At 38.6% G+C, this 60,948-nt stretch overlaps 3 protein-coding genes across 3 annotated transcripts; 1 reads left to right on the forward strand and 2 right to left on the reverse strand.

Moving 5' to 3' along the window:
• Positions 1-22,600: 22,600 nt before the first annotated feature.
• LOC122665181 (aminopeptidase P2) lies at positions 22,601-41,755 on the reverse strand. The gene is made up of 13 exons (XM_043861266.1): positions 41,327-41,755; positions 40,929-41,054; positions 40,686-40,805; positions 40,207-40,482; positions 39,708-39,880; positions 34,295-34,549; positions 33,467-33,618; positions 31,142-31,332; positions 25,617-25,725; positions 25,351-25,505; positions 24,645-24,737; positions 23,608-23,688; positions 22,601-22,860 (listed from the first exon to the last, which is right to left on the reverse strand). The coding sequence occupies exons 1-13, from the start codon at positions 41,666-41,668 to the stop codon at positions 22,789-22,791; spliced, it is 2,145 nt and encodes a 714-aa protein (XP_043717201.1). The 5' UTR covers positions 41,669-41,755; the 3' UTR covers positions 22,601-22,788.
• A 272-nt stretch (positions 41,756-42,027) lies between these two features.
• On the forward strand, positions 42,028-44,468 carry LOC122665190 (protein AUXIN RESPONSE 4-like). The gene is made up of 2 exons (XM_043861278.1): positions 42,028-43,301; positions 43,942-44,468. Exons 1-2 carry the CDS (start codon positions 42,108-42,110, stop codon positions 44,194-44,196), a joined length of 1,449 nt encoding a protein of 482 aa, XP_043717213.1. The 5' UTR covers positions 42,028-42,107; the 3' UTR covers positions 44,197-44,468.
• A 3,202-nt stretch (positions 44,469-47,670) lies between these two features.
• Positions 47,671-59,995, reverse strand: LOC122648748 (vacuole membrane protein KMS1-like). The gene is made up of 8 exons (XM_043841969.1): positions 59,853-59,995; positions 58,253-58,464; positions 57,724-57,802; positions 57,211-57,510; positions 56,701-56,858; positions 49,880-49,996; positions 49,402-49,581; positions 47,671-48,197 (listed from the first exon to the last, which is right to left on the reverse strand). Exons 1-8 carry the CDS (start codon positions 59,920-59,922, stop codon positions 48,018-48,020), a joined length of 1,296 nt encoding a protein of 431 aa, XP_043697904.1. The 5' UTR covers positions 59,923-59,995; the 3' UTR covers positions 47,671-48,017.
• Between the last annotated feature and the right edge of the window lie 953 nt (positions 59,996-60,948).

The following is a 60,948-nucleotide window of genomic DNA, read 5'->3' on the forward strand; positions in this document are numbered from 1 at the left end:
GGAGAGTCAACAGTCAAGGAATTAGGCAGCCGGGATAGATGGTCTGCAACCAAATTTTCACACCCTTTCTTATCCCTAATTTCAAGATCAAATTCTTGTAACAAAAGGACCCACCTAATGAGGCGAGCCTTGGCATCTTTCTTCTGCACAAGATATTTGATAGCTGCATGGTCAGTATAAACAATCACATGTGATCCAACCAAGTAGGGCCTAAACTTCTCTAAAGCAAACACAACAGCTAAAAATTCTTTCTCAGTGGTGGTATAATTAAGTTGTGCATCATTAAGAGTCCTACTTGCATAATAAATCACATGGGGCAATTTATTGATTCTTTGCCCAAGAACAGCCCCTATAGCAAAATCAGAGGCATCACACATAAGTTCAAATGAAACTGTCCAAATTGGAGCTTGAATAATGGGGGCTGAAGTCAACGCTCTTTTTAATTGCTCAAAACTATCATGACACTCAGAAGAGAAATCAAATGGGCAGTCTTTTGCCAAAAGAGAGGTGAGAGGTCTAGCTATCTGGCTAAAGTCCTTGATGAATCTTCTATAAAAACCTGCATGGCCAAGAAAAGATCGAATGTCCTTCACACTCTTGGGTGGTGGTAAATTGGCTATAAGGTCCACCTTAGATCTATCAACCTTGATCCCTTCTTTGGACACAATGTGACCAAGAACTATACCTTGCTTTACCATGAAGTGGCACTTCTCCCAATTCAGGACCAAGTTCTTTTCTATGCATCTTTTAAGAACCAAAGAGAGATGATGCAAGCAATTAGAAAAAGTAGAGCCATGAATAGAAAAATCATCCATAAACACCTCTAGGAAGTGCTCTACCATATCAGAAAAGATACTCATCATGCACCTTTGGAATGTAGCAGGGGCATTGCAAAGCCCAAAAGGCATACGCCGGTAAGCAAAGGTTCCATAAGGGCATGTGAAAGTGGTCTTGTGTTGGTCCTCTAGAGCAATAGGAATTTGGTTATAGCTTGCATAACCATCAAGAAAACAATAATATTCATGGCCAGCTAGTCTCTCTAACATCTGATCAATAAAAGGTAAGGGGAAGTGGTCCTTCCAAGTTGCCGCATTCAATTTTCTATAGTCAATGCACACTCTCCATCCTGTTTGGATACGGGTTGGAATCAACTCATTATTTGCATTCTCAACTACAGTGACTCCTCCTTTCTTAGGCACAACCTGCACAGGACTCACCCATTGGCTATCAGAAATAGGATAAATGATGCCATGATCCAAGCATTTTAGGATCTCTTTCTTGATTGTCTCTTTCATCACAGGATTAGCCCTCCTTTGGGGTTCCCTAGAAGGTGTGGAACTCTCCATCAGATGTATATGATGTTGAACAATGGAGGGGCTAATACCTTTGATGTCAGACATGGTCCAACCTATGGCTTCCTTATTATCCTTTAGAAGCTTAATCAACTCTTCTTCCTGAATAGAAGTCAAATCAGAAGTAATAATAACAGGAAGAGTATGATCATGTCCTAAGAAGACATACTTGAGGTTGGAGGGCAATGCCTTCAACTCTAATGTGGGGGGCTCAATAATAGAGGATTTGGGAATGGAAGTGGATAGGGGTCCAAGGGGCTCCAAAGGTGGTTGGATGCTCCAGACCTCAGATAAGGGAGTATCATCAACACCCTCCAATTCTTGCATACATTTTTGAAATCCCGAATCAAAATCAATCTCAAAGAACATATCAATATCATCGGGAAATCCTTGAAGCATATGCACCTCTTCATCCATGTCAGGCTGCTTGCCCAACCTAAACACATTGAAGTCAACAGAAGTATTGCCAAAAGATAATTTCATGAGACCATTCCTGCAATTGATTAAAGCATTACTGGTAGCTAGGAATGGTCTACCCAATATGATTGGGATTTGGTCCTTGAAGTTGGCAGTGGGTTGGGTATCTAAAACAATAAAATCTACAGGAAAAATAAATTCCCCAACCTTCAACAGGACATCCTCAATCATTCCCTTAGGAACTTTAACCGACCGATCTGCAAGTTGAAGAGTAATTTTGGTTGGTTTTAGTTCTCCCAATCCCAGTTGTTGGTAGACATGAAAGGGTAAGAGGTTCACACTTGCACCAAGGTCCAATAAGGCATGATCAATACTAGTATGGCCTATAGTGCAAGAGATGGTGGGGCTTCCCGGATCCTTATGCTTGGCTGCTACGGGCTGTGAGATTAGAGAACTAATGTTAGCAGCCAAGAATGCCTTTTTGGGCACATTGGTGGTCCGCTTTTGGGTGCATAAGTCTTTGAGGACTTTAGCATAAGCGGGGATCTGGGCAATAGCATCCAACAAGGGGATATTCACCTGAACCTGTTTGAACACATCCAATATCTTCTCCATAGAAGGAGACTTCTTGCTAACCAACCTATTTGGGAAAGGGGCAGGTGGGGTATAAATTCTTTCAGGGTTGGTCTTTTTGACTTCCTCAACAGAATCTTCTTTGGTTTCCTCAACCAAATCATCTGGTATATCTTTAGGTTCATCAGACGAACCTGAAACTGTAGGCACTTCAATGGCCTCTTCAGAAGGGGGAGAGTCAACAGGAGTATGAGATGATAAAGACTGAGGTGCACTAGCCTGTTGATACTCACGGCCACTCCTTAAAGCATAAACAACATTTACCTGTCTAGAGGGCCCTTGGTGCTGTTGGCCTTGTGCAACATTGGGTGGAGGAGCTTGGGTACCTTGCTGAATATGAACCTGATGCCTAGGATTTGGCTCAGCTGGCTAGGTAACTTCCCTGTTTCCCTCTCATGCAGGATAGTGACAAGCTGGGTGAGTTGTTTTTCCATGTTATTGTGGCTTGTCATGAGAAGAGCTATCTTGTTGTCCATCTCATTCAGTCTTGTTGCCTCTCCTATATTGGTAAACCCTGGGGGTTGCTGATAAGGTGCAAGGAGAGGAGGCCTAGCAGAATTAATAGAAGGTCCTGGATGAGGACGAGGGGGAAAGGGGTTAGGAGACATTCCTTGGCTTTGTGGTGCATAGTTGGTCCTTTGGGCACCAACCTGGCCTTGATGGTTAAAGTTGGATGGGCCTGCTTGGTTCCCTTGATTCCATGAGAAATTAGGGTGATTTCTCCATCCTGGATTGTAAGTATTGCTATATGGGTTATTTTGGTAGAGAGCACTTACATTCTCAGTGCTGGAATTGCCCACCAAGGTGTTGGGGCATTCCTCGAAAGGTGTCCGGGGTTTGGCACCACGCATACCGACACATGGTTGACTGATTGACCGGATTAACGGTATAGACTCTTTAAGAACTATGGACTCCAACCGTTTTATGAGGCTATCAAGTCTGGCCTCCTTGGCTAGCATACCCTCAATGAGATACCCCTTAGTGGTCCTTTCAGCCTCTTGGGAAGATTCCCATTCCCTAGTCTTATCAATCAAGTTGGTTAAGAATGTCCATGCATCATTCTCCTCAGAAAAAGAAGTAAAGCCTGCTGGACACATAGACTCTACAAGTTGCTTGGTCTGATAATCAATACCCTCATAAATAATTTGGCATAGCTGCCACAAGTCAAAACCATGGTGAGGGCATTCTAAGAGGAGGTCCTTGAATCTTTCCATGAATTTAGAAAAGGACTCATGTGGTTTCCCTGAACTGGAGGATGTCACTTTTAAGCTTATTGGTCTTGTGAAGAGGGAAGAATTTTCTCAAAAAGACAATGGTGAACTCATCCCATGTATTAATGGAGTTTGTTGGCAGTCCATAGAGCCACTTCTTGGCCTGGTCTTTCAGGGCAAAGGGTATAAACCTAAGCCTAACTGCATCATCAGTCAAATTCTGGACCTTAATTAGAACACAGACCTCCTCAAATTCCCTAAGGAAGAGATATGCATCCTCATTAGCCATCCCATGGAAATGGGGTAGCATCTGATGAAGTTGGTCTTGAGTTCATAGTTATTCCCTGTAACAACAAGGGACTAATGCATGAGGGTCGTGCAGCCCTGGTGGGGTAAAACCTATCCTTAAGAGTCTTGGGTTGTTGGTCACCCATGGTCAAAGGTGGTAGAGAAGGTGGTCTTCTAATAAGACGATTACTTGAATCACGAGTCCACACTTTAGCCACCTAAATAGATATGAGGTCTCCTTTAGAAAAATTAAAGAAAAATAAAAAAAAAAAAAAAAAAAAAAAAAAAAAAAAAAAAAAAAAAACTAGAAACAAGAGGGACCCCAAGGTAGATAGTGCATCTCTATCCCTCAAAAATCGAAACAATGGTTCAAAAGCTGTAAGGATGCCATATAGGTTGACAGCAAGGGAACCCGTATAGTCTTCTATAGCCACCTACGTGCGACTCCAATATGGATTCTAATGTAGAATGGAGGTCTACTATACGTTTATGTTTCCAACACTTTCACTATGTCGCTTTACTATTATCAAGAGTGGTCACCTCCAAAGATAAGTCACATGTCAATCCACCCAACCAAGTCAAGATGTAGCGTCATAGGTAACTTAATCCTATGAGGGACACCAAAAGATGGAGGGTTGAAGCATATGAAGGACTTTAGATTGGGCGCACACTATTTGAAACAGAAGAGAAACAAGAAGAGGTTTTCAAAAACTAATTTTTTTTTTTTTTTTCAAAAAAAAAAGAAGAGAAAATAATAAACTAAAACACTTCGAACTACTTAAAAATCAGATAAATAAAATGGACAATAATCTCCCCGGCAACGGCGCCAAAAACTTGTTTGAGTTAAAATAAAACCGCAAGCGTACGGGTCAATCGTAGCTACGGGTCGAACACGAGGAGATATACGCCACTCTATTTAACTAACTTAAAAGTAATGCAAAATGAACCAAATTAAAGTGTTAAATTAAACTAATTAAACTAACAAAAATCAATGCATCCTAACTCATAAGCATCTAACAAAATTAAGGGATTAAATCGACGTCCTAACACATGAGCATCTAACCTATCAAACTAAAGCGAATTGAAAGGAATAAAAATGCAGCCACACATACTAACCACATAGAAAGAAATAAGGGAATAAAAATGCATCCATAAACCACAACCATATAAAATTAAAATAAAAGAAATAGAGGGGGAAGAAGAAGAAGATAGAGAGAGATAGAGGAGATGGAGAATGAGATTGAGAGTTTAGATAGTAAAACCTGGATGTGCTTGCATGAATGTAAATGAAAAGCTTGAATACTTGCATAAACTTACCATGACCTCCTCTTCTAAATCTTCAAGTCTTGTCATCAACTTAAGAACTTAGACTAGAAGGCTTAAAACCTAAACTAGAATTAAGAAATTACAACCCAATTGAAGACTTAAATTGAAATTAAAGCATAAACTAAACCTATTATAAGCATTAACTAAAAATTATAAAAGCAAACTAGAACTTAGAAAAGCCAAAAATCACAAATTAGAAGGAGAAGAAGAGAAGAAATTTCACTAAGTGAATGAGCAAATTTTTACAAGAGAGGTAGGGGTATTTATAGGTGGAAGAGAGGAGAAGAGAGAAGATGGAAGTGTAAGAGAAATATTCCCTAAGAAAAGAGAATATTCTCTTCTCTTTCCTCTTTACAATGCCTTGAATCCTAAGAAAAAGAAAAAAATAGAAAGAAGAAGAAGAGAAGATTGTTTACATAGAGCTTCTATTTCTAGAAAAATAAACTTCCAATTTTAACAAGTGCTTCCTTTTCTTTGTAGATATCTTCTCCAAGCAATAAAATCAAAGCATCTTTGATTTTTCAACCTTCCATAGATTAGAAAATATAAATCTATCCCAAGTAGAATTTCAGAAGTGCCCTTGAGAAGTTGGAGGAGAGAGAGAGTAAGGGTGATGACTAGGATTCCTTCAAGAATAAATAAAATACCCATTCTGTCCTTCAGAAAACGTGGAGCATGGGGTGCTTATATAGGTCTCACCATTGTGTTCCTTGCGAAAAATCACACAAAATAGACCCAAATTTCATCCAATTCGGAGTTGGGGAGCCCAAGATATCTCAAGTTGAAGTTGGACTGTCCAGAGCCTTCCAAATGGAATCTTTCGGGTACAGTAAAGTAACTTCTGATAATTTCATTAAGGCCCCTAAAATCTGAACTTCCGTTTCACTTTGTTCCCATCCGACTGTCAATAATTATAAATAAACCCCTGCAGACCATTTTCACGCATCGTTACGGAAACGGCCATAACTTCTTCGTTTCAACTCGGAATTAAGTGTCGTTTGAACCATTGCGAAGCTGACTCGATGGGCTATGCATCCATTTATACTTTTAAAAAGCTTAAAAACATCTCCTTAGCATCATCTCCTTCATTTTCACAAGAATTCACCTAAACCCTGAAAAGCACAAGAAAGCACCGAGTAACTCTGTCCAATGTGGTAAAATGTATAATTTATGCCCTAAAATTTCACACATAAATGTGCTTATCACTATGGCAAAAGAAAAGTATAACGACCTAGAAGATGATGATGAAGATGAAGTACTTGAAATTAGGAAGAGGGTTAAAAAAGTCACTTTAGATGAGCCTGATGTTCAAGTACATCAACTTCCTAAAGAAGTTATAAATGTTAAAGATCATCCCCTTGACCTTGTCATTGGAGACCTATATAAAGGAATACAAACTAGGAGTAAAATCCAAAATGTTTGTTCTAATGTAGTCTTTATATCTACCATCGAATCCAAGAACATTAAAGAAGCTATTTTGGATAGTGATTGGATAGTCGTTATGCAAGAAGAACTTAACTAATTTGAAAGGAATCAAGTTTGGGACTTAGTGCCAAAACCCTCTAACACCAAGATTATTGGGACTAGATGGGTATTTAGGAATAAACTTGATGAAGATGGTAATATCACTAGAAACAAAGCTAGACTAGTTGCTCAAGGATATAACCAACAGGAAGGAATTGATTTCGATGAATTATATGCACCTGTAGCTAGACTTGAGTCAATTAGAATGTTGCTTACTTTTACGTGTCATAAGAATTTCAGGTTATACTAAATGGACGTCAAAAATGCTTTTTTGAATGGTTACATCAATGAAGAAGTCTACGTATCTCAACTGCCTGGCTTTGAAGACTCAAAATTTCTGGACCATGTATACAAATTGAAGAAGGCCTTGTATGGCTTAAAACAGGCCCCAAAAGCATGGTACGACAGATTGAGTAAGTTTTTAGTCAATTCTGGTTTTTTAATGGGTAAAATAGATACCACTTTATTTGTCAAACATGATAAAAATGATGTGATAATAGTCCAGATTTATGTAGATGACATAATCTTTGGATCTACAAATGAATCTTTTTGTTCTGACTTTGGCAAATGCATGAGTAATGAATTTGAGATGAGTCTCATGGGTGAACTAAATTTCTTTTTAGCACTGTAAATTAAACAAACTCCTAATGGGATATTCATCAGTCAAACAAAGTATCTTAAAGAACTATTAAAGAAGTTTGACATCAATGGATAAAAGTCATCCAGCAATCCAATGAGTATATCTGTAACTCTATCCAAAGATGAAGATGGTATCCCTGTTGACCCAACTAAGTATAGAGGCATGATAGGTAGCTTACTCTACCTAACGGCTAATAGACCGAACATTATGTTTAGTGTCTATGCTTGTGCTACGTTCCAAGCCAAACCTATGCAATCCCATTTGAGTACTGTAAAGAGAATCTTTAAGTACTTGAAGAGAACTCCAAGCATCGGACTATGGTACCCTATGAACAATGACTTTGACCTTATTAGCTTCTCCGATGCAGATTTTACCGAATGTCATGTTGATCGTAAGAGTACAAGTGGAACTTGTCTACTTATAGATAGAATGTGTGGGAAATAAAAAGGAAGAAAATCCCAAATTCCAATGCAAAGGTACAACAGTTTCTCGCTAACTGAAGTTGATCAGGTCCGAAGCGTGAATCTGTCACTTTGTCAAATATGAACCCGAAAATATATTTTTTGGTATTGTTCATAAAAAAAATGACAAGAAGAAGAGTCCAACTATAGAAAGAAGAGCCAAGTTTGTCAATGATGAAAGATTTATTTCCTGGGTGTGTGAAAGATAAATCAACTGTCTTGTTAATTCTGATACTAATTCCCTCAGTGTTTACGGACTGGTTTGAATTTTCGGTATTTGGGCAACCTTCTGAATCTTTACTTGAAGAGAGAATCTGGTAATTCTGGTGACTGTTTAGCAAAATCTAACCAAAGTTTGGACTTCCATTTGACAATCAATTGTCTTGTTTGAGAAGAAGATTACCATGGGATAATTCATTGCTGGACATGTCCTTAATTTGAAATGCACATTCTGGGGATAAGAGTGAATCATGGGCATTGGATACTCACAATATCATAAAGGACATAAGGTTTAAAATTTTGAGGGATCTTGATGCAGATAAGTCACCAACAGGGCTTTATTTTATTGGAAATAAGCCTTGAGTTGGGTTATGTAAGTGTTGGGCCTTTGATCCCATGGGTTTTCTTTGTAATGAGTCACGTTAATGGGCCCTAAAATATGGGTAGAAAGTAGGAAAACAAGATTTACTTCATTAGATTAGTTAGAGTCCTGTTTTGAGTCAGTTTTTTTCATTATTTTATTTCCTAGTTAGTTTATGTTACCTTATTAGTTAAGGATTGGATTAGACCTTTCCTTTTTAGTGTTGAGTCTGTTTTTGAGTCTTCTATATAAGTTTGTAAGGGTCTACAGCCTTGTACATGAATTTGATTAATGAGATTGTGAAGAATAAAAAAAAACATAGCTTTGTGTTTTACTCTGTGAGAGAGTATAGTGAGATGCCATTGGTGAGATACCAAAATACGGTGACAGGCCATGGGTGAGAGACCCGAGTCTGAGAGACTACCCTATCTTCTTCTTCCCTTCTTCGATTTCTTGTTTTCTATTTTATTGTCTGAAATTTCCTGCAAATCTGAGAACCGATCAAATTATTTACTGTTGCTGGACCTGAAGTTTTGCAATCCTCTTGTGGATTGGTTATCACTTGTGACTGGTCTACATTAGATCGACCTTGAAAAACAATATATCCATTAAGAATTCCTGTTATCCAATTTTCATTTCAAAGTTTGGCTGGGCATTGATGTCAAAATTCATTTGAGGATATGAAATCAGAATCAGAACATTTTACATCCTTGGTTTCCTTGTGGTGAAAGGGAGCCAGCATCTGACCGACTACACCTTTTTTTAGTAGAATGATGGAAGAAGTTAATCCATTTTGTAAAATACCATAGCTGGGATTTGTCTGTCTTGATGGATTGATGGCAAGATCAAAGAAAGATTTTAGGAATCTCCCATCCAAAGGAGATTAGGAGTAGCATCAATTAAGAATAAAAGAAAGAGTCATGGTCATGTGAAATGTTGAAGTGTATCGAGCTCATAGGGAGAAGGGAAATCTCGATTAGAATATTCCTTATTCTAATCAAGATTCCCCTCCTTATGTGTCTCTCCTATTTTGGTTTTAATTAGAGTCTCTTGGGCTATCTTTGGTATAGTTTTTATTTTTGATTTTTGTCTATTTAACAAAAATCATTAATGAAAACCATTTTTGATCAAAAATTAAAAATCGTTTGGTAAACATTAGACATAATGGAATATAAAAATGAAAAATGGTTTGATATGGTCATGTGTAGAATAGTTTTTTGAAAAAATGGTGTGTGACGATATTCCCTCTTCACCCATCTTCCTTCCTAGAAAAGGGAAAGGAATGAGAAGAAGCTCAAATTAATCAAATACGAGAGCTCAACCTTCTCTATTGTAAAGAATAGAAGGAGAAGAAGCCAGAAAGTGTACGGAGACAGAAAGAAAGAGACCTGATGGATAGGTGGGTACATTGAATTGGTGCAGACGGGGCACTCGAGCAATTCATGGACGCTGGTGGCCGGAGATATCACCGGGGAGACGATATTGTTATGGGTCTTGGTAGAGAACTGATGATGATGGATCTCTTCCCCGTCGATCCCGTCCGAGGACGTCCATTCATACAAGTATAAAAAGCTGAAGAGAAAGTAATACAGAAAAATATAAATGCTAACGAGTTGTTGTTCTGGGTTTCCTTCTTTTCTCTAGATTCTTCCTCTTCTATGTCGTCCCTTCGTCCTTGATTTCTCGAAAAACGAAAGCACAACAGTAGACCAGAGAAGAACAAGAGAGGGGGAAAAAGAAAAAGAAAACCAGAGAGGGTGGAGGGAAAGAGGGAAAGTGAATGAAGGATCTTGTTCACAATCCAATAACAAACATTAACCCATTAACCCCCTCTCTCGCTCTCTGTCTATTTTTCTTTGTCTAGTTGGAAGAAGGATAGAGAAAGAATAGGAGAAGGAGAAGAAGCCAGCACCGGTGGTGGTGGTGCTGGCGCCGGTGGTGGCGGCATTAGCTGCGATCGTGGTCTCTTCATTCTCTCTCTTGAGAGATGGGGAAGGAGAACGGATAAGAATTTTGCCTTTATTTTAAAAACAAAAGCAATTTACTATTTTAACCTTCAATTTTGAGGTATATGAGCACATGCTCATTAAAGTGAGCGCACAAATAGCAGAAAACAGTTTTCCACCAAAAACCATAAACGGCTTTCCATCTATTTTTAGTTTTTGGTTTTTTTCAACCTTTTTAAAATAGAAACAAGCTCCATAAACGATACCAAACGCAACCAAAAACGTTTTTAAAGGCAAAAATCAAAAATAAAAACTATACCAAAGATGGCCTTAGTCCTAGTTTGGGTCAGTCTCCTAGTCATAGTTCTAATCCTTAGTTTATTCTTGTTTTCCTATTGTAACTAGGATTTCTAACATGGATAGGAATCCCCCTTTGTCTGTAATCTTTTACATATAAATACAAGCAGTTTGAGGGAAGCTGTTAAGATCAATTCTCCTTGACAGCATTCCTCTCTTCTCCCACTTCTCTCAGTTCTGGTTTTCTAGAACTGCATTCTGCTAAATGCAACAAATGCCATTTACAGTATTGGTGGGAGTTATCTGAGTGAAGGTGTAGGTGGCCAGAAGAAGACATGTATTGAGTATTGATTGGTTTTATATGCATGAATGGATGATGCAGCTGCATATGATAAAATTGGAAGTACATTATACTGGTTGCCCAAATAGTTGGGTGATGATTTTTGGGCCATGTGTCAACATCTACATACAATTTTTCTTATTCTGTTTTTCCCATTGGGATTCTTTGGAATGTGCAGTTTCAGCTTTTTAATGTGTTGGCAATGATGGGTTCCAGCTTCCAACACTTTAATCCTTCAAGTGCAAGGATGAGTTCTTTTATGCTTGCTATACTTATCTTGCATGCCTTGCCTTGGTGTTGGCTAAGTTGTGACAATGATATGAAGCTTGGTTTAGTTTTAACTTGATGGAGGTCAGACATAATTTTGTTCTTGAAAAAGAAAATTCCCTCCGTTCCATAAAGACAGTCCTTCCATTTTTTGGTTGCCCCAAGTTTCTTGTTCATGTCTCAATTCAAGTAATGAGCTTTACTAATTACCATATTCATTTATTGTCAATTTGAAAAGAGTTTAAGTAATGGGAGGGGAATGTTGAGAAATGAGAGAGTTTTTATTGCTTTAACCAATTCTTTTGTAAATTTTGGGCTTTTTCAAATGGGACAGTCATTATGGGTCGGAGTACACTGAATCGAGTAGGGAACTAGGGACTAAATCGAGCATGGCAGAGATGAGCCATACTATGAAACTTTGGGAGAAGGTTATTGAAGCCCATTTGAGAAGAGAGACTCAGATCTCGGTGATCCAATTTGGCTTTATGTCAGGTAGATCCACGACAAAAGCTATCTACTTATTGAGGAGGCTCATGGAAAGATATAGAGATAGTAAGAAGGATCTCCATATGGTCTTTATTGACCTGGAAAAAGCCTATGACCGAGTCGCTAGAGATTTAATCTGGCATGTTCTAGTGAGGAAAGGGGTTTTGAGTAAATATGTGGATGTAATTAAAGATATTTATGAGGGCGTGGTGACCAATGTGAGATCTGTGGGAGGTCATGGCAAGGAATTCCCAATTACGATAGGGTTACATCAAGGGTCAGCCTTAAGCCCTTATCTATTTGCGCTTATTATGGACGATCTAACCAAGAGCATCCAAGGCGAGGTCCCGTGGTGTATGCTCTTCACCGATGATATTGTTTTGGTGGATGAGACAAAAGAAGGGATTAACGTTAAGTTAGAGCTATAGAGATCAACCTTGGAAGCAAGAAGCTTTAAGATTTGTAGAACGAAGACGGTGTATATGATGTGTAATTTTAGTTATACTATGATGGATATTGGCATGGTGCGAATTGAGGAAAGAGAGATACCGCAAAGTGAATATTTTAGATATCTGGGATCAATCATAAATAAAGAATGTAACATAGAGGATGATGTTTCACAGAGAATAAAAGTGGGATGGATGAAGGGGAGAGGTGCGTTCAGAGTGCTGTGTGACCGTCATATGGCTTTAAAGCTTAAAGGAAAGTTCTATAGGATTGTTGTACGACTGGTTATGATGTATGGGGTAGAATGTTGGATAGTTCAGAAGTGTCATATTGAGAAGCTATGTGTGGCAGAGATGAGGATGTTAAGATGGATGTGTGAAAAAACTAGGAAGGATAAAGTACGAAATGAACGTATTAGAGTGGATTTGGGAGTTTCCCCGATCCGAGAGTCGTTTAAGGTGGTATGGTCATATTCAACGGAGGCCTAAGGACGCCCCAGTAAGGAGGAGTGATATGATTTTGATTGAAGGAGCTAAAAGAGCTAGGGGCAGGCCTAAAATGACCCATAGGAGAAGTTGTGAGGAAGGACATGCATAGTCTAGGTCTTGTACCAAGTATAACCTTGGATAGAGCTTATTGGAGGGCAAGGATTCATGTAGCAGACCCCATTTAGCTGAGAGTCTTCCGACTTATTGGGCTGTGACTTGTTCCTCTTACTTTCATGTATCATTTTTCTATTTAGTTTTCATGTTTCATCGATCATTTTCCACTTTTCAGTTTTCCCTACTTTATTTTGTTTGGATCCATGTAGTCGACCCCATTAAGTTGGGAATTAGGATAAGGCTGAGGTTGTTGTTGTTGTGTTTGGGTTTTAAATAAGAACAACATGGAATTGAAAAGGTTGCAGACAATGGGGAATTATTTGTAAGGTTGCTTATCACAGATTATGTTTTCCAGGCTAAGCATGCTTGAGATTTCGAAGGTGTCAATGTTTATAAGTTGAAAACCACATGTTCACAAGTTGAGATTAATTCCCAAAAGCAATTGTAAAAGATTCCGTTCATAATCATCAGTCGAAGTACATGAGCTATATATAGAGTATTGGATCCCCTGATTAAACTATGACAAAATAGAAATGCCATCACATATTAATACCATGTTTGGTATTTTAGCCATAACTTTTTGCTGTCATTTAGATGTGAGATCTTAATCTCGTTGTAAATTGAATAATCTTTCAAAGGATTCAATTCCGTAATAACTGACTCAAAGAAGAGTGATTAAAATAGTATCTAGACTGAATCCAAGTTCAAAAAAGAAAATTAAGAAAATAATACCCCTGAAAATTGAACCGTGAAACCTCTGAAATTGACTAGACATGCAAATGATCTCAAACAAGAATTTTAAACCCAAAAGACCTAATGTAACCCCTTTGACCCTGTTAAGATATGTAATGTACCTGTGTGCGGACGTTTAAGTATTCAATTGTAGTCATCTCGAGACACAGAACCTCATGGAGAGGCTTCAGATGATGAGGCGAGGGTGGTGTCGCCAAACGACACCTTCCCAGTATTACCATTTGACACAACGGAATTAGCTAATTGTTGAGTCCATTATGGTTTACCATGTTTAGACCAACATGTCTCAACTGCATGATTGGACTTGCCACAAAATGAACACTATCTGGAGGATCGATCAGTTTGCTGTCCACTTGTACCATGACCATTGGTTTCACGACCACGACCTGAGACTTCTCTTAGGAAAGGTAGAACCTTGCTCACGACCAACAACAAATGCAAAACCTTCCTTAGGAGAGGGTAAGATGTCAGCCTGTAAGGAGAAATAATACGTTGAAGACGAGAGAAAGTCTCATTTAGGGAAAGCACCTTCTTCCCAATGAGCAACTGACTCTTAACAGATGGATAATTAGAATTTAACCCGGTCATAAATTTTGCAACTTGAAATTCAGCTCGTTGAACCTTCAGTTGTTTCAGATCAGTAGTGAGAGGTTGATGAATATTGAGTTCCTCCCACATTACCTTAAAGGCACAAAAGTACTCATTCAAAGATTTGTCCCCCTGCTTGAAGTTAAAAATTTTATCATATAGATCATAAATACGAAACATATCTTTTTCCTAGGATAAGCTTTCTTCAAGTCATCCTAAACCCCTTTGGTTGTTGTGTGGAACATGACATTTGCTCATTTGCTGCAATAGCTGGGTCCATACTGTTCCACAACCATATGAGAAGGGTGCCATTCTCACACATCCACTCCCCATAGTATTTGGAATCAGAAGAAGGCAGTGCAGATTTGAGATACTTCATCTTCCCTTTAGCATTGATATAAACCTTAACTGCCCGGTCCCATAACAGATAATTAGAAACTCCATTGAGTTTGATAGTAGTAATTTGGACATTAACATTTTCCAAAGTAGGTTTGGGATTAGCCATCATGCACAGAGGTAATAGCACAATGTGGAATCAATAAAATCAGGAAGACACAACTCTGGCCAGCAAGTAATAGGTCACCGAAAAGTGATGTACACATTGTTGAATTGATCTCCAAGCCTAGAGATATGTAGTAAAGCAATTGGGGATGCAAACACCACAATTTGACACTGATATAAGATTCCAGCAACCAACAAAGCAATAGAGTCAAGTCTGAACTTGAAAAACTCCTATTTTGCGTGATTAAAAATTACAGCCAATCAAAGAGGTAGATTGCCTCCAAATCTAGGTCGAAGGACCTTCTAGGGGGGAATAAAATCCTAGAAAACTAAGTGAATCTAATGGTCTGATTCTGTTACGAGCGCGGATCTTGGTGGAGAGAAAATAGAAAACAAATAGAAAAATAAGAGAAAAGATAAGAGAGAAAATAGAGAATTGGCTTTACGGACGAAGCTGGGCGCAATTGGGAGGCCGCCAATCCTCTCTCAAAATAAACTCAAAAATTAAATTAAGATTTTTCTCATTCTTTTTCTACTTCTTCATTCATCAATAAATAAATGGATTATCCTAACTACCCACTTCCCATTCCTACAATTTCTCCTTACAACTCTTCCCACTTTTAATAACTACATATAATAACTGACCACAATCCCGTACATATATATATATAAAATTAATAATAACTAACCACAATCACAAATAACCACACCTAAGCAAGAACCGGCACATAACAGATTCAGACTAATTGCAGAAATTAATTCTGCAAAAAATTACCCCAAAACAGGGAACCACCAGCAGTAGGTTATGTGCTTCTCTTCAATAGATCAAATCCTCTGATCAGTCTTAAATAGAGATCAAATGTACAGACTTGCGGGGCCAATAAAGCCCTAAAACTTCAAATAAAGGTGATAGTCAGATTGAAAATACCAGGAGGAATCGATGCAGTCAACAAAAATTCCATGAAACTAGTACCGCCAGGATAGAAATTTAGTTAAGATGTAGATGGATAAACAACTCCATGAGTTGCAGGAAATATTCTTCATATAGATAGTACAATGGAGAAGAACACTAATTTTTCATTGATATAAACTAGCTCTTCATTGTAGAAAGTTGCAGCAAGTGGCTGCACACCACAGGAGAGAAATCTAAATAGAATCTCTCAGAACAATGTTGGAGAGGATTGCAAGCACTAATTATCCTACTCTGTTACCGTGAAACAATATCAGAAGTAGGAAACCAGGACTAACAATGTAGAAGAAGAGAGAAGAAGGAGAAGAATTGAGGAAGAGAAGAGAGAAGAGAGAAGAGACTCCTACAAGTTAGAAGATCAGTCCATACTTGCGGCAGTCCTCTCGTCATCAATATATAGTAATGAATAACAACTAATTACAATACCGCAATGACTAGAAGATTCTTCAGTCTTTGCGGTAATAAAAGACTAACTAAACTATACAATAAAAACTGAAGTTGACCAAAACAAAACAGAATATCGCAGGGTTTCACAATAATTCGTCTTTGGTACATTACATATCTTAACAGACCCAAATATGGACAAAAGAAATAATCCAACAACCAAAATACTAATTGGCCAAACTAATGGAACTATCTCATAAACTCTTACAACTTTTGGCCCTCTTACATGAGTCTTGAATCCTAGAGAGGTTTCCTCATGGGCTATGCGAAATCTCAACTCCTTTTATTATTTGTGTCTATATTAGCATTAAGTTATAATTTAGGTGCTTGAGGTCAAAACTGGTACTCGTTTGGCGCTTCAAGAGGCTGTTTAGTTTCAGTATAACATTTGGGAACTTATCCACAGTTACAAATATTTAATTTTGTTCTTTAAGCTATATATTTTTAACTCTCTATAACATGTCAATAAATAGGTTGAGTACTATGGAAGTCCAGTAAGTTTGAAGAGCATCGCACAGATTAGTACTCCTGATGCAAGCTCAATCTTGATTCAACCATATGACAAATCCAGGTACATTTCCTGTAAACTGCATTATATTGAAGCAACCTGTTTTTTTTTTTTTTTTGGAATAATTTTTAAAAGTTGGGGTTCTTACCTCACCTTTACACTTTGGGTAGATCTAACATTTGCACAAGAAGTGTCGAGACTGACTGTTCTGTGAATCCCACTTAGAAGAGTTAATTTGGAAAAGTTAACCTAATCAGATAACTCCAAGCATCTATTCTAATTAAGGCTTTCTGATGAGTTCCAATGATAAACCCAAAAAGAAATAATTGGGTGAAGTCCAATTAAGAATATCCTTGCTTCCTCCCTTTGACACTCTTGAATTTGTTTTCAGCTTAAAATCTATTGAGAAGGCAATAGTCAATTGTGATCTTGGTTCGACACCAAATAATGATGGAGAAATAATTCGGCTGACGATTCCACAATTGACATCTGAAAGAAGGAAGGTATAATTTTTCCCCATTATTTCAGGTGAACAAAGGTGCACATGGTCCCAGGTTGCTCCTTGAACCTTAAAATTTAGCCTATCTCTCTGGAATAACCTACAAATGCATATTACATTGTGTAAATCCTTTTTAATGACTGCAGTACTTCCAATCTCCATTTCTTGAGTTTCCATATGGATCAGTGCATACTTGATCTAAGGGGACTTTCGTCCTATTTCCTTCTGTTTCCCATCTTTTGACATTATGAATCCCTTTTATCGTTCAGATGTTCCCATCTTTTGACCTTATGTATCCCTTTTATCATTCAGATGTTTCCCATCTTTTGACCTTATGTATACCTTTTATCATTCAGAAGTCCCCAGCGGCAATGCTGTTTCCTATTTGTACTGGTTTATCTGGAACAAAATTTTTGGCTAAAATTAATTATTTTTCCTAATAAAATATGCTGGCAAGCTAGTGAAAAGGTATATTTCAAAATTGAATATATTGACAGTATGAAGATTTGGTTTTAGTAAATGAGTCCTGGGATGTAATATCCTTGAAAATTAAATAAAGTAGAAGCAAAATTCCTTTCGAAAACTCAGGGCCAAAGAATTAACTAGAATGTATTGTTCTCTGCTTTGGATTATCTTGTGTGCAGGAGTTATCAAAAGTAGTTGCTAAACAGGCCGAGGAAGGGAAGGTATGTTTGCTTAATCTATAGATTTTCAGAGATATGCTACCACAAGAATGTTGATTCATGGTTTCAATTACTGTCTTTATTGGTTCTCTTTCATGAATTTATTTTCAAGATATACCAACATTGAGAGGAGGCATGGGAATGAGCTACAATTCAATGCCTTTTCCTTACACATTGCATGTATATCTCCCCCATTTGATTAACATACCTTAATGCTGATCCTGATAAATTGATTGCAAGCATTCAATCTGGACTATTCCTAGCTAAAATGCCATTACCATCTCTATAAATCTAGGGATAGGTTTAATTTCTTCCTGGTGCTGGAGGGCATTGAATATATCTTCCCAGCCATGAAATGTAATGGCTTTAAAAGACAAAAAGTAACACTGCCAGTCTGCCAATTAGGGTGGAAATTCAGAATTTATAAGGAAGAAGCAATTGAAAAGCTTTATGGGGCCTGTTGATAATCAAAATTTGAAGGTAACTTTGATTGGATCAGCATTTTAAAGATATTTTTGGTGGCCTTCTGGGAAGCAACTGTAGAAATGTTATCTATAAAACAACTGTACAAGGTATAGAGGTTTGAAATTCAAGATCATGGGCGTGACAATTGTTCCGATAGTGCAGTCTGGATCAATCTAAAGACTGCACAAATTTTTTGGGTTAGAGGTTTGAAAATCAAGATCATGGGCGTGACAATTGTTCCGATAGTGCAGTCTGGATCAATCTAAAGACTGCACAAATTTTTTGGGTTAGAGGTTTGAAAATCAAGATCATGGGCGTGACAATTGTTCCGATAGTGCAGTCTGGATCAATCTAAAGGCTGCACAAATTTTTTTAGTGTAGTTGCAATGGCAGGTACTCAACAATTTCATTTTAGACATCTGATTGATCAACTTGTTTGCAGGTTGCATTAAGGAATATAAGAAGGGATGCCATGAAAGCATATGAGAAACTTGAAAAGGTTTACAAATTTGATTTTTCTGGTCTGTGAAATGGTTACCCTCACCCCTTCTCATCCCTCTCTCTTCTGTTTTCAGGAGAAAAAGCTCTCTGAAGACAATGTTAAAGACTTGTCTAGTGATTTGCAGGTTTGTAATCAAATTGGTGCACCTGTAGTGTGATGTTCTATCTTTTTTTAATGAACTACATTTCCAAAGCAATGCTAGTCCCAACCAATTTCATTTCTGCTCAAAGTCACCCATGTGCTTACTTCTTGGTACTAAGATATTTCTCTCATTGACCTTTATGCAGAAATTGACTGATGAGTATTTGAAGAAGTTAGATTCTGTCTACAAACAAAAAGAGAAGGTATGTTATTGTCATCTACTCCATTGAATATATGGAAACTTGTGATCTTGAGAGGGTATACACCTGTTGATTCCTTGCGCTAGGGACAATTTTAGGGGCTGCATTCATGGTTCAAGTAAGTGGAATTGGCCTCCATGGATTCTGATTCAGATGGAATTGGCCTGAACCCTAGAAATCAAGTACAAATCAGCCAGAATCGGGATCAGCCGGTTTTCCCGGAATCGGCAATTCGATTCCGATTCCTCAAACCATGGCTGCAATTGATCAATCAATTCAGCAAAGCTAGATAGAAATGGCAATGCTTGACCCACCTTGAAATTAATCAAATAACTCGGGGTTCAGGTTGTCGCTCTTCAAACAGTTGATTAGCTCTCATCTTGGTGCTAAATCTGGCCTTTATGACACACAAGTTGCCAATATGCAAACTGATCAAATACATGGGTTTGGGTTCGATGTTAACAGCTAGCACTGTAAACTAATCTGACCTAAACCATCACCTCGTTGTACCTAACCCTGGAGGCATCTGGGGAAAATGTTAGGTGCAATGAGATTACTTTGAGTTGGTAATCATCTGCTTGCCTGCATTCAAGATCATGGTTTTAGTAATTCGACTTTTGGGCTTGCCAGGATTTCCTGGTCTAAAGGCAGTCCTGGGCCCAACTGCTGTCTCCTTTCATTACTTGCTTGTTAATATTGTTGTTGAATGATGCACAATATATTACTTGACCTTTTCCATGGAATTGTGGGAACCCAATGCAGCTATATCTGTAATGGTTGCTGTGGCTACTGGTTTGTGAGGAACTGTGATATCATCATTGCCGTTAAATTTCTATCTTCAATTTAATTTCGATGGGTGCCTAATAAAACAAACAGCTCTTTGAATCATGAGAACTACAAAAATGAGAAACCCCCCCCCCCCCCCCCAAAAAAAAAGAAAAAATAATAATAATAATTGAAACTGGCTGACTAGGTGTCCTTTTATGTGTGGGACATTCACGTTTGCTGTTAAGAGTTAGAATGCATTCCTCTTTGTCGGGAACAATGCATGTGAATACGAGAGAGACCAAAAGGATACACATACATTCCTAGTAATTTTTGATTTGTCTGCCTATGAGAACCACCTCAACATCAATTCATGTATCTTTTGTTCACTTAGTTTTCCATAATTCATAATTGAGCTGTTTAAGAGAATCAGTATTTTAAGGACAATTTTCATTCCTGTTCTGGAAAAATTTTCTCTTATCCATCTGGTTTTTTGTTTTCAGGAATTGCTGAAGGTGTGACTAAATCTCATGGGTTGTAGCTTCCCTTGCGTTTGTAAATGGGTTAGTCTCTCTTGCACGATGAATCTGTTGTTTCCTTCCTCTCTGTCTCTCTGGGAGATCTGGAGACTGGAATGCATGGACATCTTATTAGAATCTGTAAGAAAAAGTTGATAAAGCATTTTTCTTTTGCCCCCCCCCCCCCCTCCCCACATCCTTGTTTTTTTTCGTCACGCATTTGTTGTATTCAGAAAAATATATAGAGATGAACTATTTTGATGGATGGGAGCACAACCTCTGGTTTTCAAAGACGATATAAGGTCGATGTAAGGTAGCAGAGGATGGTTTTCATCCTCGTTCCCTTGAACAATCACTTGCATGCTCTCTGGGTTTTGAACAGAAATAGATTATTTTTGCAGACCTTAGTCAATGTTTGGGATCCGAGAATTGGATAAAAAGAAAACAAAAACATAAAGATAAAAGTAATGAAAAGTAAAACGATGAGTTTAGGATTGAATTTTCCCACACCCATGGTTAAGGGAGAGTGGATTCAGATGGTGTCTATAGGGCATAGGGGGGAACAATGAGAGGTATTATTGATCAATCATGCATAGATGCGCAGATATTGACAAGCGTTGGTGGTTGTACTCTTCACCACGGGTAAAGAAATATTTTTTCATAATTTTTTTTTTTGCGGTAAGAGAATGCTACCTGGTTGACTGGTTGTGTGGCGTGGTTTCTTGTGATATAGGGCCACATGAAATGACCACCACACCCTCCGGGATTTCTGTCTTTCCATGAAGTACTGTGGTCATTTTGTGAGGTCTAGGGGCAGGAGCTGCACGCCTACAGGTAGTGTTCTTGTCCTTTTTGTTTTGTTCTCCCTTGCATTCAAAAAATAGCCTTAGCTATAAGATTCACAATTGAGTACAGCCATGCAATTTTTGAATTGAAAACTGGGCCTTAAGGATTGGTTTGATTAAGATTTTTCGAATTGGATGTCTTAAGGTCTACGTAAGGTAAGGTGGGAATATTCTTAGGAGTATGGAATTTTTCTGGTCTTCTGGTCGGCTGGCCTTGGTTATGTCGCTATTTGATGCTGCGTGGGTTATATATATCAATAAGGTTGGGATTATCTCCATCATTATTCATTAATTAGCGATTTTTTAAATTATTAAGTAATATTTTACCTATAACCAATAACTGTATTATGTTGCCATCATGATAGTGGGAGCGTTATGATTTTTGGTTAGAAAACACGTGGAACGATCTGTGGATGCTTAACATGTCTCAATGTTGCAGGAAAGGATTTCTTTCTGACTTTGGAGTCTGCCCTTGATTACATATAGATTTAATTGTTTACTGTAATCAAAACAGGGGGGGTCCACAAGGACTCTCCTCATCCACTTGCATTTTCCGATTTAGCTCTAAGGCTGAATGAAGGCTCATACTCTGATCCCCTACAATTTGTTTTTTTTTTTTTTTTTTTTTTTTTTTTTAAACAATGCAACTTCAATACAGAATCTATTCTTCTGTATTGTACTTTAAGACAACATTCTGACCCCTTTGTTTGTTTAGTTCTGTAAGATTGGGCCACATGGGGATTATCATAATCTTAAAGCTCAGTGTGTGGTAGTATTTAATAGTTTGAAGAGATGCTGCATTTAAGTATTATAAATAAACCCCACATCAGAACCTTTAGCCAGACTCTAATTTTTTAATGGGAGAAAGAGTGCTATCTGAGTGAGTGCATGCGATGCGCTGTCCCTGCGTTAAGATAGTGAGAACAAAATGACTGCTATGCCCCATGGAAAGGCAGAATTTTTCAGGACGCAGCAGCATTTTGCTCACCCCTTTGTTTAAAAAAAAGAAAAGTGTTGACTAAGTTTCCCTTCCCTTCACTAGAACTGGTGATGTGATCCTATAATTAGAATCTTGTATAATCATTACACTCCTACCTCTTATTTAGGAAGTCAAAATTATACCTCCCTAATGCAATCTAATGGTACCAATGGCCATGGTGAAGGGAAACTCATTCTTATATTTAAGGAGAAGCAATCTCACAATCTTGTTTCCTTTACTATAATTCTAAAATTATCTCCGAAATCGGAAGTAGAATACCACAGACCAGTTCTCTAGTTGGGGCCAAACTACCCCATCCCCATAAATAGAATAGTTAATAAATTGATTTTAGGGAAAGACAGATTAAAAATCTGAGTCCAAGTCAACAAATCCTTCTATAACAAGCAAACTTCCAACCCGCATTGAGCAATGAAGATTTCAAATATAGTTCCATAAATTCTGTAATGCATTTCCTGTCAAATTTTAGTATATACATGAAAAGATGGGAAATTTATCTTCCAATATGGCAGAGAAACATTTTCCACACTATATTACAAACAATGAGGCGGTAAAATACACTTTCCCAAGGAAATTATCAGATGACAAGGTATCACTGCTTATTAAGCGGCCGTGTATTGTTCCAGAGCCATTTTAGAGTGGAACCGTCCAGCAAAGGTGAAACCTACACAAATTACACACAACATAATGGAGATGGGTAGTATTAGTCTCTAGGAAATAGATGCAAGAATGGCTAGTACTAATCAGGATGACAAAAATGAAGTGGTTTAGATTTCCTTTAATTTCTAAGGCGGCAAATTGCCTCATAGCCTGAGGACCCAGTGTTACATCCCTTTTAATTTCTCAACAAGAGTTGAAAGGTGAAGCAACTCTCTCCAATACACAATTCAGGTCTTTAGGATAATTATTTCTATGCACCAGTCCAGACCCATGCCTTCCATATTATTTATGGACAATTTGAGCAACATCATCTGACATCATGATGTAAATCTTCTTATGAATTCTAGGTTTTCTGGGAGAGTCAGATAGCCAAAGCATGCCCAGTGGTCCCAATTTGAGCCACATGGCAGGTGATATGGCCATTTCAACTGTTGGAGTAATAGGAAACCCTCAAGTTTGGCTTCATGTCAAACTTTGGGCCCAACCTCAATCACATGCTTCAACATATATCAGATGTTTGCCAATGTATTATCAGCGGTCATATCATTTTCAACCATCTCTAGACTTCTCAACTATTTTTAGAAACTACATTCTGCAGTAGTGCAGCAACATACATTTGGGCTGAAATTTACCACATGAATAGAGGATCCACCCAACTAAGCTGCCAAACAGCAGAAAATATGTCCATCTACCAAAGCTTAGCTAGGTGGTTCACCAACTTAATCAAGAAACAATATTTTGTGATACACACCTTATCCCAAACTTGTGAATGATAATCATTGAGCCAATTGACCTCCGCAATGGACATCAAAGCTAAGTTAACAAGTTTACTCTGTCCAATGAAATCAAGCAAAAATATTCAAAAACATAAGTACCAAGTTGAACTAAATTTGATAAATGAAGCAAATCTTAACATGAGAAGAACAGAATGAAGCATTACAGTTGACCCTTACTTATTACAGTTAAGCTTACACCTCTTCCCTTATTCAATTTAGGACTAGCCAACTGACAAGGCAGATCAATGAAGTTTCTAAGGGTACATGTTTTCAACATCCATCTCAAAAAATAAGATTCTCTTGCAAATTTTAAACAGAAACATTTCAATAATTCTGCTAGGAACATCCAGAATCAATTTTTTTTGGGGTGCAAATCCAGAACCTTCTTAACTAAGAAAGAGAGCAGGTAGAGAGAACAAGAAAGTGGTCTCCAAAATTTAATTTTCCCTTTTCATATGCCAGATACTTGTTAAAAATCTCTTGCATAGAGAAGCTTTGATCAAATTACGGAACCTACATGATGGTGGAATTCAGATCCAACCCACAATTTTCACCCTCGTGGAATTCTGTGGTTTTACTATCGTTCATGCCACATATGGGAAACCTTTGCTAGTGTCCATATTAAATGAGCATCCACCTAAAACATAGACTATGCTACTCAGACATGATTGAAGGATACAACTTGGGTGCAGCAAAGATTCCATTTCCTGCATTCTTTTTGGTTTACATGAGGGGTCAGACATGGGTGGGGCACATAATTTGAAGTGTACGCGCAACATAGAATGTAGTACAAGAGAGTATCAAACCTCTAGAAGTTCAAGACTACAATCAAGCACATAGGTGTTGGTTTCAAATCGCAAATTCTCAGAATGCTGGTCCGAAGCAGGAAGGTGATCTTTATCCATGTGAATGGTTAGCTTGAGAATTATTACCTCTATCAATAATTTCTCTCCTATTGAAGATATTTCTCCATATTTGAAAATTTTATCAGCACTGAAGCTTACTAGAGTACCTGAATAGGAACAAATGTGAGCTTCTCAAATCCCAGATATCCACGTCCTCCAAAATTGTTTGGTGTCTCAACCTCTTTCACGAAAAGGAGATTCTGCAGGAAGAAAAAATAAATTGAATACAAAAGGCCATGAGGACTTGCAACAGATTTGCTGTTTCCATTCCAACAAAACAAGAACAAACATGAGCGGAATTGCCTCTAACAATGTATCACACAAGAACCATAATCTAGAGAGAGTGATTAACACTAACAAAACCATCCAATTTTAGCTGTTTATACAAAAATGATATATATATATATATATTCAAGGTTTTAAGTATTCTTCAATATTTACCGATACATATTGTATCTTAAGGTACTGATACGATACTTATTAATTAAAAAAATGAATCATTATGTATCAATCGATAAGACCTGATACGGGTCGATATGGCTCTATACAAACAATTAATAGAAGATTCAACTGCAAAACCGCAACATAGGAAATTGAAGAATTTGTGTAGTAGTCAATGGACTAACTTATCCAACCAACGGTAAGACTTTCTTGAGAACTTCAACAAGTAACATTGATCCCCATGTCTGCCAGTTCCCAACAACCAATTGATGCCGCAGCTCCATCATTGAATACATTAACAGGCAAACAACTATTACCAGCCTAAATGCATTTTTAAATAGAAGAAATTCATGTCAGCAAGAATAACATTACCTCAATCCGAATGCCGAAAGAGTGGTCTTCATAATATCCAGGTTCATTGCTAACAACCATGCCTTTTTGTAAAGGTGTCATATTTCCAAATCGAAAGCTAATACTTTGAGGGCCTTCATGTACATTTAATCCAGCTCCTACACCATGGCCAGTCCCTAAAACACAGTGAATGGAAACCAGACATAAATGAACACATTATTTTAATTAAATAACAGAATGCTAACTTTCATGCTACTAAATTAGTGTGTGATCAGATAGGAGAGTACCATGACGGTAATCAAGTCCAATCTTCCAGAGGAAAGAACGTGCAAATGCATCCAGTACAAAACCAGGAGTATTTTCGGGGAATACTGCCTGATCAAGGGCTATATGACCCTGTGTATGTCATCAGAAACCATCACTACTATTACTTCTAAAAAGAGCACTTCAAACTCCAAATTGCCAATTAAAAAAAAAAATAATATATATATATGAGATAAAAATAAGATGACAAATAGATTGTCTAATGTAAATGAACCAGGAAACAGGAACCCGTGTTTTGAAAGACTGACGACATCAGCATGATGTCATGAGCTTTTGTTGCTTATGACTCCACTTTTCTTTCCCTCCCTCCAATGGCTATTTCCCAATGGCTCTTTTTTCATTCCCATATATATGTGTACGTATCTTTTGGCTTGTAGAAGAAGGCTTGATATTTTGTACTTCTGTATTATTGGGTATGCCAATGTGAATTTGAAGTCCTCTAGGGGTGAATGAATCCAACACTCGGGTAAGTCCCAACCAGACCAAAAGTTAAGTGGTCCTCCCCGACCCTTGTTATCCTGTTGCTGTAGGAACACTTCCCTGGATCAGCCCAAACGAGCCCAGATGGGGATGAACTGGATCCAAAGTTGGGTCTTTGGTCTAGTAGGATATTTTAGGATTTTTATTAATGTTGGAATATGGGTATTATTGTAACATGGGTCGACCCATGATATATGGTCGACCCATGGGGTATTTTCTATTCTAGTTGTTTTTCTCTATTCTAGTTAATTGGGGTATTATTGTAATTGTTGTATTCTGGAATTTTCTCCAGATCTATTATAAATAAATCGTGGAGGGCTATCACATTGATAAGCCTTTCCAATTATTTCTTCAATTAATTTCTATTTTTTGGGGAGACTCTTTGTAATTTTTAATAATTTTTTATTTTAGTTTTAATTAGAGTTAAAGTTGTAGCCTTGTAGGAGATAGGCTAGTTTGTTTTGGATTCCATTTTTAGTTTTAGAGTTTGTTTTATTTTTCAGTTTGAGAGTCTAGTTAGGAGTGTTTATTTCCCTCTTTAAATACAAGGCTGTAACCAACGAAAGTTGGGAGATTTGAATGACTGGAATTTGGATTTTCTTTATTGTTATTAGAGTGGTACGATAGATAGTTGGAGTTTTTATTTCCCTCTTTAAATACAAGGTTGCGTGACCTTCTTCCTCCCTCTTCTATTCTCCTTCTTCAATTTCTTCTTTATTTTCTGTCTCTCCTGAGTTCATCTTCCTCAATCTAAATCCCCATCCCCTGCTTCCCTGCTCTTTATTATAATACTGGTGAGTGTTTTCTCTTTGCTGGCAAGTATTACCAGATTCAGAAGAAAGCTCCGATGAATCGTTAACCCTAGTCAATTGGCTCTGAGATTTGTGTCGTGGATTCCTCTCCCTTGGACGAATCAACTTGCCAAGTCCCAGGTCCTAAACCTTCCTCCATCCTGAGATTGAAGCCAAGTTTCAGATCTAAAACTATAGGTACCGCCAGGGATATATTCCGAGATTTAAATCTCTGTTAGTTGCGGAGCCATGCGGCTGCTAGAACTTGATTTTGGTAGAGCTTAGGAGTAGAATCATGCGCTTGAAACCTCACTTCGATTGGTGTCTTCTAGAGGAAGTTCTCCCATCCGTAGAGCTCCTGTTTTTTCTGCCATTGGTTTTGTTGCTGGAAGTTGAAGACAACCTCATCGTATGAGTAATTCCCCTCTTCTTTCTTTCCCCTGAGTTTCCTAAAATACCCCCTACTTATATACCTCTATCCTAGCTAGGGATGCAAATGTATAACCGAAAATCCGAATCCGATCTGCATACGTATCCGTTTAGGGACATCCGTATTCGTTTAGAGATATCCGGAAAAAAATCCGAATACTCCGATAAAAACCCATCCTGAAAAAAATCCGAATACTTAATAATAAAAAATTAAGCAAATAATGATCTTGAGGGTTTTTGAAGATTCAACCGGTTCTAGAATATGAGGAAAAGAGAATCATGATCTAAGAGATATGGATAGAGAGTGAATTGTATCTGCTAGGGGGAGGAAGGTCCGGGTTACACAAGGCAGAGATGTAAACGGATGGTCGAAAATCTGAATTTGATCCGCATCCGAATCCATCCGAATCTGTTTAGAGGTATCCATATTTGGCCAGGGAATATCTGGATTTGATCACATCCGATCCGTATCCGAGCTGAATCCGATCTTTTTACATCCCTAATCCTAGCTTGTCCCTTTTAGAACCCTTCCAAGTCTATCTCTGAACAATAAATACTAATCCTGGTTATACCCTCTCCTCTTTACTTACCTAGTGAACCGTTGAAAATTAGGTTTATTACGAGATTGCCACTGGTTCTTAAATTTGAGCTGTTTGTTAGTTGGTGGGCCTGTAAGAGAACCCAAAGTTATTGAACCCACATTCCGCATCTCGTGTACTTTTCTCTATTTTTTAGTTTATTTTGAATCCTCCTTTTTTAAGTTGCATCAACTTGGTATCAGAGTAAATTCTGATTCTTGTGGTGAGCAAGTTCCGATATAGATCTGAAAATCAAAAACCAAACTGAACGATGGAGAAGGTTGCCAAAGATCGTTTTACTGCTCCATTAGACTGGTGTAAACCTCCAGTTTTTTATGAAGCACAATGAAAGGATCATATCATGGCGTCTAGGCGATCCTAGGCGTTGAAGGAAGGGGAAAAAAAACCAAGACAACACCAATAAAGTACCTAGACAACCAAGGCGCCCTTCCAGTAAAGGTCGCCTGGACGGATAGGCACCTTGACGACAATAGAAAGGACTTCCCGCATCAATTTGCCACTTGGGAAAATGATGGCCGCTTAAAACTTGAGGACGAGTTCTTTCAAGTAGGGGAGAATGAGTAATTATTGTAAATGACTCCACTTTTTTCTACCTCTCCAATGGCTCTTTTGGCTTGTAAAAGAGTGCTTGATATTTTGTAGTTTTGTACTCTTGGGTGAAAGGTGAGGAAATGGCGATTCCGCAAAGTGACAATTTTAGGTATCTAGGATCAATCATTAGTAAGGAAGTTGATATAGAAGATGATGTCTCTAAGAGGATTAAAGTAGGATGGATGGAATGGAGAGGTGCATCCGGAGTGTTACGTGATTGATGGATTCCTTTAAAGCTTAAAGGAAAATTTTACAAGACAGTAATAAGACCAGCTATGATGTATGGCGCGGAGTAATGGGCAGTTAAGAACTGCCATATAGGTAAGTTAAGCGTAGCGGAGATGAGGATGTTGAGATGGATGAGAGGCAAAACTAGGAAGGATAAAGTAAGGAATGACCATATTAGAGCTGGTTTGGGAGTAGCCCCGATTCAAGATAAGCTACGATAAAGCTGTTTGAGGTGACATGGCCATGTTCAAAGGAGGCCTTCAGACGCCCTAGTGTAGAGGAGCGACTTGATTCAGATTGAAGGTACTAAAACAGCTAGAGGCAGGCCTAAAATGACCCTAGGAATAGTGAGGAAAGACATGCATAGTATAGATCTTGTGATGCAGAGCATCCTACTGATCCACCAGCACCAAGGAGGTCAGATCATGATTTTGCCAAGAAAGATACTCGGCTAAAGGCCCAGACCAGGAAGAAATTCCAGCCCAAGTTCCCCATTGGGCCCAGCAAGAATTAAGACTCATTTTGGACCCAACCAGCCCAAACCGTGGACTCTTGGAATTTCCAAGATGGGCCCACTAATCTGCAGAATTTCTTAGACTTCTCATCTTTTTAGAAGTCTTTCCAAATTTTCTAGATAATTTATTGTTTTTTTGTTTCTAGTTCCTAGGTTCTTGTTTATTGTTCCTAGATGCATGGGGGGATGTTTTCTATGTAATGGGTTGGGAATACCAACAGTCCATTAATTGCTTGCATGTATCTAAGGGGTTTTTGGAACTCCTTCCTCCCCTATAAATTCAAATCGTGGAAAGCTGCTTTGACATTCCAGAATTCTTCAAACAAAGACTTAGTCTTCTTCTCTGTTGAGAACATGCTTGTGAGTTTATCAAGTGGCCTAGGTGGGACACTAGTGAGACTCTAGCAGTCTATCTTCAAGTAAGTTCTTCAACCTATCCCTTAATCAGTCCTTGCACCCTCTTCCATTTGCAAACCTTTTCTGCCTTTAAAACCCCATCCATAACCCTCTAGCCATGGCCGTTCTTACCTTCCATTAGAACCAGCAACCACCCTAATCAACCCTAGCCTAATCAAACCAAGCTCAGTTCAAAACCCTATTCTCTATCAGTTTTTGATCTTGGCGTGCTAACCTTTTAGGTCTGCACCATCTTGTCTCTAGCATGACATCGAATAGAGCTGATTGGAGGGCAAGGATCTGTGTAGCTGACGGTTTTTTTAATTTTTTCCTTTCCTCGCAAGGACCCATGTAGCTGACCCCATTTAGTTGGGATAAGACAGAGTTTGTTGTTGTTTGTTTTGTTGTTGGTGGGTCAATATGAACCCCAATGTGAGTTTGAGGTCCTCCAGTGGTGAGTGAATCGCACACTTCGGTGATTTCCCAACCCCCCCCCCCCACCCAAAAAAAAAAGGCCTCAGAGTTAAGTGGTCCTCTCTGACCCTTGTTATCTTGTACTTTTCTTCATTTTCTAGTTTATTTTGAAACCTTTTGAGCTGCATTAGACTGTTGAAATGGGTGATCAGATCTGGATCCAACAGATTGGACCATTGACTGAAACTGCTACTGGTCGACGATCCCTTGGGGAATATCCCCGGTCAGACTGTTGGGCCAGACAATCAGATCATTTGTATTGCCGACTGCTGGGCCAGATTGATCAGATACAAATGGGTTCTATTTTAAAAATTGCTACAAATTCACAATTTTAGCGCAAAAGCATCAAGTTGACATGCAGGCCAGATCCAAGGTCTTGGTCACAGCTGATTCAGGTCTACCTGAATTAAGTCACAACCCAATTGGTTTGGCTGACAAGAAGAATTTTCCAATAAACAAGATTCCCCCACCCCTCCAAAAAAGGAAAACAGAAAGGCACTTGCTAAAACATTTAGGCTGCTCATCAGTTAAAGCAGACTTTTAACTTCCTCTCAACCAATCTGAGTGACGAGAGTTGACAAAGTTAAATGACTGACAAATCTGAGCGGCAAATATATGCAAGATGGACTAACCATCTGGCATCTGATTGGTCCCATCTAACATATCTGCTGTCCTTCAGTTGCTAAATCATAACAATTCTGTCTATCAAGTCCTTCTAGATCATCTAAGAAACATGCCATCATTGTCCAAGAAGAAATATAAAATATTGGATGGCTAATGCAATCTGACAAGGCTGATTCTTGGATGGAGTCAACCCATCACATCTTGATTTTATGTTTTCTGCTAGATAGCTCGTGGTATGCTAACCCAATCATGCACAAAATGCTGTTGTATGATACTGTGAATAGCCAACTCTTGACAAGCTGAAACTCCAAAATAAATTTTGCTCTTTTAACACCATATATTGAGAACTCAAAGATACACACCTGTAAGACACGAGTGAAGCATTCCTTTTGTCGAGAGGTAGGTTCACCAAAATGTACTGTCCTTGTTATGTCAGTTGTACCATCAATATATTGAGCACCACTGTCTAATAAGAAGAGCTTCTCTGCATCCACAACACTACAACTCTCTGGCTCTGGTTTGTAATGTATGATAGCACCATTTGCGCCAGAACCTGAAACACCATTATATTCTTGATTACTGAATTGGAATAAAAGAGGAAACAACTATATTCTGAGTCTTTTTTTTTTCTTTTTCATTTTTTTTAAGGGTAAATTACACGTCACCCCCTAGTTTTCAAAGAAACTCAAATCACCCCCTGGTTTTTGAAAATACTCATCCGTTCCCTCTAAAGTAATGGTGTTAACTAAAATCAAACCAAAAAGTGAAATGGCATATTTAACCTCAACCAAAATAAGAAAAACAATGACAATTGAGGTACCCAACGTTTGTGAAAATGCACTTTAGATACCCAAAGCTTTTAAATCATATTTAGGATACCAACTTTGATATTTTCAATTATATCCCAAATCACCACCACCGCTACAGCCACCACCGCCACCACTGCCACCCACCATTACCGTTGGTTCACCCGACCACCCTTGAACTCAGATTCCCAGATGGCAAAAACTCCTGGAATATTCTAAGGAAAACGATCTCTCTTGTTGAACAGATGGTTTCTTCTTTATCCAAAGATCCCAATTTCACGGCAGCACTTGCAGCGGCCATCTCCAGAAGAATTAAACAGCAATCCGTAGCAGTAAAATGGTGATTGATTGTTTCTGTAGAGGAAAATTTTCTTGTATTTTGTTTTTGACCCTTTCTCTCTGAACTAGTCTCATCGATTCTGTGAACCAAAAATAAAATTTGAATGTTTTGGCATAACAAATCAGGAGAGAATTGATGATTTGAGGGCTGCCACATGCAGAAGACTAAATCCCCCTTGAATCTAAGAAGTATACTCAAATAGATAACCTGGCATACTCAAGAGGGGAGAATAAGAAAGAACCAGTAGCGGAGAATGAAAGGAGAGAAACAAAGAAAACCCAAATAGAGAAAAGAATCAAAGAAATAACCTATAACCATTCTAGGGTTTCCACTTATGCAGCAGCTTGCAATTCTTCAACTCTCTTCTTATGTTGTTAACTCACTTGTATAAAGAGACTCAAAAATTTCATTAAACCTCATCTGTTTCATCTTTATGAAAGATCAAAGCATCAGAAACTTGATGGGGAGGTTTTCATATCACAAACCCTTGACAAACAAACACTTAGCTGCCCATCTCGCCTAATTTTTATTTTTCCAATACCCATTTAAGGATTTGGGGGTTTCAAATGCAGCAAAAATGGGGTTATCAAAAGTTCAAAACCACAATCAACACCGCAAACGGAATACACAATGGTGTGAGACTTATGGGCTTCTAAAGGTGAAGAAATGGTCAGTCTCGCAACAGTATCCCTATTCAAAATGTAAACGAACTTCTGCTTCTCGCAAGCAGCAATCATTACCGCACGGCCGTTGAGATCAACAGTCAGGTACTTCCCCGGAACAATGTGACAACAACCCGAGAGAGGGAGAGGGAGGGGGTGTTGTAGGTGGGGGTGGGGGAAGATGGTGGCGTGACGGCAGCGGCTGCGACGGCGACGGCGACGGTGACGGTGGGGAGATGAAGAAGACAAGAGGAAGAAGACCTAAATTGTGTTTTGGGGTTTTTAGATTTCAAGGGCAAAATAGTAACTATACACTGGTCAAGGGTAGTTTAGGGATTTAAATTTATTTAACTGGCTGACATCATCACTTAACAGCATAAAACTAATGGTAGGGACTAATTTGTCATATTGGGGTCTAATACAGGGGTGATTTGAGTATTTTCAAAAACCAGGGGGTGATTTGAGTTTTGTTTAAAAACCAGGGGTTGACGTGTAATTTACCCTTTTTTCAATGATGAACAAAAAAATAGCCAAGTTTTTGCAGTAATACATATAATAATACAATCTAACACCAATGGTTAGAAAAGTCACCCTTGAACTCCGACGGAAATAGATCTTTTCTCTACTTTAAGATGTTAGGAAGATTTTGTCAAAATAAAAACATGAAATTTCACAAGGAAGTCATCATATTTTAGGAGGGGGAAAAGTTAAAAGCCCAACTCTATTAGAGATGGGTCCCTTTTTTTACTATATTAAAAGCCCAAAAAACTCAGAAGATATCACAATGTTTTCAATGGATTAATATTTGCATGGATTTTCAGAATCAAAATCAATTCTATACTAGGGAAGAAATAATAATTAAATCTGCATGTAATGTACCACTAATAGTATCAAAGCTTGTATCCATAAAACCAGCCTGGTTCGCACGGAATTGGAAAAGCCTGTCCGCAACTTCTACTTCTGTTAGTACCACATTTTTATGGATTTCCTCTTCTAACCAAGCCCAAAACTGTGCTAGAGCAGCAGCATCCCTGCAAGGAAATTGAGACTAGTTAAAGTCAGAAGCAAGGTTACTATTTAACAATAACTCCTAGAAATTACCCATTAAAAATGCTATATCCTTGGATACACTTTACACGTCTGTCACTGCCTCTGTCCCCTATCAATGCTTTGGACAAGTGAGGCAATGTTGCTCATGACAACTTTCTCAAAAAGGCTGTTCCTGAAAATCACATATTATCAAGAAGGCTATATATATGGAGCAAAGGATGGTCCAAGTTCCTGCCACGTGCCAGATGGGTGGGTCCCAATATTGTGGAGGGGTAGACTTCAAGATCTCCTCACCAAGTTGAAAAATAAAACCTCTGAAAATCTAGGGACTACAAGAGGGTGCATGGGCATAAATGGACAGGAAAATAGAAGGTTGCATGCCATTACACAGCTGAGTATATAATTGAATTAGGTCCTCAAATTTGACATGTGGCTAATCCAACCCTAGACCTATCTATCCACCAAGATGTATATTGTGAAGATTGATGGAGGGTTTGGGGTTAAAAATGAAAAGCATTGAGCTTGCGTACTATACAATCACCTAGGATACCAGCAAGATCATTTTCTAGAGTTGCATAATGTGTCAACATCATTAGTCAGAAGTAACTAGCTAATTTTGTTCCCAAAAGATCAGGTTCTAGTAAAAGGAAACATCACCTTAAATGTGAATTCCGCATCCCTTCCAGTTCAGCATGATTCTTTATTGCTTTTGCAAGACTGATAGGGGAAATCTTGTAAACTCCATGGGGTTCCTCAGAAGGACAAGGAGAACATTCGATGGCCCTGGTCTTATTTATGCTTTTATTACGAATCCTCCCAGGGTACTTATCAACAGCAGACCTGTAGGTGTTAAAAATGGCAGCATTTACGCTTGATGTATCCAACCAGAGTTGTACCTCTTTGGCTCCCAAACTGCAAAGACAGCTATGCTTCAGAAGACATGTCTATATATATATATATATATATTTATTTATTTTTTTTTTATTTTTTTTGGGGGGGGGGGGTGTGGGAGGCTGCAGTCATGTACTTATTCTATGTCATATATTTCTTCATCCTTTTTTTTATCCAACAGATTCCAAAATAAGAAATTGCAGATTACACCTTATTAAAGCAATTGATCTGCACTAACATGACTCGAAGTGGACCTGAGACAATACTCTTAATCATAAGAATAAGGATTATTTTCTTTGCCCAAAACCATATACCAATAAGACCATGTGGTTTGTCCAAAAGAAACGTACACACAACTTTGTCTGAATCCTCAAACAGTAACAGTAAGAATGAGAAAAAGGTTCTACATTTTCCCAAACATGAAAAGATGCCATGATAGCCTCCATCCTCCTATGGGTAATGTAGTACAGAATTTGAATGATCATAGCAGTAGGCAAACAAGATCTTTTAACCAAAGAATAATACAGATTTAAAGGGGTAATCCTAGGAGATCTAGGAAAATGGGTAGATAGGTAATTACTCAACAAATAGGAACAGGACTTCGAAGAATCAATAGAAACTGAAATCAGAGGTAAAACAACCCATAAACATAAACCAGAAATCAGTATTTCATTGGAGAAAACCCACAGTAACCGACAGGGGTATACTGGTAATTTCTTCAGGTCAAAACAGAGTCAGAAATTTAGGTTAACATCAAACAATCAAATCTGATATGATCTCAGTTATTAAGTTTAAAACAGAGAATTAGAATCAATTCCAGAGAGAAACAGTGGACACAAGGAGAAAAGTAGGGCTGTAAATGGATAACCGAGAATCCAAATTCGATCCACATCCGAATCCATTTAGGGGCATCCGTATTCGATTAGAGATATCCGGAAAAAAATCCGAATACTCCGATAAAAATCCGAATCCAAATACTCAATTATAAAAAATTAAGTAAATAATGATCTTGAGGGTTTTTGAAGATTAAACAGGTTCTAGAATATGAGGAGAAGAGAATCATGATCTAAAACTATGGATTGAGAGTGAATTGTATCCACTTGGGGGAGGAAGGTTTGGGTTACACAAGGCAGAGGTGTAAACGGATGGTCGAAAATCCAAATTCGATCTGCATCCGAATCCGTTTAGAGGTATCCGTATTCGACCAGGAAATATCCGAATCTGATTACATCCGATCCGTATCCGAGCCGAATCCAATCTGTTTACAGGCCTAGAGAAAAGGGTATTCTGGGAAGATCCCAAATATCTCAAGATCCAACGGTCACGACTAAGTCAAACTCAAATCGAGTTTACCATTAGGGTTCATGAACATGCGGTTAAAATCTTCCGACAATCTAATGGCTGAATTGCTTAATGTCAAAAAACATGTAGCATATGATCTTCTAGAACCAACAGTTCTAGTTACAAGACAATAGAAGAAATACTTATTGTTAATGGATCAATAAGATGATGGAATAATAAAAACAACAAAAAATAAGACCCGGGCTTCACACTGCAAGGTGGTTCGATTGGATCAAACGCCAACCTACCTGGATCGCACACAAGGGGTTCCTTGATTAAAAAAAAACAAACACAAGGGATCTTAAATAGAGAAGAAGAGCAGCAAAACAGCAACTTTATTTATCAAATTCGTGTACAATGTTTGCCCCCCTTACAACTTTATATAGAAAACTCAAAAATAGACTCAAACACAAAAAAAGAAAGACCTTACCCAATTCATAACTAGTTAGGTAACCTAAACTGACTAGGAAAGTGAAATAATAAAGGAAACGAACTCAAAACAGAGCTGGACTTATAGAATCCTAATCTAGCCTAACTAAAACACTTAATGACAACTAAAATAAAGAAATAAAGACAATTAATTAATTAATCACGTATGTCTAGCCTATACTCCATATTATAGACCCATTAATGTAACCATTACCATGAAAACCCATGGGAACAAAGGCCCAACACATACATAACCCAACCCTAGACTTATTCCTAGGAAACAAGCCCAGTTTGGTGATGAATCTGCATCAACTCTTCCCAGCTTGAAAATACGACCTTGAGTTTTGTAATGACGAGGGGGAAACATGTGAGTTGCAACTTTGACCATTCCCAAACAAAATTCTGGTTGCCTGTGGATGTAAGGAATGTAGTCTTCAAGGCATGGAGCTTTTTCTTCAAAGAAGTGGGTGGAACCACAAACTCAAAAAAATCTCCAACGGTAGGAATAGCATTAGGGATGGTGACAACTTCATGTGGAGTATACACAATGTCTTCCTTAATTACAACCTCGTCTAGTACTACTGCTTTAACAATGTTTTGAACAACCTTTGTAATGCAATCCTCAACTTTGGTAACCTTCTCATCAAAGACTAGAGGCACAAGCTCTACCTCTTCAAGAACAACATCATGAATGTCGATGACTTCTTGTGGAGTGTTCTCGACTACTACCTCATCTTCCACTGTTTCAGCTTTGTCTACTTCGATCTCTTCAATACAGACCTCTTCAGTAGAATCTTCTACATGTTGACCTTCCGTCTTTGAAGCTTCAAGCATGGTTTCTTCTTTATCATCACAGTTCACTGTGATCACTTCAGCTTTATCTTCAACTTCAGGCTCCTTTTCTTTGAATACTTTGATGGTGGAAAGTTGAGCTCAATCTGTGCTCTAACATTATTGGTGCTTGACTTCCAACAATCCTCAATTTGCGAACTAAATTCCATTGATGGATGCTTCAAGTTGTCTTCAGTTCTGAAGGCCTTTTGGTAGTAACCTTGCCGAAGGGAGAGTTCCCTTTGGATATGCTCTGGTATGTACTTGTTCTTCAACTTGTTCTTCATCTCTTTCCAAGTCCCATGTTCACGTCTTCTAACTCTGAGCCTCTATTCATGGAATGTCAATTCCCTAGCACGACCAGTCAATCGCAAGTAAAGAAATTAAAGCTTCCTTGCCTCAGTCATTTCACACCAGTCAAAATATTCCTATAGAGAATCAAATCAATCAAGGAATAGATATGGATCTGTCTGTCCAGCAAAGTAGGGAACTTTGGGCTTCATCCTCCGTAGTAATATCAGTTCTCCTGTAGTAGGTGTTGTTTTCCAATGTACTCCCTCTTTGAACTCTAATGATATTATTATCAGTTGAACCAACTCCATGATTTTCAAAAGTTGCATGGGATCTGTAAACCCTCTGTGGACCTCTATCCATGAACCTTTGAGTACGGTCATATGTTGTAGACTCTGTCGGAAGTCTTGCCTCACCTTCAGGAGGTGCATAACTGTCTTGCATGGGTGTAGAAGTTTTGGTTCTCTACTGCTGTAAACTGATGTTACTGATCACATAATTGTTGTAACATCTCCAATACCCTATTCATAGGATTAGTTGGGTCTGGAGTTCTTGAACTATTCTCTGCCATGGCTCTAATACCACTTAATGTAGTATTGAATTTGAATGATCAAAACCGAAGCCAAACAGAATCTTTTAACCAAAGAATAATTCAGATTTAAAGAGGTAATCCTAGTAGATCTAGGAGAAGGGTAAATAGGTAATTACTCAGCAAATCGGAACAGGATTTAGATGAATCAATAGATACTGAAATTAGAGGTAAAACAATGCATAAACATAAACCAGAAATCAGTATTTCAATGGAGAAAACCCACAGTAGCCGACACAGGTAAAATGGTAATTTCCTCAGGTCAAAACAGGTCAGAAATTTAGGTTAACATCAAACAATCAAATCTGTAATGATCTCAGGTATTAAGATTAAAACAAAAAACTGAAAACTAGAATCGATTCCAGAGAGAAACAGTGGATAAAAGGAGAAAAGGGTATTACGGGAAGATCACCAATATCTCAAGATCCAACGGTCAGAACTAAGTCTTTACCATTAGGGTTCATGAACATGTCGTTAAAATCTTACGACGATCCAACGGCTGAATTGCTTAATCTCAAAAGAACATCTAGCAGATGATCTTCTACAACCAAAGGTTCTAGTTGTAGCAAAATAGAAGAAATACATACTTGTTAATGGATGAAGAAGATGGTGGAATAATAAGACCAGCAGAAAATAACACCCAGGCTTCACACCGCAAGGTGGTTCGGTTGGATCAAACACCAACCTACCTCGATCACACACAAGGGGTTCCTTGATCGAACACAAGGGATCTTCAATAGAGAATAAGAGCAGCAAAACAACAACTTTATTTATCAAATTTGTGTACAATGCTTGCCTCCCTTGCAACCTTATATAGAATACTCAAAAATAGACTCAAACACTAAAAAGGAAAGGCCTAACGGCCCTAACCAATTTTAACTAGTTAGGAAACCTAAATTGACTAGGAAAGTAAAACAATAAAGAAAACAGACTCAAAACAGGACTGGGCTTATAGAACCATAATCCAACCTAATTAAAACACTTAATGACAACTAAAATAAAGAAAGACACCTAACTAACTAATTTCATAAGCCTAGCTTATACCCATATTATAGGTCCATTAACACGGCCCATTACAATGATAACCCATAGGATCAAAGGCCCAACACATACATAACCCAACCCTAAACTTATTCCTAGGCAAACAAGCCGAGTTTGGTGATGAATCCGCATCAATAGGTTAAATATCTTTTGCCAAGAAATATGACCAACATTTAACTGGTTTGATTAAAATAAAAAGTTCAAAATACGAGGGGAAAAAAGGTCTAAAATTTTCCACTCGTGAAGTTCTCCTTGACCACATGATGGTTGATTGAGAACTACATCCTCCAATTGGTAAACAGATGACAAAAACTTATTTAGGAACTTAGTAAAAGCTTCAAAGACAATCAAGACAAGAGATTGCAAACCAAGTTGTCAATTTAATCCTTGATGAGTTTGACACTCATACTATCACTGGTTGGTATTATAAACCTAAAGCCTATGATTATTCCTTTAAGTTTATCTAATACTGTTACATGCATGTAATGTAGTGGTGGTTTCCTGCCCTACATTTTGTTATAAAATATAGGGAGAGGAAGCTGACTTTGGCTATACTCCACCTCTTCCCTAAGTCTATTGATTACTTGATTTACTCACAAACTAAACGTTGAAGTAGATAGAAAGTATGCTTTCATATCTTTTACATCCCAAAATTACCTTTCTATTCCAGAAAGAATGGATTCATATGGTCTCAGTTCTACTCCTGAATTCTGCAAGTGAGCCATCACTTCTGGGTTGACTTTAGAACTATCAATAAACAACTTGGCGCTATCAATTTCCACAATTAAGTATGCATACATCACAGGTGAATGTGGAACATCATTTCCCCTCTACAAAAAAAAAAAAATAAATAAATACATGAACAAGTTAAAATAGAAAGGTACATAATAAGACACCAATGTGTGATGTGTAAGAAGGAATGAAGTTCCTTTTTTGTCACTAAATCTTATGATATCTGGTGTGCAAGTTGTGTCAGATATATTAGAAGACATCAGACACTACAATAATAATTTTAAGGCAGTCAACTGCCCCTAGCCGAAACTTATGCAACTGAGTATTTAAAAGAATCATGGTGTTTGTTATTTGAAAGTATCTATGCCTGATTATAAGTAACAGAAGGCAGAGCATGTTCCAGGAGGTTAATCAGAAAGATTACCAAATTCAATAACCAAGCAACTTCATCGAGCATAGAAATAACAATTGCTGAAGAACCAGCTTCAATGAGCTCTGATCTTAAAGTAGACAGTTTTGATGGGACATCCAAGCCAGCATAGTGGATATCATGCACTCTAACAGGTTTCTTTGGGGGTTTCGGTCTCGATTCCTTCCATATTTCATCCACAAGATTAAAATCATAAATGTAAACCAACTCATGATTTTTTTTTGAAATCAGCTCCTTCAATTCCTCTGCTGCATCAGAAGAAAAAAGAAACTGCATCCTTCGCAAAATTAGAAGATTGCATCAGAAACTGCACAAGTGTGAAGAGTCATATAGAGATCTTAAAAAAAAACAAAAAAAAAAGAAGTATTTATGGACCTAAATAAGCAAAAAAATTATAACTTAGAAGTAATTCCACAAAAGGTGGTTACAAAAATCTTAAACCAAAAAACAAAAAAAGTGGTTATATAACTCACAGGATCAATGCCAACTCTGCAACCAGGAGCCAGAACATCATTGAGCCATTCACCACTAGTAGGCACTCCAAAATTGCCAGCACGCATGAGAATCCAATTAGGACTTAACTGCTTCTCTGCCTGATCATCCAAGGGACAGCAAGTATCAAAGAAACCAAAGCAAGCTAGAAGATGAAACGAAGACAACTCTAAATAATAACACCAAGCTTGCTAAGGGAACTAAATCTATAATTCCTTTCTAACCTGAAGAAAATAACGTCCGTCAGTCCAAAGAGCGGCTTTATCCTTTGTGACAATTGCAGTGCCGGCGCTCCCAGTGAACCCCGATATATATGCCCTTCTCATAAAGCATTCTGCGATGAACTCACTCTGGAAATGCGCAAGTCCAATACAATTACAGATGGATATATAGAAAATATTTTGTCAAACACGAGCTTCATGTCAGTATTCATGTAAACTTTAAATTTTAAGAGAGCGACATGAGACCTCATGTTCCTTCTCAGACGTTAATACGGATCACTAGAAGACCTCTGAACGGTTTAGAAATGAAGAAAATACCAAGATGTAAACAAAAACGCAACACATATTCAACTTTGGACCTCCACAAATTGGTAGCAGTAAGCGTAGACCAGAAAGCTAACCTGATGGGCATCCTGAGAAGGGATGATATAAGCATCGATGCCGATTCCGGGTCTGGAGAAAATCTCCCGGAGAGCGCGAAGCTTCTCGTCGGGCTTCGAATCCACGCTTTTCTTCCGAATTTCCGAAGAGGGTTTGGCTGTGATGGGGCCACAATTTCGAACGAAAAGAAGAAACCCATTCGAAGACTTTCTAGGGATTGCTTGTTGAGTTTTGAATTTTCGCAGTAGAGGAGCTGAGACAGAAAGAAAATGAAAGCAGCGAGCTTGTAATTTTGAAGATCTTGATAAGACACTCGGAAAACCTTTGCTGCGATACACAGACATTGAACCTGCCGCTTCCATTGCTCTCTCTCTCTCTCTCTCTCTCTCTTTCACACAGAAGCTAACACCGGAGCTCCGGCGACAAGAGGCTGTGAAGAAGGAGATAAGGCTTCTCTCTCTGTGGCCCTATTTGTTTCGTCGCTGACCCAAGTGACAAAGGGCAAAGGGCTTTTTCTTCTTACACGTGGCAAGCACGAGGGAATCCAACGAGACAAACTGAACAGGGCCCACGTCCACACAACCTGCGGCGTGGATGGTGGGCCCTGATGGAGATCCACCCTTCAGATCTCTCATCGCTCCTCAGAGCTTTTTCCTCTCCGAGGTCTGATCTGAACTGAACCGCTGTGAACTCACCTCACAGTTCAACAAATACTTTCGAAATCTCGTTCTACTGAGGAGAAAGACAGAGCTGCTTCGAAGCTCCCGAGCAAGCAAGGAGGTAAATCTCGGGATTCCATTAATGGCGGTTATAACAGAGGAACCAGAAGAGAAAGAAGAACGAAAGCCGTTGTTGAAGAACCGGGAAACAGAAACTCCATTTTTGAAACCGGGTAAGGTTACAGACTCCCCTGCGGTCACAGCACACGGGTTTGCCTTCTGGGCTTATTTCACTCTTGCGGTTTCCGTTGTTACGCTTGTCTTTATTTTTCTCTCTTCACTAATCCCACAAGACGATAAAGCTTGGTTTTTAAGCTTACCCAAAGATGTTCGTCTCCATTACTCCAAGGGTAGAACAATTAAGGTCCAGATAACCCCAAATCGGCCTCCCATCAAGGTTTTCGCGATAGAAGAAGGTCCCAGAGATGCGGAGACTGTGGTTCTTGTCCATGGCATCGGTTGTAGCTCTTATTCTTTCCGTCAAGTGATCCACTCGCTAGGTTCCAGTGGAATTCATGCTGTTTCATTTGATCTTCCCGGTTCTGGTTTCTCAGATAAGTCCACATTGGAGGAGAATGAGAGATGGGGTGGTGTTCTGGGCAGTCTCTATGATGTTTACAGTGATATTAAGGAGAAGGGCTTGTTTTGGGGATTCGATCAGCTCGTCGAAACGGGACAGATCCCTTACCAAGAAAATAAAATCAGGGTTTCTACGACTAGGAGTACTAGACCCTTGAGTTTGAAATCAGAGGAGATGGGTCGAGTTATTGGGCAAGTGATCGATTCGATGGGTCTCGCACCTGTGCATCTAGTCTTGCACGATTCAGCTGTGGGAATGGGTGCTAGTTGGGCGTCGGAGAATCCGGGGTCCTTGAGTAGCTTAACTCTGCTTGATTCTGACTCGAAATCCATGGCTTTGCCGTTGTGGGTACTGGAAATTCCGGTTCTTAGGGAGTTTGTGTTGGGTTTTTCCTTTGCTTATGCTGGGTTTCTTCGATTATGTTGTTCTAGATCGATTGAGATGTCAGCTGCAGAGGCTCATAGGGTTCTTTTAAAGGGTAGGGATGGTAGGAGAGCAATTGTTGGACATGGGAAAGGTTTGAATTATAGCTTCAGTTTGGAAGAATGGGGTGGTTCAGAGGCAGTGAAGGGCATGCCGCTTCAAGTGCTTTGGTCTAATAGCTGGTCTGAAACGTGGAGCAAAGAGGGACGCCAGGTTGCAAAAGCTGTTCCAGGGGCAATCTTCGTCACCCATTCTGGTGGGCGCTGGCCTCAGGTGCGAATTAAGTTCCTTATTCTGGAAAACCTACACTAATTTTCAACTGATAATCAAAATGCAGTATTTGTACATGAATTATAGATGGGTTGCAGGTACCTAACGAGTAGGTTAATTGTTCAACAAATTTCCATATATTAGTTAGTTCCTCGACAATCTAAGTTCTTTTTGTCCATGGAATTAACAGTCAATCTTCAGTACCAACTTGTGGCCCACTAATTGAACAAAATGAGTCAATTTTTTTGGTGGACCACGTTCAGATTTGAAATGAAACAGTTGATGCCATGATCTGGAGCTTATAATTGAAATGCTACCAGCCTACTACTTGTAGCATCCTCAACCTATATCAATTCATGCTCTTTGGCAAACCTCAGCTTTGTTCGATCGAATTCTTGGATCCCTCAACCATAATGAATCCAAATAGCTATACAGTTGATCATTTAATTACAGTACCTACTGAGATGGTCTGGATCCATGAACAACCATTTCTGGTTGTGGTTGCTGATAGTTTATAAAACTTTTTCACTCTTCATGTTTGATACTTTCAATGAAAATTTAGAATTCATTCATTGATACTCTCTTTGAGTACGTAATTGTTGTTTCTTTGATTCAATGATGCTTTTTGGCTCAATTATCTCAGGAAGATGCAGCAGATGAGATAGCTCAAAGCATTCTTCGGTTTGTATTGTCATTGCCGAAATCCATTAGACAAGTAAAGGATGAGCCTCTACCCGATCATATTCAGAAGATGTTTGATGAAGCAAAAGATGGTGCCCATGAAAGCCATCATCATCACCAGAGTCATGGTGGCCATGGCCATCACCATGGGGGTCATGATCACGTACATGCTGGCTACATGGATGCATACGGCCTTGGTCATGGTTGGGGGAGTTGATCCATTTGTCTTTGTTTTGCAACTGGAGGTTAGACCAAAGCTTGAGAGTTTTAGGCCTTGTTTTCTGGTGGCTAAGCTGAATGGTGAGGTTTTCTCTTGTATCACTGTGTTAGAAGGCTTGTATTTGTAACTGAGCCAGGCGGTGTTCTCATGAAAGCGTCAAGTTCTATTAGTGTGAATTCATCCTTATGTACCTCAGCTATCCATCATATGCAGTTTGTATGCCATTGTGCAGCGATGACCGATTTGGAGCATTAAATATTTTTCTGATGGGCAAATAGAGAGTTGTGCCTTTTATTTGTTTGCCTTAAAAAAATCTGGCAGTGATTGTAATTACATGATGTGCTCCAGGGCTTACAGTGTGAAGCTACATGCTTTGCTGTGTTCTGTGGTATAGTTATTGTGTCACTCAGGCTATGATTTCAAAAATTGGATCCGAATCGGTAGAATTGCCTGATTTGATAGAAGCCAATTCCAATTTCCGCTGATTCTGTATGACATAAAAATGAATCGGCCAGGAATGTAAGAAGATCCCAGTTTTTGGTTGTTATCTTCGTTTGATCACCATAAGCACAGAAAAGTAAAGAAAACTTGCTGTTTTGCCTAAATTTACAAAAGTTTCTTGGCACAAAAATCTTCTCACATCTAAGATGTGAAGAGAACTATCCTCCTTTCTGATTTCATTTTCTTCCGGTCTGTGACCAATTTTAGACTGATTCAAATCAAAATCAAATCGGAATTGATGGAGACCGCTCAGACGCCTGATTCTGAGTTTCAAAAACCCAACTCAGATCCATTCTTCTGGAGAGTTTTGAAAAGAACAAGTAAAAATAAAAGTGACTCAGTAAGGATATTCACACTCTAAGCCCTGGAGCGCAGTGGGATTTATGGTGTATATAGCATTACTATGAATTAATCAGATTTTTAGTACTACTTTTGCTCGTCTTTTGTCAGTGTTACTGTGCTGGGCTATTTTGTGTTACCAAGTGAGCAGAGAGAGAGTTCCATCTCTTGGTCTGAGTATTATTAGCTGAACATGAGGAGCATATGTACTCCACTTGAAAAGGTTGATTGATGTCAACTTTGCATTTGTGCCTTGGTGTTATATGAAGGTTGGATTCTTTCAGGAAGAACCAAAAAAATGGGGGCTATGCGCCAAAGAAAACATAGCATACAAGACCGAAGCACCAGTGGCAAATGGATCAGGATCGTCTCCAGGGAGCAGGGAACACCCAGGGTGCTCCCAGCCATTGGGCTGTGCCGCACACATCCCTAGGCATGCGTCGAGATATGTGCGGCACAGCTCAACCACTGGATGCCCCCTGGCAGCCGCATGTCTCCCTGGAGACCAGCTAAATTCATAGCGAAATGACTGAAGTAGCGCGAGAGAACTGTGTTATCATGTTTGCATGTTGTAGCGGTTTGGAACTGAGTTGTCAGGAATGAGAATTCTCTTCCCAGGAGTTCAAAGTAAAACAGTAAGTTGCCTTCCTTTGGAGCCTGGATAATGATCTCTGTTATCAAACCTAAGCATTAGAAGAAGATTGGAAATGAGGAACTACAGAGTAACAGTGAATGGAAGAGTTGGAGCGACCAGCCCTTGGAATCATAAGACTAAGCAGTTGGGCTCTTGAACTCTAAATCCCCTCAGAAAAGCCTGTCCAGAGTCCAGACTCTAATCTCTCATGTCTTGAGTTTTTCTGGGTGTGGTATGATTTCTGAAAACTTTTTGACGGCTGAGTTCGTTAAATTTTATGGGAAATCTTTTATTAGTCCCCTGTTCGTGTCCTATAATTACTCAACTCTCTTACTCAAAATTTCTTTTTTGATTCCTTTTCTCTTTTTCTCCTGGTACTTTAAAATTCTTCGATTACCCATTTGTTGATTGGATCAACCTATTAACTTGGTTAATGGAAAATTAAAAAAAAAAAGTGCTATTAACATGGTTCAAGGAAACCAAACCAGTCTTCATGGATCAAAATATACTACAGTTAGCTTTTCTAGGGGAATGATAGAAATTTCCCCAAATTTTATGGATCAAATTACTACACATGGATGCAGAGAGCTTAGGAATTGGAAACCTCTGAGGTCATTGACAGAAGTCAAGCTGAATGGTAATTCTTAAAAGATAGTCAGGGTCCTGGAGAGAAGTCTATCTAGACAGATGAGTTGGACAGCCATTGGTACTCAAAATCGAGCTTCTAGCCTTCTGCTAGCCCAGGTCATTTGCCAAGTTAAAAATAGTGGAGGTGATCCAAGGTTGAGTTTGATATTCTCTTGAGTAAGATCATTTCCTGAAGGAGGGGCTCTGCCTCTTGCTTCCGGAAATCTTTAGTGTGTAGCTTGGTCATGTGATGGCCATCCAAAAAGCTTGAAGCGAATACATTCTTCCCCTAGACCAAGGATGCTCTCCCGTAGGGAACAACCACCATTCATTCACTAATTTAAAAACTGATATATGGACAATGGACAAATCTCTTTCTTTGGTTAAAGAATAAGCAAAATTTGGAGGCAGAGTAATCAAAGAATTGTGCTCAGGCGGTCATAGGGGATTCAAAAAGGATCTGATCGTAGATAGAGACTTAAACCTGTGCGGGGGTAGGGGCGGCTGTAGCCAAGTGGATCAAGGCAGTGGATTGTGGATCCACCACGCGCGGGGCGGCTTTCTTTTGGTAGTAATTGCGAACATCTCTCCTCTTCTCTTGGCGTGCACAGTTTGCTTGCATGCCGCCTTAGGCACATCTCTCTTTCTTAGTTTCACGCTGGCCTAATGAAAGTCAGTCTTTTAGTAAGCGTATATACGCAGCTCTTTAGTTATTAAGCAATTCTTTAGTGGTCGCACCGACAGGAGCAAACCAGGTGCAATTCAATCCTTCTTCCTAGAATGATTCCCAAAAAAGCAAAACCTCACTAGATCGAAGCCCATTGCCATGGGGACTACTGTATAGGAGAATGACTAAAGGTAATTGCCAACATATTGAAAGACAGGTTGGCTCTTTAAAAAGGGAACCCTCCTAATCTCATTTGGAGAGGAAGAGAGGTGGTTCTCTAGCTTTATGGCGAGGCAAGGTATATAAAATCTCAATCAAATTGCCGATAGAAGTGGTAATCGCAGCTCCATTCCCTCCTTCCTGAATAGAAGTTGGTAGTCCCAATCTCATCGGCAGGATCACGCCTTCCCGCATATCTGCCAAAGTTCATATTTTAACTTTTGACGCAGTATTCAAGTTTGATTTGCAGTTTGTGATTCATGGAGGGGCAAGAATATCCCTGGTCATTGCCTCTTCAACCTGTTCAGTCTTCAATTTTCGGAAGCCAAGTATTGACCACACAACCATATGAAATGAGTTACCTTATGTTATTTTTCATCCATAACTTGTATGGTGCAACTATTCCATCTATTAAGAGAAAATCCATGCTTAAGCAACGCATGGACTAGGAAGTAAAAGAAATGTTTCAAAGTATAAGATAAAATTTCCAATGATCATGCAAATACTTCGTGTTGCATTTCCCAAAGAATACAATATCAATATCCTAGTATCCCAGTTCCAATGGTAGTTAAAAATTATGCTATTACACCCACCAACAACATGGCCTCCCATCACAGAATAAATAAACCTGTGAATTCTCGTCCCCGTTTTTCATGTTCAATCTTATATACAGAACTTTTGGCAGGGCTTAATGAATGCAGACGGAGCTTAGGGGTGGCCCAACTGGTGACAAATTGGCTGCTGCTGCAACTCAACTTCAATTATCTCCACATCATACCAAACAAGAAAAGGGGTGGGATTAAAAAGGGTTTCACGAGCTCAGTAGGATGCTCAGTTGGACTTTCCATTAGAATGACTTGTTGCCGCAGTCAGTTCATTCAACTCCTTTTCCTGCTGCTTCTTGAGAAAACTCTGAGCAGTTGCCGTCACAATTTTGATGAAGAAGTTCATGAGCATAAGCCACACAACAGTATTCCATGCTGAAGCTAATGATAGATCCCATTTCTTCCCCTGAGGAAAAGGAAATATATAACCATGATTAAATTATAATATTAACAGAGAAAAAAAGGTAAAAGTCACAAAAACAAAACCCCAAAAGAACCCGTTTTATATTAAGCTGGAACATCTGCAATTTCAGTTAATGGGCACAGGATAACAAATGCTTATGGGACCACATCAGGGTCTTACAAAAGTTTCTAGTGTATAATTCAATTGTCAGAAAAGAGTCTTCCTATTAGAACATTAAATTACCAAGTGGATCTATTAGTATAGCCTTTTTTCAATCAGAACTAGTATACCCTTTAGATATATGGGGGAAAATATCAATTTCAGTATTCAACTCAACTAAATCTTTTCCAACTATATGGGGTCGGCCACACAGATTCTGTTTGTCATCCATATTGTTAACGCAGAGCTATTCATGTCTTTTCTCCCCATTTATTCTCAATTCATTTTAAATAGGACTAGTGGTCTTTCTAACTCCTCTAATCTGTGCATCAGGTCACACTCTTAACTGGTGCATTCAATGGATTCTGATGCACACCCCCATACCACCTCAAATAACTATCCTCTTATCAGAACCAGTCAAAAATCACCTTCAATTTTTCTTATTTTTATTAGTCTTTTCTAGTTTGTCCACCCATCCATCTCAACATCCAGATCTCAGCTATAGCTTATATTTTGTTTATGTGTAGTTTAATTGTTGGTGATTCAGCTCCATGCAAAATTGCTGGTCTTATAGTTGTCCAATTTTCCTTTGGATTTTAGTACTTCAATATAGTATCTAAAACCCCTTCACATTTTCATTATTCTGAACCCTCCAATCAATCTGTTGTTCATCTGGGGATTCCCAATATCAAAAGCCACCCAATGATATGACAACCAACCATCTGACCACATGATCAGGCATCTTTTATTCTAGAAGTTCTCCAGGCCATTAAATTAGAGTCTATTCCATGCATTAGCAGATACATTGTCATAAACCACAATCCTATCTACTAACAGTTCATTGATTTAGGTATTATTGCCAGAAGGTTGTTTCTCCTAAACATAGAAATCTGGAGCTGTTTGAACTAACCAAGACCTGTTTGCAGTGTTAACACACCTTATAATGATATCATCACATGTGAATGAGATAAAAGTTTGCAGAATAATGAGGGAAAATGATAATCAAATTTGTGCATGTGTGTATTTCTATGTATCACGAAGACAAAACCTTGATATTTGAGGGCACTGGAGCTGGAGCAGCCGCGTAATTTTCTTTGATCTTGTGTAGTTTGGCTACAAAGTTGGGAAGCATAGAGGAGTGACCAGGGATAAGGCCAAAGACCCAAATCAACTCATTCTCGATCCACTCAAGAAGTTGATTGTTGCAAACCAAAATGATAAAAACTGTCTGCAAGAACAATTGCCAAGAAAAGAACTTAACCAGGTGACGAAACATAGAGAAGCAATGAACCTTAATAATGGAATAAATGGATACAGATTCATATGGCTATTAATAACTACATGAAATTAAACAACAGCAATACCGATCGTAGAAATAAAATGTGGAAGAGCAGAAAAGAATAAAGGGAAACACCAAAGACAGCTCCCAAGTAGAACAAAACTAAGAGAAGCAAAGTACTGGTAAAAACTAGTGCCTTGATCTGCACTGATCTAAAATCTAAATATCAGGTATAGTCTACACAAACCTGTATGTGGGTCTTAATAATTGCCTTTCCAATCACTGTTGCAAAGAAGAACTCCCAAAACGGAACCCCGAATTGCCCACACATGATGCCAGCAAGGTCAAATAGTGGGTTTGGCACCTGAAATTACCTTTCAGTTAAACACTAAATGGTATATCAATGCAATGTGTTTATATAGTCGAGACAGCTCTAAATTAAGAATAAAAAGATAAGATTCACTTTCTCAGTATTTCTTCAGACAGAAGGAGCATCAGTATAATCACATAGACCACATTAAGCATAACAGGAAATCTGCCCAAATAAGTATATTACTTGCAAAGACCAAACACTGGAGGCAAGGGGGACAAAATACATGACAATGGTACATTGTATTCTCTTTTTCAAGTGACACAGCTTAATGTCTTTCTCCAGTAAATTGAGATCAAGTAAATTCAGTATTATAACACACTGCACAGTTGAGCAATGAGGAAATCTTCCCTCCTTTATTTTCTCTTCTCCCACAAAATAAAGATTATATATATATATGTAAACGAGAAAAGATGCAAGAATATGACTAGAGCCATTCCTTGGTTACATGACAAGCTATCAAGTTAGATAAACAGTAAAGTGAGCATGAAGATGTGTCCTACAGGCAAAATTGATGGAAACCTCATATATCCCAATGTAACATTGAAGATAACAGATGGTACTAATATGAGGTTCTCTTTGCTGATAAGTAGAAACACAAGAATAACAGTAGCAGCAATAGGCAAGAGAAGAATATCAGTATATTTTTCTAATGAATTGGAAATGAAATTAATAAAGCTGGCAGAAGAAAACCAAGTCGGAAACAGAAACTGTATGATTGGGGTGGAGGGGTAATGTAGTACTGAATTTGAATGATCAAAACAGTAGCCAATAACAAGATCTTTTACTTAAAGAAAGGTTCAGATTAGGGAGATTTTAAATATAATAAAATCAAGTGGTTGGAAGGAAAGGTCAAGTGTAGGGAATAGGGATGGGAAGGTTTACTGAAAATCTGACCTCAATCGAATAGTTAGATCAGCAATTATGGGTGATTCCTAGTGGGGATAGGAATAGGGGTAAAACAGTAATTTAGGGACTGAAATTAGGGTTTGAAGGTTGAAACTAGGTTGCTGATTTCAGACATGAAATAATTTAAAATCAGTAGCCTAAACAATTCATGAAATCAGAATAGGATTAGATAGGGGATGGCCTAAACAGTAGCTCTAATGGAGGGTGGAGGTAGAATAGGAAATCTGAAATATCTTAAGATCCATTGGTCAGAATTAGGTCAAACTTGAATCGAGTTCATCATTAGGGTTCATGAACATGTAATTCAAATCTCGAGATGATCTAATGGCTGATTTGCTTTATCCAAAAAAAAAAAGTGCTGCATATGAACTTCAGGAAGATGGAATTCTAGTTACAGAAAATTTCAGAATAAAGCTTACCTGTTAATGGCTAGGATCTGAGAATAAGAATTATAACCCAATGCTTGAGCCCCTTACAAACTTATGTTAGAAACTCAGAAGTAGACTCAAACACTGAGATGGAAAGGCCTAACCCAATCCTTAACTAATAAGCGAACCTAAATTGACTAGGAAACTGAAATAATAAAGGAAACTAACTCAATGACATAGTCAAACTTAAGTCCTAACATGCCTATGTTAAGTTTGATGTTGACCCCTCCAATTTAATAGCTAAAGAATTAAATAAGCAACTTAAATTTAACCACATAGAACTGGTTCAATTGAACTAACACACAACAACTTAAAAATAAACTAAGTAATTTAATAGCTAAAGAATTAAATAAACAACTTAAATTTAACCACATAAAACCGGTTCAATTGAACTAACACAAAACAACTTAAAAATAAACTAAGTAAAGAAACAAACTAGTGAATCTCGTATGCAACCTTTTACCCATACTTTAGGCCCCATAAAAGTGGCCTATTAAATTCAAAGCCATTGAGAACCTCTTATGTGCTTTCCTTTGGAAAGGCAAAGAAACCTCAAAATTCATGCATCCAATCAGTTGAAAATCTGTCTGTCTCCCCAAGGCTGAAGGAGGATTAGGCATTCGCCGCATTCAGGACTCCAACAAAGCGGGGATCCTTAAGCTCATCAGGAAAATCTCTTCCAGGCACGATTCCATCTGGGTCAACTGGGTCTACTCCCACCTTCTCAAGAATGATTCCATTTGGACTGCTCCTTTACGCCCAGACGCGTCTTGGGTTTGGCGTAAGATTCTTCTTCTCCGGCCTCTTGCCCTGACGGCCACCTCCACCGCCATTGTTAATGGCTCCTCTACCTCCCTTTGGCTTGACCCCTGGCATCCTTTAGGCATTCTTTATAATGTCTTTGGCCCTCGAGCTGTCTACTCTTCTGGCATCCCCAAATCTGCCCCCTTATCTCTCATCATCTCCCTTGGTTCCTGGTCCCCTCCTTCTCCCCTTCCCTCTGTCCTATCCCAAATCTGGCCTACCCTCCCCCCCTTACACCTTCCCTCTCCTTCCATTGTGGATCAGTCAATTTGGCTCCTAGCCCCTTCTGGCAGTTTCACCACTAGATCAGCTTGGAACTTCGTCCGCAACCCTTCCGCCCCCGTCCCCTAGCACAACCTAATCTGGTTCAAAGGCTCCATTCCTCGCCATAGCCTTACAGCCTGGAGATCGCTTCACCTTTGCCTTCCCACTCAAGCCTTTCTCCTGCACCGCCACATCCCTGTTCACCCCTCTTGCACCTTTTGCTGGAACTGTTTTGAGGACACTGCCCATCTCTTCTTTGCTTGCCCTTTTTCTTCTAACATCTGGAAAAATGCCCTCTCTTCCATCTGGTATCGAAGCAGGAGACACCTTCCTTTTGACCGAGAATGCATCTGGTCGACCAATACTTTTAAAGGCAGCTCCATCTGTGACAGTATTGGCGAGCTTGTTTTTGGCTATGTTGTCCATCATATTTGGATGGAGAGGAATCTTAGGAGATGGACTTCCAAATCCAGATCTTTCGACATGATTTGGAAAGACATCTCCTTCGAAGTTTCCTCTAAGATCAGCACTATTCCTCACCGGTCCCTCATGGATACCCCAAGGAACAGGCACATTGTTGTTACCTGGGGTCTGGATAGTAGTATGTTGCAGTCCCCTTCTAGTTTAAGGAGGACTTGACTCTGGTTTTCTTTCTCCCCCCCCCCCTCTTTTCTCCTTCCGGCCCCCTCCTGGGGTTTGGTAATACTTATTTATTCACCAAAAAAAAAAAATTTGAAAACCCCATGGACCAAAAGGCCCAACATGTATAAAACCCAACCCTAGACTTATTCCTAGGCAAACAAGCCCAGTTTAGTGATGAATCTGCATCAACTCTCCCCAGCTTGAATAATAACTCGACCTCGAGTTTTGCAGTAAAGAGGGGAAAACAACACGTGAGCTGCAGACTTGACTGTTCCCAAACAGAATTCTGGTTGCTTGTAGACTTTAGGAATGTAATCTTCAAGGCGTGGAGATTTTTCTTCAAAGAACCATGAGAGCATAACGAACTCTAAGTGATCGACCTCTTAATCCAAATCAACCATGAACGTCGTATTTATAGAGTCCTCAACGTTGGTAACCTTCTCATCGAGGATTTGAGGCACAAGCTCTTCCTCTTCAAGAACAATATCATGAATCTCGAAGACTTGTTGTGGAGTGCTCTCAACCACTACCAACTCTTCCATGGCTTCAGTCTTGTCTACTCTAATCTCTTCAATGTAGGCCTCTTCAGTGGAATCTTCTTCCAGGGTTTTAGCCACCAAGATATGACTAATCACATGAATGCCACGAGCAAGGTTTAAAGAATTGGTATCAAGTATCGTATAGGAAGGGTGATTTTAAGAGACATATCGTATCTTACACTATAAATACACATAGAAATGGTCAAGACACACATGTAAATATACTTTTGGAGCAAAAAACTATATAAATAAGCAATATATAACATGTATCATGTATAAACACTAAAATGGACTAATGGAGAACAACGTATATCAAGACAAGAGACTTTCATCGATTTGAGTACAAATCTTTGCAAATGATCAAGTTCGATGCATCAACTAAGTTAGTTTTACCTAAATCTAACAATTTATAGCAAAAAAATAGGATTAAAAACCATGATATAAACACAAAGATCAAGTTTTTCTAAAACCTACCTTTTTCTGTGAAATCTCCTTTGTATGATCTCAAAAACGAAATCATAGTCTGATTACATGGACCTTTAATGGCCGTATCGACATGTATCAGTTGGTATCGATCATATCAGTATGTATTGAGCCGTATCGGCCGATACATACCGATATGTATTGATACTCTCACAGAATCCTTAAACGTATGTATCGGAAGTATTGGTATGTATCGGTCTGCATCGGTCTGTATCGTATCGGCCTGTATCGGTTGATACAATACAATACCAATCGAGACATACAATTTTCTATAAATAAAAAAAAAAGATAGTAAGATACATATCGGTACCTACGGATACCGATACTTATTGACCCGTATCGTATAGTATTGGTTGATACTTTAAACAATGGCCACAAGACCCATCATCATTTGCATCGTACTCATCATAGTGATCTGCATTAAAATCCCCGTCCTCAAGTGGATACGAATATAAATCAAGACCATCATCATCAGATTCTTCCACTATAGCAACACCATTCACTTCCTGATGGTGAAGGTACCATTGCTGCAAGAGGGCTGTGTGATACAGTGGGTGAGAGACCCAGACCTGAGATAGGTCAAGTTACCTTTGATTTCTTCTTCCTTTGCCTGTCCTACCACCAGCCATTACTTGTGTTTGATTCCTGTTCGATAGCTTTGATTGTTGGGTGTATTTGATCTCTGATTTTAAGAGGATATATTGTGCTTCAACCTATATCAGATTCCTAACATCAGGTAAGGTCAGATCAAGGTTTAAGTTCAGTTTTATCAAACCAGAGAAGATGCTCTGTTTTTCTATCCTATTTCAGCATAGTTTGGTTTGTGATAAACCTGAATCCATAATCTGATTTCTCTCAGCTTTTGGGATATCAAAGGGTACTCCTAGAGGGACACTCAACCTTGGTTTGGTATGCATCAGATCAGTTTATTGGTTGCTACTTAATAATCACCTCAAACCTGCAAATCTGAGATATCAAAATTTTGATTTCTTAATTACTTCTAATCTAGCCATTAGGATCATATTTTGGGGTTGAGAGCTCTGTTAACAAAACGAGTTTAAAACTACGCTTTAAACGTGTTCCCATTTTTTACTGTTTTAAACACGTTTTGTCGTATGTTTCCCAAACATAAGGGAAAAAAGGGAAATGGCAATCATTCCCGTTTTAAACACGTTTAAAATACGTTCCCCTTTTTTTGGCGTTTTTTAAGACCTTGGACTTGTTGAACAATGGCTTACTTAACTGACCATATTTCTTTCTCCCGAATTCTGATCGACTTGATTCTTTCACCGACGTAAAGATGACTCGAAGGGCTATATTTTTCATGATATCACTTTCAACTCAAGGTCAATGCACAGACACTGAAATTAGAAGCATGTATTTCAAATAAAAAATCCTCAATTTATATGAGAATAGTGCCATTTTTTGGTTTCGTTTTTTTTTAATATAAACGTTTAAAACCCGTACCGTCCGTTTTCCTTTTTTACCATTCTCTGTTTTTTTTACCATTTCATTTGACCGCCTGTTTGCAATTTTTTACCGTTTAAAACCCATACCGAAAGACTGCATTTTTTTCCTGTTCCCATTTTTGCTAACTATGGTTGAGAGAATCTACCCAAGGAGAGAACCCGACTAGAATTTGGGGGATTCTGTTGGTCAGATTGGATTTAATTTCAGTTTGACTCTTCTCAGATTTCTATCCTGAAACTGAAATTCTGTTACTCTCAAATTACCCAACCAATCTCTCTCATCTTTTGAAGGGTGCTAGTATTCATACTGGGGGCTTGAAATCTAAAGTTTGACCTTCATCTGAGAAGGTTGACTTTTCTGTTGACTTTGACTTATGGGAGTTTTGACTGTTTCTTGAGATCCTGCTGTGAGAATAGGTCTGAGATACTATTACAGGTCTACTCTTGCATTAGCAGGACAATGTGATCATTAAAGGAAACTCTATGTAATGATTAGATTGTTCCAAAACATGTAGATAAGCTCTGAATACAGTTGCTTATGATACGGAAAGCTGGATCTCTGTCCACTCGGGGGAACTCCTTGGGGTGCATTCAGCTAACTCTTTAGCTAATGATTTATTTATTTATTTATTTTCATATGGGGGGGGGGGGTTTGAGGGAGAGCCTCCTACGAGGGTTCCCAGTTTAGGTCTACTCTTTTCATTGTTGTACTTACTTTTGGCAACTAAGTCCTTAGTTACTTATCAAACAAACAAGCAAATGCAGGAAATATCAGTGTTTAATTTGTTGAACAAGATTTGACTAATTGCATTGACTAAAAAACATCTAGTAAACAAAGTTCAAAACTACAGTCAAATAGGACCAATTTTGACCGGATTGATCGACCATAATGTTGTCCAAAATCTCTGAAAATAGTTAATCTTCCAGCAGCTGAATCAAAGACAGAAAATTAGAGGTAGAGATACAGGTAGAGTCCAATTTAAGATAACTGGACATAATTGCTATGACTAGAAGCGTGTAAACTAGATTAATGTGGTAACCATGTTTATGGGCTATTCAGACTGTTCTGCTCAAACAGGTAAGAGATTGGGAAACAGAAACCATATTAATATTCAAAAAATGCCACTGAACAAATAGAGTGAAGGAGAAATAATGCTAACCGAGGCAAGCACTAAAATTGTCAAAAAGTGCAGGTGTTGTGAATGTGAAAAAAGCCAGCGTTTGATTTTATTTAGGCGATTGGCAATGACACCAGCATTATCTGCAGAGGAAGAACCCAGGTCTTCCATCGCATCCAGCTTGCTTCCTGAAGCTCGTGCTGCATGAAGATATGAATAACATAAGACTCAATCTCCTTCTTTATGTATTAGTCCTCATTATACAAATCTTGTATGAGTACCAAGCTATTCAACCAGGACATTCCACCTCAGATTTTAACTATTTCAAGCATCACAGGCCAGCACAAGCAAAGTCAGATACCAAAAGTATGCAACTTTGCTCAATACATTTATGAAGCATGGTAATAAAAAACCACAAAGCATCATTGAACTTTTGGTACTATCTCCTTGGTGGATCTGGTTCCTACAACCTCCCCAAAAGAAATTATTTTTCTTTACAATATCAAAATTTTATTCATAAATGCCACATCAACCTACAATTGGAAATAATACCTGCTCTTGAGATAAAATAAGGGGGAAGTTCTCCAAGTGCAGTTCCAATTCCCCACAGAATAGCCTCCAACTGAACCTGTGGCAATATGCTGCTAAGAGGAACACTTGAACCATGTAATGATGCAAAAACTGGGGGACCGTATTCGAAGCAATCCTTGTGACGCCATGATGGGCCTCTGTTCAGCTGAATTGTGTCATATGGAGCAGTCTTCAAATCAACTCGGCCACACTGCATGGCTTTCATTGTGAACAATGCAATATGTGGACCCAGATACAGCACAAACGTGTGCAAACCAGATCCTAAGGGGGGAAACAGATAACAATCAATTAAAAAAAAAAAAAAGAAGGATCAGATTTGAGTTCAGTTCAATGAAGCATTTTAATTGATTAGCACCACTCAATCAAGTTATCCCAGAAACCAAACAGAGATACCAACCCCGCAGGAAAGTATACATCCATGTATCAGGAAAACATTCATATGTATAGGTGTTCTCAAATATAATCTATACTTACCTAGACCAATGGACGATGCTACACCAAGAGCCACCCACCACACTCCAAATTCAAAATAACGAAGAAACTCCAGAACATGCTGTCACGAACATAGAGCATTTAATCATTAATTAAGTCAAGAATAATTTGAACAGAAACAATGCCATGATACCAAAAATAGACAACAGCACAACAGATGCTCCTATTAGGCCCTGAAAGTATACCATATATAGAATTATCATCCTTCTTTTGAAATTATAGTATAGAATTCCTAGCTTCATTTAGTGTGTCAAATGGAACAACGTAACACAATCGGGGCAAACACTGGCAATAGCAAAGGTAGGCACAGCATTGTGTGTGTGTGTGTGTGTTTTCTTTTTCTTACACAAATCATATAGAAAGCCAGAAAGAGTCCCTTGCGGCTATAGAAGGCACTTGGCAAAGCCAGTTCATTTTTTATCACAGCCTGACATAAATACCAGTTGCCCTTGTACAAGCACAAAAATACTCCCAAAAGGAAGTTACTACCGTAATTTACACAACACAATACCTTTTCATAAGATCCATCGAAGGTAATAAGCAGAATTCCAACAGCTGCTACCAGAGTACCCAAGAGCATAACCCAACCACCTTTTGTCAGAATATATATTATGGAGCGCCTCAGATACTGAATAGTAGCCAAAAGGAAAAGCTTTAATGTGTTGAAAGGTTGGGTTGTTAATGTCAAATTTTCTAGTTCCAACTGATGCTTCTCACGGAGTCCTGAAAGAAACAATAAGTCTATCAGCAAATGGAAATATAGAGAAGTTCTTCAACTTCCAAATATGTCTTAATATTTCTATGGCATTCTCTTACACTTTTCTTTCCTTTCATACTTTTACTTTACTTTCCTTTCATACCTTTACTATATTACTCACAAAAGATGCAAATGAGGCTCTCTTGTAGCTTTAATAGGGGAACAAAGTATGATTTATTTCTGAGACTGACAAGAGACTTATATTTGTCATTATTGAGACGGAACTTAAGGTGCCCCCCAACGGATATAGCAGAACACCATAATGCATGATATCAATTTCCTTTTTCTTTTTAACCCTAAAGGGATAGGAAAGAGGTCAGATACATGATTCGGCGTCAAACAATTTGTATCTTCCTTCAGATTTAACATCCTTGTAAGTCAACTAGACACAGGAACTACCAGTAGAATCTTTTGGAGTGACTCTCCCCAACCACAACGTGTGTACCATGATTCTTTCCTTCTCGTCATTTAGTGTTCAAATGCAAATCCATGCTTTCTTTTTCATATATTCATCTCTTTTCTAGTACATTGGTTTTACCATGTTCTCTCTTCCCCGAGGCCTGAGGGTAAGTATCCCCATCCAACAATTACTACCCAGATCATGTATTCTTTATGAACCCAACTACTACAGGTGGCAACTCTGAATGCTAACAATGCCAGAGGATGAGGAATAACAAAAAAGGAGAAGCAGATAAAGTCCTTCCCAGAGCTACATCATTTGACTAATATATTTTGTAATACAACCCTCACAGCATATGAACACTAAGAAAAGTCCTAGAAAGAAATTTCTACAAGGGAATAACCATCTAATATATCAAACTTTGAATTAAAATCCCTGTTAATCATGACCTTCTACCTATAGAGAAGGGAATGTGGTTCAGGTGTTTACTGTTGTTTTTTGTAGGCTCTTGAAGCGTTTAAGAAAGACCCACCACCACATGGCCCTTAAATCATATTGATTTTTTAAATCTGAAAAATCAAGACCTACTCATCAACATAACAGAATTCAACGCCAATATCACCTCAGGCTTTAGCAAGTTCCGTAGCTAGCTACAACATCAGAACCCTGACTTTCCTTGACTTGCAATCAAAACTGAATCGAAACAATATCGTAAAACCTAAATTTCCACAACTAAATTTATCTAACGCCAAAATCCAAACAGAAAATATAAGTATTCAATACAGGAGATCCGAAAGTCAATTATTTGAGTCCTAACTCTTAACCATTTCGATGTTGCTAACGCATTTCCACCGATTCCACATTAATTCCCAAATAGCCGGGGGGAGTGGAGGAGAGTAAAAATCGAGGAGAACCAATAAACATAGAAACTTGATGATTGCAACAGAAACTCACTTGAGATCGACGGGTCTTCAGACAAAACCGAAGACGACGACGTAGATGCTTCACCTTTCCCGGAACCCATTTTGATTATATGCTATAGAGAGTCCAATAACATTGAATCGTTAGAGAGGGGAAGAAAAGTACTTTTTTTTTTTAATCTGTGTTGATAAGCAAGACCCCCTGGATAACCAGAAATCGAATTCTCAAAAGTCACAGATGCATCAATCGATCGATCTGTTGAAAAGGAAGGAGACGAATATGGTGATGGGGTAGATAAAAGGCGCTGCTTTTCAACGGTTTTGAATCCCAGCAGCAAAAAAAATTGTCAGGACTCAGGAGATCAAAACAGTGGAATTTAATGGGCATCAAAAGCATCAAAATTATGCTGCAGAGCTTTTAACCGCTCTGCGCAAGAAGATCGTCAGCAGAAAAGACACATAGGAGAGAGAGAGATACTTTTTTCTTTTTTTAATTAATTTCCCTTATGAATTGGTAAATACGCTATTAGAGGCGAACCTAGAAGTTTTTGTTTTTGTTTTTGTTTTTTTGGAGAGGGTTTTAATAAGGATAATAAAGAGCGGACTATGTTTTTTTCCTTCGCCCACGATCAAGGGAAGAAGGGAGAATCCCTTAACCGAAGGTTTCGGCGATTTGGATCCTCCGTGGCCTGAGGTTGAGCGGTCATCATGCCGTGCTCAACTCTCAGGCTGTCACGTCAAATTTCATGTTGATCCAATGGTTGCTAGATGCGCTCCAATCATTTTGAACGATATTTTTTAATTGTGAATTGAGCTCATCTACTAACCATTAGATCAGCAGAGGAGCCAAATCCTGGGTTTGGAAAGCTCTATTTGATAATATTCTTGATCCCTGATTCCACATTTCCATGGGATCGATTAGGAGTTGAAATTCTATTTATAGTATCACCGGTGTGATGTCATGTTCTCAAAGATCAGGATGACCCCAAATACCCTAAAAAATAAAGAATTGCATTGTTTCGAAACAATTTATTCTAGAGCAAAGCAAGAAGGAGATGCATCAAGTTGCATGTGGGTCTAATAGTGTGAAGATAAGGGCTAATTTGTATTTTGATTCTATCTTCACGCAA

This window comes from Telopea speciosissima, chromosome 1, assembly GCF_018873765.1.
Source record: "Telopea speciosissima isolate NSW1024214 ecotype Mountain lineage chromosome 1, Tspe_v1, whole genome shotgun sequence".
Taxonomy (NCBI): Eukaryota; Viridiplantae; Streptophyta; class Magnoliopsida; order Proteales; family Proteaceae; genus Telopea; species Telopea speciosissima.

Excerpts from the sequence above, each read along its gene's own strand:
- LOC122665181 (XM_043861266.1), bottom strand. The coding sequence starts at position 41,668 with ATGGAAGCGGCAGGTTCAATGTCTGTGTATCGCAGCAAAGGTTTTCCG. Across the intron at positions 41,055-41,326 it reads CTTCTCAGGATGCCCATCAG|AGTGAGTTCATCGCAGAATG; the intron begins GTTAGCTTTCTG and ends GCGCATTTCCAG. Across the intron at positions 40,483-40,685 it reads GCAGAGTTGGCATTGATCCT|TTTCTTTTTTCTTCTGATGC; the intron begins GTGAGTTATATA and ends CGAAGGATGCAG.
- LOC122665190 (XM_043861278.1), top strand. The coding sequence starts at position 42,108 with ATGGCGGTTATAACAGAGGAACCAGAAGAGAAAGAAGAACGAAAGCCG. Across the intron at positions 43,302-43,941 it reads CTGGTGGGCGCTGGCCTCAG|GAAGATGCAGCAGATGAGAT; the intron begins GTGCGAATTAAG and ends CAATTATCTCAG.
- LOC122648748 (XM_043841969.1), bottom strand. The coding sequence starts at position 59,922 with ATGGGTTCCGGGAAAGGTGAAGCATCTACGTCGTCGTCTTCGGTTTTG. Across the intron at positions 56,859-57,210 it reads TTATTTTATCTCAAGAGCAG|CACGAGCTTCAGGAAGCAAG; the intron begins GTATTATTTCCA and ends ATCTTCATGCAG. Across the intron at positions 49,582-49,879 it reads TTATTAAGACCCACATACAG|ACAGTTTTTATCATTTTGGT; the intron begins GTTTGTGTAGAC and ends TTGTTCTTGCAG.